Here is a 72,089-nt window from a genome sequence, read left to right on the forward strand (position 1 = left end):
CTTCCCCACCAACAAAGTCATCCCTGCACCATTCCTACTCGTACCACCTACTGAATTACCTTAGGGTCGTGAACATCCTAACCCATTCATACCATATCTATTGTAATACCCAGTTCTCATAAAAAATTATGTAGAAATAATATTAAAATGTTTTTTGGTACCAATTGTAAACTAGGTGGTTACTATATAATAAATATAAAAATTAGGACTTCCATTAGATATAGGCATTTAACAGTTTTATTATTCAGAATAAAATTTGAGAATCCTAATAAAGAGAAGAGAAAGAAGAGGAGAGGAAGAAGGAAATAGGTCTCCAACAACGATACAAGTCTCTCAAAACTAATTTAAAACTCATTAACATAGCAGTTGTATATAATAACTAAAGCAGAAAAAAATGAAGAAAAGATTTGCTTCTGGCATTACTCTTCCAGCCATGTTTCGATTTTCTCCCGCCAACTTCTGACCACCTAACCTATATAGCTATAATTTGAATATCATAAGTTTCATATATATATATATATATATAGGGTTGCTTAAAAAATTGCGAATTGCAGCAGCAGCTTTAGGCTCTGGGATTCGAGTAAGTTTTTTCCTTAATTCTTTCTTTTAAATTGTAGTCCTACATGTCTAGTTTTTGAATATGTGAAAAGTCACTTCTCAATTTAGCCTGCTAGGGGAGAAATGAATTCCTAAAGTTGGTTATTCATTAAGTAGATCTAAAAATTTGGACTTGATTTTTAATGTACGATTTTAGGGTGTTAAAATAGATAATTGTGTGATATCGTCTCAATAAACTCACTCCTAGCTTGCTACGCTAACCAACTAACAGGGTTCTCTGTATAATTTACCTTAATTAAAATAAAGCTCATACATGTATATACATGAAATGGCAGCACAAAATTTATTATGTGAAATACAGTAATTATTAATTTCTTATCCCTTGTCAGCAACTAAACAGCATAAAAGAAAAAGAGCCTAATGACTAAGTAACTGAAAATTTAGGTAAGCAGCTAATAAAGACTTCGGATTTAGAAATTTCAATTTACAATATAAGTCCAATATAAACTCAGAGATTAGAAACTATAAACTAGCCAATGTAACCTGTATTAGGAGAGGGTTCAGGAAACTAAGAGAAAACATGTTTACAAAGAAGCCCTTCAGACAAAATAAAACGAAAAAAATTAAGACCTAAGTTCCAAAAAGAGAAACTAGAAATTAAGGACTAAATACAGTTGTTTTAATATTTTTTGTTCTAAAATAAAAAAGAAAAATGAAGAAACTAAAAATTTCCCTGATCGTGTGAAACGTTAGTTCAAAAACTGATATTTAAAACAAAGCTTCCACGATCTAAAATCATACTTCAAGCTGTAACGAAGAGACACTTACAGTGATTGACAAAGAGGTGGTGAGTAGCGAAGAAATGGTGCAGCTGATGGGATGAAGAACTGGTGCAAAGGCGAGAGGTAGAATGAAGAGAACTGGTAATTGTGCTGGCGAGCGATAGAGACTGGCAACTGCAGATTGGTGATCGTTAGCGATGGTTGCGTTTGGCCGAGAGGAAATTCGAAAGTTTGGACGGTAAAGCAAATAGATGGAGTACCGTATCCATGCTTTTCCCTCATTTTATATAAATAATTATTAATTTCAACAATTAAGCGAATCACTACTAATTTCGTATTTTATTTTATTTATAATGATTGAAAGTAATTTAAAAAATATTTAAAATAATAAATAATAATTATAAATATATATATATTAATAAAGTGAATAATCTTAAAATAATTTATAAAATTATTATATTTTATAAATATTAAATTACAATAATAAAAACAGTTATCAACATATTTAATTATTTTAAATGTATTTTGACATCTCTTATCATCTATAAAAAAATTACAAATTCTCATTTAAAAATGTTTTTCATCAACTAAAATTACAAAATTTTTGTACATAATAGTTAAGAAAAAAAAAAAAGAATCAAAAAATTAAAGATTTTTTTAATTGGTCTTTCAATCACATTATACCTGCATTATTTTATAATGGTATGTAACTTTAATTTTTTATTTTTATTTTTTAAAATATATTGAATTCAATAAAAAATAACTTAACCATAAATTTTTTTTATAGTTATAACTAATTCAAAATATAGCAAATAAATATACTGTATTGAGTGAATAATATATTATGTAGCAGCCCCGGTAATCCAAAAATGGAAATTATATTATAAAGATTAAATGCGGAAGCGAGATCAAAATTTCAGTTAACATCCCTTATACGAAAACCAAAAACGTACTTAAAATATAAAAGATTAAACTAACTAAGAGAGAAACTCGAAAATAAAACTATGAGTATGACTACAGAGTCTCTAGGCATCCCATTCGTCGTCCTCCTGCAGAACGGGTTCGGGAACCATGTCTTCCTGATCTGAAATGGTTAAATAAGGAGTGAGCTACACTAACCCAGTAAGAACATCACAATATCTCACCGTTACGGAGGTAAAGGTGGGTAGAAAAACACAAAAGACCAATGGAGCATGATTTATAACAAATCCTTTTTTTATTTATGATAAAACCTTTACCATCCACTTACCTCGGTGGAATTCATGAAACAATATAAGAAAACAATAACATTATCACAATCATAGAATAATATAAGCTGTAAAACATAGCACTTATCACGCATTTTGTAATTCAATCATTATACAACATATCATTTTCTCATTTACCAGCCTACTAGTATCCATGGGGGTCCATAGGGGTCCCGCTACCCGTTAACCTTTAACATTCATAATCAGTTTCCAGGGCCGTCCCCATACCCCGTCCGGTATGGGCGCCAAAACCATAAACCTCAATACCCCGTCCGGTATGAGGGTGAAACGGGCCGTCCCCTTACCCCGTCCGGTATGGGCGCCAAAACCATAAGATCTCCATACCCTGTCCGGCATGTGAGACCACAATCCCGGTAGGGTTCCCTACGGACCCGGTCCGTCCACCATCTCCCAGGATATCTAGTCAGGTTAACCCCATCATACAATTATCAGTCTACACAATCTTTCATTTTCTTTTTCCTCAATAAGCATCATCAATTCACATTTAAAAAAAAGCAAATCGTAATTCATGCCAAACAGACAACACACAGTATCAGTTCTTCAGTCTTTCAACCCATAATTAATAAAACAGTAATACATGCACTCGAAACTATACAATGAACACATCAAACCTCATAATGCATTTAAAGCTGTAAAACAGGCCAAATAACAGTAAATCATCAATCACACTAGACTCGGGCTCCATTAGCAACCTTAAGCAATTTCACACATGCGTTAATTTAAGAAATACCGTTTTATCATTTTGAACTTTAATACCGTGATAGGAAATAGGGTGAGGGGTCCTTACTTGTTTTCGGGATCCGAATACGATTCACAGTGCGTCTACAGGCCGTCCCTAATTTTCCCTGAATTTTTCCCGGGGAACTGAAACACACTAACGGTACCTGCACGTGTTCCAAAAAAAACCCAAATTAGGCCCAGGGCCTCTTTCGGCCCAAATCGCAACTCCGGCACGGCGGCTCCGCCGTGCTCCGGCGACGGCACCGCTGCTGGCGGCGGCGAGTCGCCTCGGGTTGGCTGTTTTCGGCCGTTTTCGGCCGAATTCGGCCACACTCGCATCGGTCCCTGTGAGAAAACAACCCTAAGGCCCTCGGGGGGCCAAAAAATCACAGAAAAACGGAACTTATCGGCGGCGGCGCTCTCGGGTGCGGCGGCTCTCCGGCGAGATTCGTGTTTTGGTGATTCGGCTCCGGTCAACCTGTAGAGAAAAGAATGGTGATCACGGTGATATAAAAATTGCATCAAACAGAGGCCGGGAAGGGCCTCGTCGGAGGCAAAAATCGAGAGGGGGCGCGGCGGCGCCGCTGGTCTTCGGCCGCGTATTCCGGCCGTTTGGCCAGGATTTTGGCTTCGATTTGGCCATCGGAGGAATCAGCGTGGAAAAACGAGTCGGGGGTATGAAATTTACCTCGATCGGCGGTCGGAAATTTCCCGGTGCGGCGGCGGGTGGCGGCGGTCGGCCTCTGGTTCGTCTTCTCCAGCGAGCGGCAGGCGGCTAGGGTTTGTGGTCTGGTGTGGGGGTTCTATTTATAACCCCTTGCCCTTTGATCTCAGCCGTCCATTTTGTTTTAATCTGGGCCGTCCGTTTTTGATTAAATCTGGGCCGTCCGATCGCGCCCACGCGGATCGCCAACGTGGCCCGTTCAGGAGCGACGTGGTCTTGCCACGTGGCAGGCCCCGGTTGGCCGGGACTGCTGACGTGACTGCCGACGTGGCTTTTCTTTTTTTTTTTCTCTCCTCGGTCCGGGCGCTACAACTCTCCCCCCCATAAAGAAATTTGGTCCCCAAATTTGCCTCATTACTCTTGATCAAACAAATGGGGATATTGGGCCCTAAATTCTGATTCCAGTTCCCAAGTCGCCTCCCTAGGCGTGTGGTTCTGCCACATGACTTTTACAAATGATATTTCCCGGTTGCGGAGTATTCTGCTTTCTCGGTCCGTGATACTAACCGGTATTTCTTCATAAGACAAGTCATCTCGGAGTGGAAGCGGTTCGTGAGCCAAGACATGAGAAGGGTCCGGATTGTACTTACGTAGCATAGATACATGAAACACATTATGAACCCGGGAGAGCTCAGGAGGCAGTGCAAGTCTGTAGGCAGTGGTACCAATCTTGTTTAAGATTTCAAAGGGTCCAATATATCTGGGGTTTAATTTTCCCCTCCTGCCGAACCTGCTAATTCCCTTGAAGGGGGTGACTTTAAGGAACACCCGGTTGCCTTTCTCAAAGGCCAGGTCCCTTCTCCGGGTATCGGCATAATTCTTCTGCCTACTCTGAGCTGTCTGGATGTTCTTCTTGATCTTAACTATCTTGGACGTGGTTTCTTCTACCAAATCCGGGCCAAACAATCTTCTATCGCCCACTTCCTCCCAACAGATCGGCGACCTGCACGGACGCCCGTATAGCGCCTCGTATGGGGCCATGCCGATGCTTGCTTGGTAGCTGTTGTTGTAAGCAAACTCTATCAGGGGTAGGTGGTCGTCCCAATGGCCCCCGGAGTCAAGGACACAAGCTCGGAGCATATCCTCCAGAGTACGAATTGTCCTCTCTGATTGTCCATCGGTTTGGGGGTGGAAGGCAGTACTAAGAGACAGCTTTGTTCCCATAGCTTGCTGGAAACTATTCCAAAACCGAGAAGTGAATCTGGGATCCCTGTCGGATACCACTGTTACTGGAACTCCATGTAGTCTGACTACCTCCCGGATATACATCCTTGCCAACTTGTCCAAGGGATCAGTCATTTTGATGGCCAGGAAGTGGGAAGATTTAGTGAGTCGGTCAACAATTACCCATATAGCATCATGTCTTGATCGTGCCTTGGGTAGTCCCGATACGAAGTCCATGGTGATATGTTCCCACTTCCACTCCGGAATCGGTAAGGGCTGAAGTAACCCGCCCGGGCGTTGATGTTCTGCTTTGACCTGCTGACATACCAAACATTTAGATACAAAGTCGGCTATATCTCTCTTCATCCCATTCCACCAGAACCGAGGTCGCATAGTTTGGTACATCTTCGTACTTCTTGGATGCATGGCGAACCTTGAACTATGGGACTCTGTCATGATGTCTCTTCTTAACTCACTGTCGTCTGGGACACACACTCTGTCCCTGAAACGAATCAATCCGTCGGCAGAGATCTGAAATTCTGAGTTCACTCCCTGTTCTGCATCCTTCTTGCGGGTTACTAGGGCGAGGTCGATTGACTGGGCTTCCTTTATTCTTTGGATTAACTCGGGTTGGATTGCTAGATGGCTCAAACATGTGGCCCTCTTCAGATCTCGCAGTCGAACATGCTGCGTGGCCCCAATGGACCTGCATTCTGAAACCATCAGATGGGCCAGGGTGCCTGCACTTTTCCTGCTGAGGGCATCGGCTACTACGTTGCCCTTACCTGGATGGTATAAGATGTCACAATCATAGTCCTTGAGGAGTTCCATCCACCTTCTCTGACGCATGTTGAGATCCTTCTGAGTGAAGATGTGCTTCAAACTCTTATGATCGGTGTAGATTTGAAAGGTCTCTCCATACAAATAATGGCGCCAGATTTTCAGGGCGTGTATGATTGCGGCAAGCTCCAAGTCATGGGTAGGATAGTTCTTCTCATGATTCTTTAGCTGTCTAGACCCATATGCTATAACCTTTCCATGCTGCATCAGGACACAACCCAGACCCAGATAGGAGGCATCGCTATAAACTGTATACCCTCCTGATCCACTCGGTAGAGCCAGCACGGGTGCAGTAGTCAGTCGCTTCTTCAATTCTGAAAAACTCCTTTCGCAGTTCTCATTCCAATCAAACCTTGCATTCTTCTTTGTGAGTCGGGTTAGAGGAGCCGCTAGACTGGAGAACCCTTCGACAAACCGGCGGTAATAACCTGCCATCCCTAGGAAACTGCGAATTTCCTTAACTGTTGTCAGCCATTCCCAACCAAGTACCGCTTCAACCTTTTCGGGGTTCACTGACACTCCTTCCTTCGATATAACATGTCCTAGGAAGGCGGTTTGCTCGAGCCAAAATCCACACTTGCTCAACTTTGCATACAACTTCTTTTCCCTGAGTACCTGTAGGACTTGGGCAAGATGACGAGCATGTTCTTCTCTACTTTTTGAGTAGACTAAGATATCATCGATGAACACGATGACAAATTGATCCAAGAACTCTCTGAAGATTCTGTTCATTAGATCCATAAAGATGGTCGGGGCGTTGGTTAGCCCAAACGGCATAACCAGGAACTCGTAGTGTCCGTACCTGGTTCGGAATGCCGTCTTGGGGATATCCTCCGCTCTTACCTTTACCTGATGGTAACCTGATCGTAGATCTATTTTAGAAAAGATCTGTGCACCCTGCAACTGATCAAAAAGGTCATCAATCCGAGGAAGAGGATATTTGTTCTTGATTGTTACCTTGTTTATCCTTCTGTAATCAATGCACAGTCTCAACGTTCCATCTCCCTTCCTTGCAAAAGTAACCCCGGCACCCCATGGGGAAACACTGTGCCTAATGAAGCCACTGTCTTGTAGCTCAGTGATCTGTTTCCTTAGTTCTTCCATCTCGATGCGACTCATTCGGTAAGGAGCTACTGAGATGGGTTGGGTGCCTGGCTATAAGTCTATGGTGAACTCGACCTCCCTGTCCCTTGGTAGACCGGGCAGTTCATCCGGAAATACGTCTGGAAAGTCTCGGACTACTGGAATCTCTTGGATACAAACTTCTTTCTTGGGTTTACCTAGTTAGAGAAAATACAAGATTAAGGCATTGGAAATCAAGAAAAACTTGCCATTCGGGAAATCAGTACTGGATAATTTTATTAACTTGTAAAAGGCTCCTCGTTGGGAGGATTAAATACAATCTTTTTATTAAAGCAGTCTATGGTGGCGTGATACGCCGCTAGCCAATCCATTCCTAGGATTACATCAAAATCCCCTGTGTCTAACCCTATAAGGTCTACCCTCAATTTCCTATCTGCTATCTCCACGGCACATGCCCTGTAGACAACCTCTCCTAACAATGTCTCCCCCCCAGCGGTAGATACAAGCAATAATGAATCAAGTCTATCAGGTGATACACAAATTTTGGAAGCAATAACATGTGAAATAAAAGAATGTGATGCACCAGTATCAAACAAAATATGAGCAATGTGGCCAGAGATAGTATACATACCATGTACCACGTCCGGGTCTGCGTCGGCATCCTTCTGGGTAAGATTGTAAACTCTGCCCTGGATTGGAGGCCTTCTCTGATTCTGGTTCCTGGGGCATTCCATTGCATAGTGCTGGGCACTGCCGCATATGTGACAGGTGTCGTTGAGGCGGTAGCAGGGTTGGTCCCCGTGATCCCTGCCGCAGTGCTGGCAGATCTTCCTACGTGCTGCCCCCATAGCCTGAGGAGGAGCCTGAACGGCAGGCCTGGGCCTCTTACTGGGTTGGACAGGCATGGTAGGCGCTGGCCTGCGGAGCGGGGCTGAGGGCGGGTGTCGAAGCTCCTTTCTATGATCTGCGCCTTTGCCAGGACTGCCGAATATGTCTCGAGCTCCATCACCAATAAGTGCTGTCTGATCGCCGGGAGGAGGCCCCACTGGAATTTCCTGGCCTTTCGGCCCTCATCCAACAATGTCTCCGGGGCATGTCGGCCCAGCTCCAGGAACTTGTGGGCATACTCCGACACTGTCATATTACCCTGGACCAATTGAGCAAATTCCAATTCCTTTAAATGTTGGATGTGTTTAGGGAGATACTCCGCATGGAAGGCCGCTAGGAATTGCTCCCAAGTAACTGGTACAGGCAGGGTGGCCCGCTTGAGCTCCCACCAGCGTACCGCTTCCCCTACCAGCATGTAGGAGGCAATGGCAGTCCTCTGCTCAGGAATTACTCCCAAGGTCTCGAAAGCTCTCTCAGTCTCTGCCAGCCAGTATTGGGCTTCTTCGAACGAGGATCCCCCTGAGAAGGTAGAAGGGTTCAGTCTCCTGTACCTCTCTATGAAGCCGGGGTCGATCAAGGAAGGAGCAGGGTCCCGGGGTAGAGGGACTGGGACCGGCTGAGGGTGAACTGGGGGACCTTGTGGTGGAACCTGCTGATGTGGTGGGGGCACTGGAAAGTGCTGTGGCGGCGCCTGCTGGTACTGTGGCTGTGGTACCGGGTCGTACCGCGGCTGTGGTGCCGGTTGGTACTGTGGAGGAACAGGCTCCTGCCGGGGTGGTACGGGATCAGCCTGCTGTAGTGGGGGCTCAACCTGCGCTAGCGGAGGAGGTCCGGGTAACTCCCTTCTCTCCTCTTGCCTTCGCTGGGCAGCTACGAGAGCCTCCACCATCTCATACAGTCTGTCAAGATCCTCCCGAAGCGAATTATCCTGAGCCGCTCGGTTTAGTGGGGGCCTTCCTCTCCTCATTCCCGTGTACCTGCATTCATAAGGAATGATTGAGTAACGATATATCGGTGAGTATTTATCTAAGACACTATTGTGTAAGGGATGGGTCCGAGGAAACGCGGCTCTGATACCAACTGTAGCAGCCCCGGTAATCCAAAAATGGAAATTATATTATAAAGATTAAATGCGAAAGCGAGATCAAAATTTCAGTTAACATCCCTTACACGAAAACCAAAAACGTACTTAAAATATAAAAGATTAAACTAACTAAGAGAAAAACTCGAAAATAAAACTATGAGTATGGCTACAGAGTCTCTAGGCATCCCCTTCGTCGTCCTCCTGCGGAACGGGCTCGGGAACCATGTCTTCCTGATCTGAAATGGTTAAATAAGGAGTGAGCTACACTAGCCCAGTAAGAACATCACGATATCTCACCGTCACGGAGGTAAAGGTGGGTAGAAAAACAAAAAGGACCAATGGAGCATGATTTATAACAAATCCTTTTTTTATTTATGATAAAACCTTTACCATCCACTTACCTCGGTGGAATTCATGAAACAATATAAGAAAACAATAACATTATCACAATCATAGAATAATATAAGCTGTAAAACATAGCACTTATCACGTATTTTGTAATTCAATCATTATACAACATATCCTTTTCTCATTTACCAGCCTACTAGTATCCATGGGGGTCCATAGGGGTCCCGCTACCCGTTAACCTTTAACATTCATAATCAGTTTCCAGGGCCGTCCCCATACCCCGTCCGGTATGGGCGCCAAAACCATAAACCTCAATACTCCGTCCGGTATGAGGGTGAAACAGGCCGTCCCCTTACCTCGTCCGGTATGGGCGCCAAAACCATAAGATCTCCATACCCCGTCCGGCATGTGAGACCACAATCCCGGTAGGGTTCCCTACGGACCCGGTCCGTCCACCATCTCCCAGGATATCTAGTCAGGCTAACCCCATCATACAATTATCAGTCTACACAATCTTTCATTTTTCTTTTCCTCAATAAGCATCATCAATTCACATTTAAAAAAAAGCAAATCGTAATTCATGCCAAACAGACAACACACAGTATCAGTTCTTCAGTCTTTCAACCCATAATTAATAAAACAGTAATACATGCACTCGAAACTATACAATGAACACATCAAACCTCATAATGCATTTAAAGCTGTAAAACAGGCCAAATAACAGTAAATCATCAATCACACTAGACTCGGGCTCCATTAGCAACCTTAAGCAATTTCACACATGCGTTAATTTAAGAAATACCGTTTTATCATTTTGAACTTTAATACCGTGATAGGAAATAGGGTGAGGGGTCCTTACTTGTTTTCGGGATCCGAATACGATTCACAGTGCGTCTACAGGCCGTCCCTAATTTTCCCTGAATTTTTCCCGGGGAACTGAAACACACTAACGGTACCTGCACGTGTTCCAAAAAAAACCCAAATTAGGCCCAGGGCCTCTTTCGGCCCAAATCGCAACTCCGGCACGGCGGCTCCGCCGTGCTCCAGCGACGGCACCGCTGCTGGCGGCAGCGAGTCGCCTCGGGTTGGCTATTTTCGGCCGTTTTCGGCCGAATTCGGCCACACTCGCATCGGTCCCTGTGAGAAAACAACCCTAAGGCCCTCGGGGGGCCAAAAAATCACGGAAAAATGGAACTTACCGGCGGCGGCGCTCTCGGGTGCGGCGGCTCTCCGGCGAGGTTCGTGTTTTGGTGATTCGGCTCCGGTCAACCTGTAGAGAAAAGAATGGTGATCACGGTGATATAAAAATTGCATCAAACGGAGGCCGGGAAGGGCCTCGTCGGAGGCAAAAACCGAGAGGGGGCGCGGCGGCGCCGCTGGTCTTCGGCCGCGTATTCTGGCCGTTTGGCCAGGATTTTGGCTTCGATTTGGCCATAGGAGGAATCAGCGTGGAAAAACGAGTCGGAGGTATGAAATTTACCTCGATCGGCGGTCGGAAATTTCCCGGTGCGGCGGCGGGTGGCGGCGGTCGGCCTCTGGTTCGTCTTCTCCGGCGAGCGGCAGGCGGCTAGGGTTTGTGGTCTGGTGTGGGGGTTCTATTTATAACCCCTTGCCCTTTGATCTCAGCCGTCCATTTTGTTTTAATCTGGACCGTCCGTTTTTGATTAAATCTGGGCCGTCCGTGCGATTAAATCTGGGCCGTCCGATCGCGCGATTGATCTGGGCCGTCCGATCGCGCCCACGCGGATCGCCAACGTGGCCCGTTCAGGAGCGACGTGGTCTTGCCACGTGACAGGCCCCGGTTGGCCGGGACTGCTGACCGGGCCTGCTGACGTGGCTGCCGACGTGGCTTTTTTTTTTTTCTCTCCTCGGTTCGGGCGCTACATATTATATGTGAATATATATATATTCACTCAGTTATATATCCACACAATGCAGTTTAGTTAATTAAACTATACTTCAATAAGTATATACTAAAAACTAAATCTATAAATTTTGAAAAATGATATATTAGAAATTGGTATTAGTATCTTAATTTAAAATTATTTTTTATACTATACTTTAAATAAATCTAAAAATATTGTGACATTTATTTGTAAATTTATATTTAATAATTAGATATGAGATGTTATAAACTAAATTAGTATTGTAAACAAATTGACTTCATATGCAACTCCATGTAAAATTTGGGGCATTGTATTTACAATTTCCAATATGATTTAAAACGCAGCATTGAAAGTTCACATAAATTTTATATGAGTTAATTTTTAGCATATTGAGTAAGATGTATACTATTTTATAATTTAAATTTGTAAATTAATTAGTATATTTTTAAAAATTTATTCCAATCAAAAGTAGCTTTAAAGTTAATAAAAGAGCTTAATTATTATTATAAAAATCCGAAACTTTAAAGAAAATAAATTTATAATTTAAATGCGGAATCGAATAATAGAGTTATGGTTTACATTCCTTACATAATGATTTAGAATGCTCAATATGATTACGAGAATATCCTTTTTAAAAGTCAAACGATAATAAAAAAAAAAATAATCATTTTAGGATAACCTTCACTAACACTTAAAAGGAATCCGGGTAATAAATTACTCAGAACTCTCTTGCTGATCGAGATTTGAATATTGATTTTTTTTTATTTAAAATAATTTTATAAAAGAGTGAGTTACACTAACCTGATAAGAATATCATACTAATCACAGATACGAAAAACTAAAGATTGGTAAAAATAAGATAAATAACTAATGAAATTCTTACTTTAATTAAATATATTTAACATAAAAACGTTTGTTTGATACATACCATTACGAGTTTTCTAAAAAAAAATTATGAAAACTCATATTCATACCACTAGACATTTTCATGCATAAAAGAACAAGAGATGATAATTTTTCTTTCTTTTACTTGCTTACTGGTACACATGGGAGTCTATAAAAAATGTCCCCTACTCGTAAACCCAATATCTAATTTTAATAATTAACTGGCTGTCCCCATATCCCGTCCGGTAATGGACACCAAATATTTCATAACTTCAATACCATGTCTGGTATGATGGTGAACTATATCTTCTAAACTTTTCTGGTATGAGACTTTTCAACCCCGTCGGACTGAGCTGACGTTCACGATATGGTTCCTTATATACCGAGCCCGTCCGCACTTTCCCTGAGTACTCAATAAGTCTTTCACATAAAGATTTTCATCAAACAAAATAATTACAAACGCATATCAATATTTTATATTGTATTTACAGATCAATTAGATTGCGTTTATGCAGACGATGTAGTTTATCATAACAAAGGATCAAGTAACCAGATAATCGATAAGACAATTGAAACTATAAATTAAGAACAAGAATAATACGATAACAAGTAAGTATGACAATACAGGAAATTAGGACAATTGTGAACTAACCAGTTTCGCCTCCACTAGTAACTTATAATTATTTGTAGGATTTTCTAAATTTTTACAAAATACAAAATTATACATCGTTAAACCTCAATTTACCATAACGGAGAATAAGGTGAGGGATCCTTACCCAAATCAGTATTTCGAGACGTCGCGCTGTCTATCACACCTCCTAACGGGTATAAGATTTCTTGAATTTTTTCTATAGAATCCAAAACACTCATCACGTACCTAAATATACTCCTAAAATTCAAAATCGGTGTTCAAAATTCTTTTCGACCAATTTTGGAGTTTCGTCACGACGTGGGCTGCGGTTCACCTCAATCTCGCCGGTTTTTGCCGATTTTGGCCAATTTTGATCGATTTTACACGTATCACTGCGGAAAAACATGTTAGAGGGCATCAGTTGGCTAAAAAATCACAGAAAAGTCGAACCTACCAGCAGGGGGTGTAACGCCCAATAATTTTTAAAATTTTATTATTATTATTATTAATTTTATTGTTTATTTATTTTATTTTATTTAGTTTATTTTAATTTAATTTAATAAAAATAAAAATAACAATAATTGTAAAATTGGGTAAAAATATTATTTGGATTTAATTGAAATTGATTTTGGGAAAAATGGGTGAAAATTAGGATTCTGGGGGTATTTTTAAAAAGAAAATCAGAAACCGAGGGTCAAAACGCAATTTAAAAAAATTGTGCCCCGTCAGCGCCACGTCAGCAGCCACGTCAGCGCCCAGTCAGCAGCCCTGGCCAACCAGGACCTGCCGCGTGGCAAGACTACGTCGACCCGGAAACGGGCCACGTGGGCGATCCACCTGCGCGCGATCGGACGGCCCAGATGCGTCCCCGGGCGCACGAACGGCCCAGATTAAGCATGTGCACAGACGGCCCAGATGCAAGCGCACGGACAGCCCAGATTTAATTAAAATGGACGGCTGTAATCAAAAGGCAAAAGGGTATAAATAGAACCCCCACACCTGACCACAAAAACCCTAGCCGCCTGCCCTTGCCGGAGAAGACGAACCAGACGCCGGAGGAGCCGGCCGCCGCCACCTGCCGCCGCACCGGAGAGTTTTTCGACCGCCGATCGAGGTAAATTTCATACTCCCGACTCGTTTTTCAACGCTGAGTTCCCCTGTGGCCAAATCGGAGCCAAAATTTCGGCCAAACGGCCGGAAAACATGGCCGAAACCCAGCGGCGCCACCGCGTCCCTCCTCGGTTTTTGCTTCCGATGAGGCCCTTCCCGGCCTCCGTTTGATACAATTTTTATATCACCGTGATCACCATTCTTTTCTTTACAGGTTGATCGGAGCCAAATCACCAAAACACGAACCTCACCGAAGAGTCGCCGCACCCGAGAGCACCGCCGCCGGTAAGCTTCGGTTTTTCGTAATTTTTTGGCCCCACGAGGGCCCTAGGGTTGTTTTATCACAGGGACCGATGCAAGTGTGGCCGAATTCGACCGGAAACGGCGAAAAACGACCAACCCGAGGCGAATCGCCGCCGCAAGCGGCGGCGGCGTCGCCGAAATTGCGATATTGGCCGAAAGGGGCCCTGGGTCTAATTTGGGATTTTTTTGGGACACGTGCAGGTACCAGTAGTGCGTTTCAGTTCCCTGAAAAAAATTCAGAGAAATTAGGGACAGCCTGTAGGCGTACTGTAGAGCCATATTCGGACCCCGAAACAAGTAAGGACCCCTCACCCTATTTCCTATCACGGTATTAAAGTTTAATAAATGATAAAACGGTATTTCATGAATCAATAGATGTGAGAAATTGTTTAAAGTCGCTAATGGAGCCCGAGTCTGGTGTGTTTGTCTGTTAGCTGTTGTTTGGCCTATTTTACGGTTTTAAATGCAGTATGATGTCTTATGTTTTTATTCATAGTTTCGTGTGCACATATTACTGTTTTATTGATTATGGGTTGAATGACTGAGAACCCGATGTTGTATGTTGTCTTGTTTGGCATAAATTACTGGTTTGTTTGTTTGTGTGTGAATTGATGATCCTGACTAAGGAAAAGGGGAATGAAAGGTTATATAAATTGATAATTGTATAATGTGGTCAGCCTGACTAGATATCCTGGGAGATGGTGGACGGACCGGGTCCGTAGGGAACCCTACCGGGATTGTGGTCTCTCATACCGGACGGGATATGGAGACCTTATGTGTTTTGGCGCCCATACCGGACGGGGTATGAGGACGGCCTGTTTCACCCTCATACCGGACGAGGTATTGAGGTTTATAGTTTTGGCACCCATACCGGACGGGGTATGGGGACGACCCTGGAATCTGATTACAAGTGTTAAGGGTTCACGGGTAGCGGGACCCCTATGGATCCCCATGGATACTAGTAGGCTGGTAAATGAGGAGAAATATATTGTGTAATGATTGAATTGCAAAGGTGTTGATAAGTATTATGTTATACAGCTTATATGATTTTATGATAATGATAATGTTACTGCTTTCGTATATTGTTTTATGAATTTCACCGAGGTAAGTGGATAGTAAAGGATTTTATTATTGATAAAAGAATTTGTTGTAAATTATGCTCCATTGGTCTTTTTGTGTTTTCTACCCACCTTTACCTCCGTGACGGTGAGATAGTGTGATGTCTTTACTGGGCTGGTGTAGCTCATTCCTTATTTAATCATTTCAGATCAGGAAGACATTGTTCCCGAGCCCGTTCCGCAGGAAGACGGCGAAGGGGACGCTTGAAGACTCCGTAGTTATATTTATAGCTTTTATTTTCGAGTTTCTCTTTTAGTTAGTTTGTTCTTTTATACTTTGAGCACGTTTTTGGTTTTAGTGTAAGGGATGTTAATTAAATTTTTATTCCGCTTCCGCATTTGATCTTTTTAATACACATATTTCATTTCAAAATTCCGGGGCCGTTACAGGGGGTCTCCAGGTGCAGCAGCTCTGCCGGTCCTCCTTCGCAGCTAGGGTTCCTTATTTGGCTAACCAGCATAAAAAAAAGATAGTGAACACAACGATCAGAAAATCGTGTGAAACGGGAAGCGAGAATGGGCTCATTAGAGAAATTTTTGGGTTTTGGTTGCGATGGCTCTGCCGATCATTTCCTTCGATTTTCAGCTCACCTAACATCCCTCTTGTTCCGATTTGACCATAGAGATACTCGGAATCGAATTTCGAGAGGGTAGGGAGAACTTTTATATTATCTGGACTGTTCATCGTGATTGATTTCATCTGTTCGATTGCGCCTAATGATGGAACGAATTTGAGCTGTTCATGCCCGCGGGATCGAATCTGGGTCGTCGGATCGCCAGCGTGGCACCGAAGTCAGCATGTTTTGACATGCAGCGTGCTTCGGTTCATCGGGATTGCTGACTAGGTCGTCTTGCATGACATAATTTTTTTTTTTTGCATTTTAACCATCTGTTTTCAATTTTCTTTCAAAAATACCGTCTGAACTTAAATTTTCACAATTTTTTTAAAAATTATTTTCAATCTTGTCCTTAATTTATTTTTTCTCAAAATTTTAATTAAATAAAAATAAAATAAAATAAATAATTATTTTAATAAAATAATTTAATAAGAAAAAATTATCTCGGACCGTTTTTCGGTTATGGTTTTTACAATTATTATTAATTAAAAGTATTTGTTAAAACTACAAACAATCATGATATAGAAAATAAATATTAGTTTATATTTTGTTTGATTTAAATATATTCAATTAATTTTGTGATTTGATATTTGTAAGTTGCTTAACAACAAATGTAACGGCCCCGGAAAATATTAAAATGAAATGAGTATTTAAATATATCGAATGCGGAAGCGAGATCAAAATTTCAGTTAACATCCCTTACACGAAAAACCAAACAAACGTACTTAAAATATAAAAGGTTAAACTAACTAAGAAAGAAAACTCGAAAATAAACTATGCGTATGACTACAGAGTCTCTAGGCATCCCCTTCGTCGTCCTCCTGCGGAACGGGCTCGGGAACCATGTCTTCCTGATCTGAAATGGTTAATTAAGGAGTGAGCTACACTAGCCCAGTAAGAACATCACGATATCTCACCGTCACGGAGATAAAGGTGGGTAGAAAACCACAAAAAGACCAATGGAGCATAATTTACAACAAAACCTTTTATCAATAATAAAACTTTTACCATCCACTTACCTTGGTGGAATTTATGAAAACAATATGAGAAAAACAATAACATTATCATAATCATTGAATAATCTAAGCTGTAAAACATAACACTTATCACGCCTCTTGTAATTCAATCATTGTACAACATATCCTTTTTCTCATTTACCAGCCTACTAGTATCCGTGGGGGTCCATAGGGGTTCCGCTACCCGTTAACCTTTAACATTCATAATCAGTTTCCAGGGCCGTCCCCATACCCCGTCCGGTATGGGCGCCAAAACCATGAACCTCAATACCCCGTCCGGTATGAGGGTGAAACGGGCCGTCCCCATACCCCGTCCGGTATGGGCGCCAAAACCATAAACCTCAATACCCCGTCCGGTATGAGGGTGAAACGGGCCGTCCCCATACCCCGTCCGGTATGGGCGCCAAAACCATAAGATCTCCATACCCCGTCCGGCATGTGAGACCACAATCCCGGTAGGGTTCCCTACGGACCCGGTCCGTCCACCATCTCCCAGGATATCTAGTCAGGCTGACCCCATCATACAATTATCAGTCTATACAATGTTTCATTTCCCTTTTTCCTCAATAAGCATCATCAATTCACATTTAAACAAGCAAATCGTAATTCATGCCGAACAGACAACATACAGTATCAGTTCTTCAGTCATTCAACCCATAATTAATAAAAACGTAGTACATGCACACAAATCTGTAAAATGAACACATCAAACCTCATTTTGCATTTAAAGCTGTAAACAGGCCAAATAACAGTAAATCATCAATCACACTAGACTCGGGCTCCATTAGCAACCTTAAGCAATTTCACACATGCGTTAATTCAAGAAATACCGTTTTATCATTTTGAACTTTAATACCGTGATAGGAAATAGGGTGAGGGGTCCTTACTTGTTTTCGGGATCCGAATACGATTCACAGTGCGCCTGCAGGCCGTCCCTAATTTTCCCTGAATTTTTTCCGGGGAACTGAAACACACTAACAGTACCTACACGTGTTCCAAAAAAAATCCAAATTAGGCCCAGGGCCCCTTTCGGACCAAATCGCAACTCCGGCACGGCGGCTCTGCCGTGCTCCGGCGACGGCGCCGCCGCTGGCGGCGGCAAGTCGCCTCGGGTTGGCTGTTTTCGGCCGAATTCGGCCACGCTCGCATTGGTCCTTGTCAGAAAACAACCCTAGGGCCCTCGAGGGGCCAAAAAATCACGGAAAAACGGAGCTTACCGGCGGCGGCGCTCTCGGGTGCAGCGGCTCTCCGGCGAGGTTCGTGTTTTGGTGATTCGGCTCCGGTCAACCTGTAGAGAAAAGAATGGTGATCACGGTGATATAAAAATTGCATCGAACGGAGGCCGGGAAGGGCCTCGTCGGAGGCAAAAACCGAGAGGGGGCGCGGCGGCGCCGCTGGGCTTCGGCCGCGTATTCCGGCCGTTTGGCCGGGATTTCGGCCTCGATTTGGCCATAGGAGGAATCAGCGGGGAAAAACAAGTCGGGGGTATGAAATTTACCTCGATCGGCGGTCGGAAATTTCCCCGGTGCGGCGGCGAGTGGCGGCGGGTGGCGGCGGTCGGCCTCTGGTTCGTCTTCTCCGGCGAGCGGCTGGCGGCTAGGGTTTTTGGTCTGGTGTGGAGGTTCTATTTATAACCCCTTGCCTTTTGATCACAGCCGTTCATTTCGTTTTAATCTGGGCCGTTCGTTTTTGATTGAATCTGGGCCGTCCGTGCGTTTGAATCTGGGTCGTCCGATCGCGTGATTGATCTGGGCCGTCGGATCGCACCCACGCGGATCGCCAACGTGGCTCCTTTCGGAGTGACGCGATCTTGCCACGTGGCAGGCCCTGGTTGGCCGGGACTGCTGACCGGGCCTGCTGACGTGGCTGCTGACGTGGCCCCCCCCCCCCCTTTTTTTTTTTTTTTTTTTTTTTTTTTTTTTTTTTTTCCTCCTCCTTTCCGGGTGCTACAACAAAACTAAGAAGTGAACCAATTACATTTGTTGTGGTTATTGAATTAAGAGAATTTAAATATTATAAAATATTTTTTTATTTAAAAATATAATAAATTCGTTAAAACTTAAGCTAATTTGACGAGTACAGTACTACTAATTTATTAATATATTATATTTATAATTTTATTGAATTAACGACAATTTATAATATACTTATAACAAAATTTAAATTTATGATGTTTAAATAAAATATAAAGATAATAACCATTACCCTATCATAATAAGATTTTAATATCAGTGACCAGTAACACTTAAAAATTGTTACTCATTAACATCATGATCTCTTATATTAAGAGAGCTTATCTTTCATATAAAGCAAAACAAATGTTAATAGAGATGGAAAACATCCTATAACATTGTCTTTATTTTTATATAACTTTATTAATTTAAGCATTTTAATTATATTAAAAATAATTATAAAATTACTGTTAATTCATTATTTACAGATTACATTAAACATTCAAAAATTCCAGAAGACTAACATCTCAATCTTGCAATTAATTTTTTTTTTAATTTCATTAATATTAAAACTCATGTTTGAAACCAATAAATAAAATTTATTTCCTATACTCAATATGACATTCGATTCAAAAGTATGGTATAACTTAGCTTTTCTTCAAGTATTATTCATGATTTTATTTTTTATTTTTTTTTATCCTTTTTCGATGGAATGAAGATGGTATCCGAAATCAAATGGGTAATTCCACAAATGAGAATGTTTTTTTTTTTTATCTTTTATTTTTTCTGACAAAACTATTAAATTAAACAATTCATGATCAATCATATTGTTCCGATAATCTGAATGAATCCCACATGGGTGATCAAATCGGAAAATCTCCGGCCCAGACCCACCCCCCGCCCCCCAAAAAGAAAAGTAAAAAAAAAAAAGTAAACCAATCCAACGATATACAACTAACGAATATCTACAACATTAGTGAGAAGAAATATCCAACGGCCAACAAGGCGCCAACGCCCCACGAAGCGAATGGATAGTGGGCTCCACTGGAGTCGCTCTCCCGAACCGGCGGGGAGGATGAAGTAGTGCCGTTAAAGTCGGGGTTGCTGCCGTACAGCGTCTGAACCCCTTGAATATCATCGTCGGCCAACTGCACTTTTCTGGTTCCGGCACTGATGCTAGGGAACATGATGGCGTCCTCCACCGACGAGTGCCCTAATCCCAACAGGTGCCCAATCTCGTGCACGGCAACAGACTCAAGGTCCACCGCTGATATCGATGGCAACAACGTTAAATCACCGTCGATTAACCAGTCCTCGTCGTCGTCCAAGTGGAAATGTCCGGCTGGCGGAGAAAACGCGTGGGCTAGAGTCCCCAGCACCCCGTCGAACGGTTCGCCGTCGCCGTGGTCCCCAGAGAAGAACCCGATCCTGATATCTGCAGTCCCTATGGAATCCGTCTCCGTGAAAGTCATTGGGATGACCTCCGCCCACCGGGCAAAGGCGCGTGAGAACGCGTTCTTCGCTTCTTGTGTTAATTGGTTCTGGGGAAAGAACGCGTATGTAAGATCGCGCCGGTTCGCCGGCCATCGAGGCATTCCTGGGAAGAAGGAGAAGTGCGCCACCGTGTGGAAGCCGGCCGGTGGCTTGCCGGAATTCATTGTCGAGGAGCCATTGATTATATCGGCGTTTCCGCACCTAGGCCGCACGATCTGTTGGATGGTTTTGCCGTCAAGCTCGCCGGAGATGTTGAGGTTGAAGTTGCGTTGGTAGGTCTTGATGGCCGACTCAAGCGAGCTGTCGAAGTAGTCGGTATAGTTATCCGCAGTGGCCATATAACCAAATCGTTGAAAGTACTGCTTTAACTTTTGCAGCCCATTAACCGTGTCGCCTTGCTTACAGCCGGCAAAATCGTAGAAGGAGTCCCACGTGGAATTGCGGATCGAGGAGGGTAACGAGGAAATGTTTGGGAAGAAGTGAGCTGAGATAAAAGAAGGCGAGAGGGAGAGCAAAAGCGCGAATGCTAAAACCTGAAATCTCATTGTTGGGTCGGTTCGAAGAATCCCAAGAGAAGGAGAATAAAAGTGAGAGATGCTTGGACTTCTTCTTATACGTCTTAAAGATTTCTAGATTGAAGAAGAGCCGGCAATTTCTGGGTTAGATTTGTATTTTTTATTGTCCGAAGTGTGAATGTTTTTGCGATGTTCAATTATTTAAGTTGTTGAACTTTGAATCTTTCGTCCGAAGCACGAAGAAGAAGGATCTGAAACGACGACGTTGTGGTTTTCGTGTTGACTGGTAACGAGGGAGGGGTAGGGAGAATTGAATCAAAAGTCAAATAAACTTCAGAGAAAGTTTTATGCTTCTCTTTTCTATACGTGGAGGCGCAGCCGCGTCAAGGTTTGGTGGTGAAAGAGCAAGCAGCCATTGCTATTGGCACCGAAGCTCAGGGGTGAGGTAGGTGGAAGCTTCCCGAGCGTGACACGTGTAATGGTGCTATAGGCGAGTAGAAGGGAGAAGTCAAGACTAATGTTACACGGCATTTGGAAAATGAGTAGGAAGCTTGGATTGGCTGTTTAACTGTTTTAACGGTCTGTGACTTGAGAAGTGATTCTGCAGAGGAAAATCTCCGGTAGCGGTGAGTTCAGATTTCAAATGTGTGAAATACAAGATTGGTACCGTAACTTCTTTCTATTATATTTAATTTAATGTCTGTTTAATTGATTTTTTGTTTCTCTTTTACTGTTAGAAAGTTTGGTGAGATAAAAAAAAAAAATTCGAAGCCTTTTTAAGTAAAAGCGGAAGTTATTTTTTGTTTTTAATAAAAATAGATTTTTAAAAGTTAAAAACGAATAATTTTAAGGAATAAGTTGTGTTTTTTAAGTTAAATAATATGTTTATTAACTTTATATTTTAGTGTTAATAAAAATATTTTTTAAAAAATATATAATATTAATTAATTATTAATAATTTATGTCTTTATAATACATAAAATTAGTTGTAATATGGAGTACAAGAAAATAATTAATTATTGTTTAATTATGTATCCAAGAACATTGATATTGTTATTTTATAAAATTTAAAACTACTTTTTAATTTGGTACAATTTGTTAAGATTTTAATTTTCTATTATGAATTAGAGACATAGTGAAATGTGAATGTGTGCAATATACATGTTAAGATTTGGTCTAAAGTTATGTAAACAAAAAAAAAATTATATATTTCAAATGAAAATTGATAAAATTATAAGTTCCTAAAGTATTGTTTTGACTTTTTTATTGATTATTTATCCTAAATTATATCTCTACATATCTCACTTATACGTGCAAGAGAATCATTTCTGGATTTAGTGCATTAGAATAATTAAAATTTTAAAATTGTTTGAATGTTATACTAAATAATTTGCATAATATTATGAACTGGATTAGTAGCGATATATATATATATATATATTACATTTAATTTTGGGATTAGTGAATTAATTAATCAAAAAAAAATTTGAAAACTGATTTAAAAATAATTGAACTTCAAATTTACTTACAAATTGACTCAGTAGAGTTCGTGAGTTGACATTATTGGTCAATATGTAACTGTTAGATTGTTAGAATCTTGAGTTATTCCAACGATTCCAGGCATAACGATTAACGACCCTTAAGTACCATTCCATACCGTACCCAAAATACCAACTTGTATTTCCTTTTGTTTCTCCAATTTTTTTGTTATTTCAGAACTTTCACTTATTGTTAAAACAAAACGCCAGCTTTTCGTGTAATTTTAAAACCATCTTAACAAACATACCTCATGTACGTACCTATATATACACATTCTATGCTGATTCAATTTAATTTCATCAAAAACAAAAACACAATTCCATCTCAAAAATCTTAATTGATTATATTTGAATAAATATTGTGTTTTTTTTTTTTTCTTTCTCGGCAAGGCATCGAGATCAAAGGATTGTAACTAGTACGAGATGGATTCGAGAAATTACGATAGGTTGTGGGCTGATCTATGGGAAGACAACAGCCACAGTCACGGCCATCAGGCTAAGAAAAACGCAACAGTCAAGTACCCGAAGGAGGTGGGAGAACAGTTCGACAGAACAAAATCTGCAGCATTAACAGGCTACAAGAAAGCTAAATTAGGTGTCTTCGGCTTTGGCCTTGAGGTACTCGGCTTCAAGATTAACCGGAAAAAACACCCCAAAAATCCAACTTCCTAAATATACACATATATATATATATATATGTATGTGTGTGTGTGTGTGTGAAATATATATATATATATATATATATATATATTGAGTATCAAAATCCCTGAATGATTTTATATTCAGGATTTTACGAGTACTACACAAAAAGAATGGAACCCAGAATTATAAAAATGTAGGGTCCCTCTCCACCTATTGTAATCAACCTAGTGGGAATAATCTTCTTTGAAGATTGTTTTTCTTCCCAATTAAGTTTTATTTAATAAAACCATATTTAGCTAGTTACTTGGGATTTCTTTCTTTCTTTTTTTTTTTAAATATAAGAGTATATTTATTTATTTAATTTCTCTGCAACTGTATATAATATATATACCAGAAGAGTAGAAAAGGATGATTAATTAGCACAGTCGCAGAAGAAAAGTATTCCCTTACGAATCATGATTGCGTATATAATTAATTTCATATTAAAAAAATTAGAATTCAAAGAAGAAAGTCAATTAAGACATGCATAAAATAAAATGGCATTAAGTTTACGTTGATCAACATTATCCTCATCATAATATTAAATCAATATTATTATTATTATTATATATAGAGGTAACGTGAATTGATCGAATAATGTTTTCAATTATATGTTATAAAATAATTTAAGCTGCTATGTATTCATTAATTTACAGAAAAGCGAACATTCGCCATAATGCCATTCCAACCAAAACGCCGTCGGATTCTCTGTAGTCTTTGTCTCCCATCATGCTTGATAATTCATTTTAGAATATTAACAATTATTAAAATGGTAAATAGTTGCATTCTTATTTGTTAAATACTTCGTTTTAAAATATTAATAAAATTTTCTAGCAATTTAAAATATTAACAATTATTGAATGGTAAATTATATATGATATCTCTTGTCATAAATTATATGGGATGTTTTTTGGTACTTTAAAAGTTTAGGTTCTACAAACCCATCTTTTAATAAATTTGTTCAACAAAATACTAAATTATTCTTGCCCTTATATTATGATTTTAAATCTGACCTAAAAGCATATGATATAATAGAATTGTTACCTAGATATATAAACTAGTATACATTTTTATATTTGTATAATACAATAATGACACAAACACATTTCTGAGAGAGAAATAATATTTGATGCTATGGTTAATTAATTTCGAAGCAATAAGATTTTTCATGGATTTAATTTTAATTTTTCAGGTATATCTTATTTATACTTAAACATATTAGCTTATTTTAAATAATTTGTAACGCCCAATAATTTTTTTTTTTTTTTTTATTATTATTATTATTAATTTTATTTAATTTATTTTATAGATTTATTAATTTAATTGATTTATTTAATTTAATTTAATTTTTTTAATAAAAATAAAAATAATAATAATGATAAAATTGGGTAAAAATATTATTTGGATTTAATTGAAATTGATTTTGGAAAAAATGAGAGAAAATTAGGATTCTTGGGTATTTTTGAAAAGAAAATCGGAAACCGGGGGTCAAAACGCAATTTAAAAAATTGTGCCCCGTCAGCGCCACGTCAGCAGCCACGTCAGCGGCCCAGTTAGCAGTCCTGGCCAACCAGGACCTGCTGCGTGGCAAGACCACGTCGACCCGAGAACGGGCCACGTGGGCGATCCGAGTGCGCGCGATCGGACGGCCCAGATGCGTCCCCGCGCGCACGGACGGCCCAGATGCACGCGCACGTACGGCCCAGATTCAATCAAGTACGAACGGCCCATATTTAATCAAAATGGACGGCTGTGATTAAAAGGCAAAAGGGTATAAATAAAACCCTCACACCTGACCACAAAAACCCTAGCCGCCTACCCTCGCTGGAGAAGACGAACCAGACGCCGGAGGAGCCGGCCGCCGCCACCCGCTGCCGCACCGGGGAGTTTTCCGACCGTCGATCGAGGTAAATTTCATACCCCATCTCGTTTTTCAATGTTGAGTTCCCCTGTGGCTAAATCCGAGCCAAAATTCCGGCCAAACGGCTGGAAAACACGGCCGAAATCCAGCGGCGCCGCCACGCCCCACCTCGGTTTTTGCCTCCGATGAGGCCTTTCCCGACCTCCGTTTGATACAATTTTTATATCATCGTGATCACCATTCTTTTTTCTACAGGTTGATCGGAGCCAAATCACCAAAACACGAACCTCGCTGGAGAGCCGCTGCACCCGAGAGCACCACCGCCGGTAAGCTTCGATTTTTAGTAATTTTTTGGCCCCCCGAGGGCCCTAAGGTTGTTTTATCGCAGGGACCGATGCAAGTGTGGCCGAATTCAGCCGGAAATGGCCAAAAACGGCCAACCCAAGGCGAATCGCCGCCGTGCCGGAATTGCAATATTGGCCGAAAGGGGCCCTGGGTCTAATTTGGGATTTTTTTGGGACACGTGCAGGTACCAGTAGTGCGTTTCAGTTCCCCGGAAAAAATTCAGAGAAAATTAGGGACAGCCTGTAGGCGCACTGTGGAGCCGTATTCGGACCCCGAAACAAGTAAGGACCCCTCACCCTATTCCCTATCACGGTATTAAAGTTCAATAAATGATAAAACGGTATTTCAAGAATCAACAGATGTGTGAAATTGTTTAAGGTCGCTAATAGAGCCCGAGTCTGGTGTGTTTGTCGGTTAGCTATTGTTTGGCCTATTTTACGGTTTTAAATGCAGTATGAGGTCTGATGTTTTCATTTCATAGTTTCGTGTGCATATATTACTGTTTTATTGATTATGGGTTGAATGACTGAGAACCCGATGTTGTATGTTGTCTTGTTTGGCATAAATTACTGGTTTGCTTGTTTGTATGTGAATTGATGATGCTGACTGAGGAAAAGGGGAATGAAAGATTATGTAAATTGATAATTGTATAATGTGGTCAGCCTGACTAGATATCCTGGGAGATGGTAGATGGACCGGGTCCGTAGGAAACCCTACCGGGATTGTGGTCTCTCATACCGGACGGGATATGGAGACCTTATGTGTTTTGGCGCCCATACCGGACGGGGTATGAGGACGGCCCGTTTCACTCTCATACCGGACGGGGTATTGAGGTTTATAGTTTTGACACCCATACCGGACGGGGTATGGGGACGGCCCTGAAATCTGATTACAAGTGTTAAGAGTTCACGGGTAGCGGGACCCCTATGGATCCCCATGGATACTAGTAGGCTGGTAAATGAGGAAAAATATGTTGTGTAATGATTGAATTGCAAAAGGTGTGATAAGTATTATGTTATACAGTTCATATGATTTCATGATGATGATAATGTTATTGCTTTCGTATATTGTTTTATAAATTTCACCGAGATAAGTGGATAGTAAATAATTTTATTATTGATAAAAGAATTTGTTGTAAATTATGCTCCATTGGTCTTTTTGTATTTTCTACCCACCTTTACCTCCGTGACGGTGAGATAGTGTGATGTCTTTACTGGGCTGGTGTAGCTCATTCCTTATTTAATCATTTCAGATCAGGAAGACATTGTTCCCGAGCCCGTCCCGCAGGAAGACGGCGAAGGGGATGCCTGAAGACTCCGTAGTTATATTTATAACTTTTATTTTCGAGTTTCTCTTTTAGTTAGTTTGTTCTTTTATACTTTGAGCACGTTTTTGGTTTTAGTGTAAGGGATGTTAATCAAAATTTTTATTACGCTTCCACATTTGACCTTTTTAATACACATATTTCATTTAAGAATTCCGGGGTCGTTACAGTTGGTATCAGAGCCGCGTTTCCTCGGACCCATCCCTTACACAATAGTGCCTTAGAGAAATATTCACCGACAGATCGTTACTCAACCATTCGTTGTGAATGTAGGTACACGGAAATAAGAAGATGAAGGCCCCCACTAAACCGAGCGGCCCAAGATAATTCTCTTCAGGAGGATTTAGACAGACTATTTGAGATGATGGAAGCTCTCGTAGCTGCCCAACGAAGGCGAGAGGAGAGAAGGAAGTTACCCGGACCTCCTCCGCTATCGCAGGTTGAGCCCCCGCTACAGCAGGCTGATCTCGAGCCACCCCGGCAGGAGCCTGCTCCTCCACAGTACCACCCGGCACCACAGCCGCGGTACGACCCGGTATCACAGCCACGGTACCACCAGGCACCACCACAGCACATTCCAGTACCCCCACCACATCAGCAGGTGCCATCACAGGGCCCCCCAGTTCACCCTCAGCCGGCCCCAGTCCCTCTACCTCGAGACCCCGCTCCTTCTTTGATCGACCCCGGCTTCATAGAGAGGTACAGAAGACTGAACCCTTCTACTTTTGCAAGGAGATCCTCTTTTGAAGAGGCCCAATACTGGTTGGCAGAGACTGAGAGAGCTTTCGAGACCTTGGGAGTAGTTCTTGAGCAGAGGGCTGCCATTGCCTCCTACATGCTGGTAGGGGAAGCAGTACGCTGGTGGGAGCTCCAGCGGACCACCCTGCCTACACCAGCTACTTGGGAGCAGTTCTTAGCGGTCTTCCACGCAGAGTATCTCCCTAAACACATCCGACACCTGAAGGAAATAGAGTTTGCTCAATTGGTCTAGGGAAACATGACAGTGTCAGAGTATTCCCGTAAGTTCTTGGAGCTGGGCCGATATGCCCCGGAGACATTGATGGATGAGGGCCGAAAGGCCAGGAAATTCCAGTGGGGTCTCTGCCCGGAGATCAAATAGCACTTATTGGTAATGGAGGTCGAGACATATTCAGCAGTCCTAGCAAAGGCGCAGATCATAGAAAGGAGCTTCGACACCCACCCTCAGCTAGCGGGGAGTTCCCGACCCTCAGCGCCACTCGGCAGGCTAGCACCTACCGCGCCTGTCCAACCCAGTAAGAGGCCCAGACCCGCCATCTAGGCCCCTCCTCAGGCTACGGGGGCAGCACGTGGGAAGATCTGCCAGCATTGCGGCAGGGATCAAGGGGACCGACCCTGCTACTGCCTCAGCAACACCTGTCGCATATGCGGCAGTGCCCAGCACTATGTAAGGGAATGCCCGAAGAACCAGAATCAAAGAAGGCCTCCAATCCAGGGCAGAGTTTACAACCTTACCCAGAAGGATGCCGACGCAGACCCGGACGTGGTACATGGTATGTATACTATATCTGGCCACATTGCTCATGTTTTGTTTGACACTAGTGCATCACATTCTTTTGTTTCACATGTTCTTGCTTCCAAAATTTGTGTATCACCTGATAGACTTGATTCATTGTTACTTGTATCTACCACTAGGGGGGAGACATTGCTAGGAGAGGTTATCTACAGGGCATGTGCCGTGGAGATAGCAGATAGGAAACTGAGGGTAGACCTAATAGGGTTAGACACGGGGAATTTTGATGTAATCCTAGGAATGGATTGGCTAGCGGCGTATCACGCCACCATAGACTGCTTCAACAAAAAGGTTGTATTTAATCCTCCCAACGAGGAGCCATTTACAAGTTAATAAAATCATTCAGTACTGATTTTCCTTGATGGCAAGTTTTCTTAATTCCCAGTGCCTTAATCTTGTATTTTCTCTAACTAGGTAAGCCTAAGAAAGAAGTTTGTATCCAAGAGATTCTAGTGGTCCGAGATTTTTCAGACGTATTTCCGGATGAACTGCCCGGTCTACCAGTGGACAGAGAGGTCGAGTTCACCATAGACTTACAGCCAGGTACCCAGCTCATCTCAGTTGCTCCTTACCGAATGAGCCGCATTAAGATGGAAGAACTAAGGAAACAGATCACTGAGTTACAAGACAGTGGTTTCATTATACACAGCGTTTCCCCTTGGGGTGCCGGAGTTACTTTTGCAAGGAAATGAGATGGAACGTTGAGACTGTGCATTGATTACAGAGGGATAAACAAGGTAACAATTAAGAACAAATATCCTCTTCCCCGGATTGATGACCTTTTCGATCAGTTGCAGGGTGCATAGGTCTTTCTAAAATAGATCTACGATCAGGTTACCATCAGGTAAAGATAAGAACAGAAGACATCCCCAAGACGTCATTCCGAACCAGGTACGGACACTATGAGTTCCTGGTCATGCCGTTTGGGCTAACCAACGCCCCGGCCATCTTTATGGATCTAATGAACAGGATCTTCAGAGAGTTCTTGGATCAAATTGTCATCGTGTTCATCGATGATATCTTAGTCTACTCAAAAAGTAGAGAAGAACATGCTCATCATCTTGCCCAAGTCCTACAGGTCCTCAAGGAAAAGAAGTTGTATGCAAAGTTGAGCAAGTGTGGATTCTGGCTTGAGCAAACCGCCTTCCTGGGACACGTTATATCGAAGGAAGGGGTATCAGTGAACCCTGAAAAGGTTGAAGCGGTACTTGGTTGGGAAAAGCTGACATCAGTTAAGGAAATTCGCATATTTCTAGGGATGACAGGTTATTACCGCCAGTTCGTCGAAGGGTTCTCTAGCCTAGCAGCTCCTCTAACCCGACTCACAAACAAGAATGCAAAGTTTGAATGGAATGAGGACTACGAAAGGAGTTTTTCAGAATTGAAGAAGTGACTGACTACTGCACCCGTGCTGGCTCTACCGAGTGGATCAGGAGGGTATACAGTTTATAGTGATGCCTTCTATCTGGGTCTGGGTTATGTCCTGATGCAGCATGGAAAGGTTATAGCATATGAGTCCAGACAGCTAAAGAATCATGAGAAGAACTATCCTACCCATGACTTGGAGCTTGTCGCAATCATACACGCCTTGAAAACCTGGTGCCATTATTTGTATGGAGAGACCTTTCAGATCTATACCGATCATAAGAGTTTGAAGCACATCTTCACTCAGAAGGATCTCAACATGCGTCAGAGAAGGTGGATGGAACTCCTCAAGGATAATGATTGTGATATCTTATACCATCCAGGTAAGGGCAACGTGGTAGCATATGCTCTCAGCAGGAAAAGTGCAGCCACCCTAGCCCATTTGATGGTTTCATAATACAGGTCAATTGGGGCCACGCAATAGGTTCGACTGCGGGATCTGAAAAGGGCCACATGTTTGGGCCACCTAGCAGTCCAACCCGAGTTAATCCAAAGAATAAAGGAAGCCCAGTCAGTCGACCCCACCCTAGTAACCCGTAAGAAGGATGCAGAACAGGGAGTGAGTTCAGAATTCCAGATCTCTACCGACGGATTGATTCGTTTTAAGGACAGAGTGTGTGTCCCAGACGACAGTGAGTTAAAAAGAGACATCATGACGGAGTCCCATAGTTCAAAGTTTGTCATGCATCCAAGAAGTACCAAAATGTACCAAACTATGCGACCTCGGTTCTGGTGGAATGGGATGAAGAGAGATATAACTGACTTTGTATCTAAGTGCTTGGTATGTCAGCAAGTCAAAGCAGAACATCAACGCCCAGGTGGGTTACTTTAGCCTTTACCGATTCCAGAGTGGAAGTGGGAACATATCACCATGGACTTCATATCGGGACTACCCAAGGCACGATCAGGACATGATGTTATATGGGTAATTGTTGACCGACTCACTAAGTCTTCCCACTTCGTGGCCATCAGAATGACTGATTCTTTGGACAAGTTGGCAAGAATGTATATCCAGGAGATAGTCAGATTGCATGGAATCCCAGTGACAGTGGTATCCGACAGGGACCCCAGATTCACTTCTCGGTTTTGGAATAGCTTCTAGCAAGCCATGGGAACAAAGCTATCCCTCAGCACTGCTTTCCATCCTCAGACCGATGGACAATCAGAAAGAACAATTCGTACACTGGAAGATATGCTCCGAGCTTGTGCCCTTGACTCTGGGGGCCATTGGGACGACCATTTACCCCTGATAGAGTTTGCCTACAACAACAGCTACCAAGCAAGTATCGGCATGGCTCCATATGAGGCGCTATATGGACGCTCGTGCAGGTCACCGATTTGTTAGGAGGAAGTGGGCGATAGAAGATTGTTCGGCCCGGAGTTGGTAGAGAAGACCACGTCCAAGATAGTTAAAATCAAGAAGAACATTCAGACAGCTCATAGTAGGCAGAAGAGTTATGCAGATATCCGGAGGAGGGACCTAGCGTTTGAGAAAGGCAACCGTGTGTTTCTTAAGGTCACTCATTTCAAGGGAATTAGTAGGTTCGGCAGGAGGAGAAAATTAAACCCCCGATATATTGGACCCTTTGAAATCTTAGACAAGATTGGCACCGCTGCCTATAGACTAGCACTGCCTTCCGAGCTCTCCCGAGTTCACAACGTGTTTCACGTATCTATGCTACGTAAGTACAACCCGGACCCTTCTCATGTCTTGACTCATGAACCGCTTCCACTCCAAGAGAACTTGTCTTATGAAGAAGTACCGGTCGGTATCACGGACCGAGAGAGTAGAATACTCTGCAATTGGAAAATATCATTTGTAAAGGTCGTGTGGCAGAACCACACGCCTAGGGAGGCTACTTGGGAACTGGAATCAGAATTTAGAGCCCAGTATCCCCATTTGTTCGACCAAGAGTAAGAGGCAAATTTGGGAGACCAAATTTCTTTAAGGGGGGGAGAGTTGTAACGCCCAATAATTTTTTTTTAATTATTATTATTAATTTTATTTAGTTTATTTTATAATTTTATTATTTTAATTGATTTATTTAATTTAATTTAATTTTTTTAATAAAAATAAAAATAATAATAATGATAAAATTGGGTAAAAATATTATTTGGATTTAATTGAAATTGATTTTGGGAAAAAGGGGTGAAAATTAGGATTCTTGGGGTATTTTTGAAAAAAAAATCGGAAACCGGGGGTCAAAACGCAATTTAAAAAAATTGTGCCCCGTCAGCGCCATGTCAGCAGCCACGTCAGCGGCCCAGTCAGCAGTCCTGGCCAACTAGGACCTGCCGCGTGGGAAGACCACATCGACCCGGGAACAGGCCACGTGGGCGATCCGCGTGCGCGCGATCGGACGGCCCAGATGCGTCCCCGTGCGCACGGACGACCCAGATCATGCACGCGCACGGATGGCCCAGATGCACGCGCACGGACGGCCCAGATTCAATCAAGTACGAACGGCCCAGATTTAATCAAAATGGACGGCTGTGATTAAAAGACAAAAGGGTATAAATAAAACTCCCACACCTGACCACAAAAACCCTAGCCGCCTGCCCTCGCCGGAGAAGACGAACCAGACGCCGGAGGAGCCGGCCGCCGCCACCCGCCGTCGCACCGGGGAGTTTTCCGACCGCCGATCAAGGTAAATTTCATACCCCGGCTCGTTTTTCAATGCTGAGTTCCCCTGTGGCTAAATCAGAGCCAAAATTCCGGCCAAACAGCTGGAAAACACGGCCGAAACCCAGTGGCGCCGCCGCGCCCCACCTCGATTTTTGCCTCTGATGAGGCCCTTACCGGCCTCCGTTTGATACAATTTTTATATCACCGTGATCACCATTCTTTTCTCTACAGGTTGATCGGAGCCAAATCACCAAAACACGAACCTCGCCGGAGAGCCGCCGCACCCGAGAGCACCGCCGCCAGTAACCTTCGGTTTTTCGTAATTTTTTGGCCCCCCGAGGGCCCTAGGATTGTTTTATCGTAGGGATCGATGCAAGTGTGGCTGAATTTGGCCAGAAACGGCCAACCCGAGGCGAATCGCCGCCGCAAGCGGCGGTGTCGTCGCCAGAGCACGGCGGAGCCACCGTGCCGGAATTGCGATATTGGCCGAAAGGGGCCCTGGGTCTAATTTGAAATTTTTTGGGACACGTGCAGGTACCAGTAGTGCGTTTCAGTTCCCCGAAAAAAATTTAGGGAAAATTAGGGACAGCCTGCAGGCGCACTGTAGAGCCGTATTCGGACCCCGAAACAAGTAAGGACCCCTCACCCTATTTCCTATCACGGTATTAAAGTTCAATAAATGATAAAACGGTATTTCATGAATCAATAGATGTGTGAAATTGTTTAAGGTCGCTAATGGAGCTCGAGTCTGATGTGTTTGTCGGTCAGCTGTTGTTTGGCCTATTTTACAGTTTTAAATGTAGTATGAGGTCTGATATTTTCATTTCATAGTTTCGTGTGCATATATTACTGTTTTATTGATTATGGGTTGAATGACTGAGAACCCGATATTGTATGTTGTCTTGTTTGGCATAAATTACTGGTTTGCTTGTTTGTTTGCAAATTGATGATGCTGACTGAGGAAAAGGGGAATGAAAGGTTATGTAAATTGATAATTGTATAATGTGGTCAGCCTGACTAGATATCTTGGGAGATGGTGGACGGACCGGGTCCGTAGGGAACCCTACCGGGATTGTGGTCTCTCATACCGGACGGGATATGGAGATCTTATGTGTTTTGGCGCTCATACCGGACGGGGTATGGGGACGGCTCGTTTCACCCTCATACCGGACGGGGTAGTGAGGTTTATAGTTTTGGCGCCCATACCGGACGGGGTATGGGGACGGCCCTGGAATCTGATTACAAGTGTTAAGGGTTTACGGATAGCGGGACCCCTATGGATCCCCATGGATACTAGTAGGCTGATAAATAAGAAAAAATATGTTGTGTAATGATTGAGATGCAAAAGGCGTGATAAGTATTATGTTATACAGTTTCTATGAGTTCGTGATGATGATATTGCTTTCGTATATTTTTTTATGAATTTCACCGAGATAAGTGGATGGTAAAAGTTTTTATATTAATAAACGAGTTTGTTGTAAACTATGCTCCATTGGTCCTTTTGTGTTTTCTACCCACCTTTACCTACCAGCATGTAGGAAGCAAGGGCAGCTTTCTGCTCAGGAACTACTCCCAAGGTCCTGAAAGCTCTCTCAGTCTCCGCCAGCCAGTACTGGGCATCTTCAAAAGAGGATCCCCTTGCAAAGGTGGAAGGGTTCAGTCTTCTGTACCTCTCTATGTAGCCTTATTCGATCAAGGAAGGAGCGGGGTCCCGTGGAAAAGGAACTGGGCCTGGTTGGGGATAGACTGGGGGGTCCTATGGCGGCACCTGTTGATATGATGGGGGCACTGGACTGTACTGTGGCGGTGTCGGGTAGTACCGTGGCTGGGGCACCGGGTTGTACTGCGGCAGTGGTGTCGGGTGGTACTGTGGAGGAGCAGGCTTGTGCTGGGGTGGCTCAGGATCAGCCTGCTGTAACGAAGGCTCAACCTGCAGTAGTGGAGGAGGGTCGGGTAACTCCCTTCTCTCCTCTCGCCCTTGCTGGGCAGCTATGAACCCTTCCATCATCTCAAATAATCTGTCTACATCCTCCCGAAGTGAATTATCTCGGGCTGCTCGGTTTAGTGGGGGTCTTCCTCTCCTCATTTTCTTGCACCTGCATTTCATAAGGAATGGTTGAGTAACGATTTATCGGTGAGTATTTCTCTAAGCATTATTGTGTAAGAGATGGGTCCGAGGAACGCGGCTTTGATAACAACTGTAACGGCCCCGAAATTTAAATGAAGATGTATGTATTAAAAATCTTAAATGCGGAAGCGTAATAAAAATTTTGATTAACATCCCTTACATAATAACCAAAAACGTACTCAAAATATGAAAGAATAAGCTAATTAAAGTGATACTCGAAATAAAAACTATAAATAGAGCTATAAGGTCCTTAGGCGTCTAACTCGCCGTCTTCCTGCGAAACGGGCTCGGGAACCACGTTTTCCTGATATGAAATGGTTAAGTAAGGAATGAGCTACACTAGCCCAGTAAAGACATCACATTATCTCACAGCCACAGAAGTAAAAGTCGGTAGAAAACAAAAACGACCAATTGAGCATAATTTATAACAAACTCATTTATTAATATAAAAACCTTTTCTGTCCACTTACCTCAGTGAGATTCATGAAAATAACATATGAAAACAATAAAATTATAACCATCATAAAATCATATCGACCTTGTAACAGAACACATGTCATACTTTTGCACTTCGATAATTAGACAATAAATTCTTTCTTTTACCAGCCTACTAGTATCCATGGAGATCCATAGGGGGTCCCCGCTACACGTGAACCAGTACCATTAATAACCTGATTCCATGGCCGTCCCCATACCCCGTCCGGTATGGGCGCCAAAACACATAAGGTCTCCACACCCCGTCCGGTATGAGAGACCACGTTCCAGGTAGGGTTCCCTACGAACCCGGTCTGTCCACCATCTCCTAGGATATCTAGTCAGGCTGTCCACATTATTCACATATCAATTCACATAACCTTTTTGCCCTTTTTCTTGGTCTCAATCATCCAATCATACACAAACATGTAAACCAGTCATTGACACCAAATAAGACAACACCGTATCGGGTTAACCATAATACCAACCATAATAAAAGAAACCATGATTCATGCATACGAGACTATAAAATAAATACATCAAATATCATACTGCATTTAATACTGAAAAATAGATCATATAACAACTGACCAACAATGTACTAGATTCAGGCTCCATTGGCAACCTCAATCAATTATACATCTATAAAGTCTCAAAATACCTTTTAATTATTTATTAAGCTTTAATACCGTGATAGGAAATAAGGTGAGGGATCCTTACTTGTTTCGGGGTCTGAAATCGACTCTACAGTGCGTCTACAGGCTGTCCCTAATTTTTCTGAATTTTTCTCCGGAAAACTGAAACTCACTACCGGTACCTGCACGTGTCCCAAAAAAATCCCAAATCAGACCTAGGGTCCCTTTCGGCCAATATTGGAAATCTGGCACGGCGGCTCCGTCGTGCCCCGGTGACGGTGCCACTGCCTGCGGCGGTGATCCACCTCGGGTTGGCCATTTTCGGCCGAATTCGGCCAAACTTGCATTGGTCCCTGTGATAAAACAACCCTAGGGCCCTCGGTGGTCCAAAAAATCACGAAAAACTGAGACTTACCGGCGGCGGTGCTCTCGGGTGCGGCGGCTTCTTCGGCGTGAGTCGCATTTTGATGTTTTACTCCGGTCAACCTGTAGAGAAAAGAACGGTGATCACAGTCCATCGCGATGCGATCTGGGCCGTCCGTGCCTGATTGAATCTGGGTCATCCGTACGCGTGAGATCTGGGCTGTCTGTACGCGCGGGAACGGATCTGGACCGTCCGATCGCGCGCACGCGGATTGCCCACGTGGCCCGTCCCGTGTCAGCGTTCCCTTGCCACGCGGCGTGTCCTGGTTGGCCGTGGCTGCTGACGTGGCACAACTTTTTCAAATTACGTTTTGACCATCGGTTTCCGATTTTCTTTTCAAAAATATCCCCAGAATCAAAATTTTCACCCTTTTTTCTCAAAATCAATTTCAATTAAATTCAAAAAATAATTTTACCCTATTTTTTCATTATTATTATTTTTATTTTTATTAAATTAAATTAAATTAAATTGAATTAAAATCTTATAAATTAAATATATAAAAAATTAAACAAAATTTTAAATACAAAAATAAAAATAATAATTTGGGTGTTATAGTCCGTAACATTCTGTTAATCAAAGAGTTGAACGATAAAAGTTAGTTTTGATATGGATACGCATAAAGTGTTCATATTTTCGAATAATTTTAATTTGAGAACATGCTGTCAAATATGTTTTAGAATTAATTTTTGACATGTAATATAATTTTTAAGCACAAATAAATCAGATTAAATTATTTTTTTTTCTTTCACTACGTGTTATGTACATATTACAATACTTCACCGAAATCAAATGAGATTACTAAATTTAGGTTAAAAAATTATTGAATTAACAAAATTTAAATAGAATGAGTTAAATATTTATAATTTAATGTTATTTGGTAATTAAATATCCTCTGGAAGAATATAATATGTTTAAAAAATTCTATTAACTTTTGGGTTTCTCCATTATAATTTTACCAATTCATAATGAGTACTATCTAAAAGCATGGCTTGAGACAAAATAAAACAGAGCAGATGCATATGTAGAGCCAAATGAACCATGGGAGACTATAGATTATGATTTACAAAGTCAACATAACTGTTAACTCTAGTTAATCACCAGTTTGTTCTTTTGGATTGAGAAGAATAAGCAAAAGCTTTACTTAATATGCATTCATAAGATAGCCATCTGAAGTGGTGGCGCAGGGGAAGAAGAAGCCGAAGAAGAAAAAGAACAGTAAAATTACATTTTTTTTATTTTTTCTTCTTCAACTTTTATTAAAAATAATAAAAAATTAAGTTTTTTACGCAATAATACAATATGTACACGAATACTAATCCAATTACAATACGACACGTTTCATGTGTAGTACGATTTGGAGAAAATAAAAGTGTATGGGAAGATCATTTTTGTTCTCTTGAAACTGTGGAAGCAGAAGATTGAAATGGAACAGAATCTAAATGCAGCTTCGTTTATTATTCCAGAGATGAGTGTGGGCTCAAATGGCTACCGAATGCCAGTTTTGGGGATGGGCACGGCGGCTTCTCCTGCTCCCGAACCAGAGGCTCTGAAACTGGCTATTCTCCAAGCTATAAAGCTCGGTTACAGACATTTCGATACAGCTTCCAGGTATCACAACGAGCAGCCCATCGGCGAAGCCATTTTCGAAGCGCTTTCCCGTGGATTTATCAGATCTAGAGAGGAGCTTTTCATCACTTCAAAGCTATGGTGCAGCGATGCTCATCAAGGCTTCGTTGTTCCTGCACTCAAGAGGAGTTTGCAGTAAAATGTTTCTCCACCCATTTTCATTCTTTTACTCTTCATTCGAGTCTTGAATTATGTGAGTCTTTTGTTATGCTCCCTTTGATGTTGTTGTACAGAAATCTCAACCTGGGTTACCTTGATCTGTATCTGATTCACTGGCCTGTGAGTTCAAAGCCTGGGAAGTACAAGTTTCCCATCGATGAAGACGACTTTTTCCCCATGAATTTCAGGTCTGTATGGGCAGATATGGAAGAGTGTAAAAGACTTGGGCTGGCAAAATCTATTGGAGTCAGCAATTTCTCCTGCAAAAAATTGTCAGAGATTCTCTCCATAGCCAGCATTCCTCCGGCCGTTAATCAAGTGAGTAGTGCCCAATAAGTTTTACTAATCTATTTTAATTATTAATTCAAGCTGTCCCTTATGATTTCGAAAATTGATCAGCCAAACTTATTGTTTAAAAAAAGGTGGAGTTCAACCCGGTCTGGCAACAGAAGAAGCTGAGGGAGTTTTGCAGGGATAACGGAGTTCTTTTGACAGCTTATTCGGTTTTAGGATCTCGAGGAGCATTCTGGGGCAGCAACAGAGTTATGGAATCTGAAGTTCTGAAAGAAATAGCTGCAGCCAGAGGCAAGACTGTTGCTCAGGTGCCCACTATCGTCATCACCTAACCTTCTTTTCCTTTTTTGTTCTTTTTTTCCATCTTGGAAACTAATTAAAACCAGAGGTGAAACTTATAGAGCCAAGAAGTCTTGAAAATGATAATGAATATTTAATTGATTGTGTGAAAACAGGTGTGCCTGAGATGGGCATATGAGCAAGGGGTGAGCGTGTTGGTGAAGAGTTTCAACAAGGAGAGAATGAAGGAGAACATGGAGATATTTGACTGGTCGCTAAACGAGGAAGAGAAGAAGAAGATAAGTGAGATACCACAAGGAAGAATAGTTCTTGGGGAGCCTTATATCTCCAGAAAAGGCCCTATAAAGACAGTTGCAGAGATGTGGGATGGTGAAATTTAGTCTTTCTTTTCCTGAGGATCATTGTCGTTTTAACATATTTAAGTTCCGCATTGCTAGTCAAAAGAGGAAAAATGGAAGACATTATATAGTATGTATTTTTACTCTCTTGAACTTCTTAATCTTTGTATTTTATCTTTTATTTAAGGTTGTTGACACTAAATAAAATATAAAATTTATTAGTATACCCAAACCGTCAGTATAATGTTATTTGGGCAAAAATAGGTCCTCTTAGCAATTATTACTATTTTTTAAAATAAAAAATACTTAAATTCATATGCATTAACATAACAAAATATAAATAATTTCTCGATAATATACTTTTAAGAACATAATTCGATTCAATACAATATTTTTTTATTTAGGAAACAAACAAAAGAAAAAAAACGTATAAATCACTTCTACATAAATAACATATTGACAATTATCCATAAAAAACGTATTATTTATTCATTTAAAAGGTAATTAGTTTTCAACAACTGTGATTTGATATAAACCTTAGAAAACTTCTATATAAATTACCCATAATAAATTCAGTAACTCAAAGGTTTTAATCTACATAAATAGCATAATCAAAGGTCGTATTCTACATAAATAACATATATTTACACAGGGTAGACCGCGTGGAAAAGCAGGCCATGCATGCTCACCCTTCTCTGCTTCTTTTACAAAGACATCTTGGCAGCTTTATAAGTAACATGATGCAAACTCAGGCAGCAGCAATAATGCATCTAAGAAACTGAATAAAATACCATATAGATTGCTTCTGGACTTAACATCTTGCAGGCCTATTGTAAGTAGGAGGTAAGGATGGACAGTTCTCATTCATGTTTGCATATAGCTCTATGGTGTTATAATCTGGCAACTCCATCCTGTATTCACCAAGAATCTGGCAAAATGGGAGCCGACCATCTTCATTTTTGCACCAACTTGGCAAGCGTGTTTGGTTGTTCTCAAAAATCTTGAGCGTGTAAGCATCACGAATCTATGGGCAATAGTTAAGTGTCTTTTAGCCAATTGAACAAACGAGAAACTATATTATCTAGAACAGAAGACAATTAAAGAAACTTACAGTGAATTCAGTTACTTGAATATAGTTTGAGAGGAGGCCAAAGATTCCAGCCTCTTTATACATTTCAAGGATGAAAGCCACACAAGTTGTTGATTTTCCGTCACTGTATACCCATTCATCTTGTTCTGGAATGGTTAGTAATTGATCGAAGGCCAGGCCACGCTTTTCACACTCTGCTAGGATTCCATATAAGTCCAAATCCTGAGAAAACAGATCAATATAACAAAGTTGCTAAATGACATCCACACAAACGTCCCCCTCCATATTCCCTACTCCTTGACTCTATTAACAGAGAACTGGCTAAAGAAAAAAGACTGGAGGGGAAACTGATAAACAGCAAGTCTTTAGCCTCAGCAAAGTACCTCAGTTCCTAGACGTTTATTCAGTGCTTCATTCCACATATTTGCAGCATATGCTGGCTGCACTCTTGTCCACATGGACATGACAGAAATAACCTGCAGTTCAACTTCACTGGTTGAGTAAACTTATTTATGAAATTCCCCAAATTAGATTCTGTACTCAAAAAGCTGAATGATGACATGATCTGTAGCCAATTTCTTGAAATGCATAATCATATATATATATATATACACACACACATGTGGATGCGTGCATATGTATACATAACCATTAAAAATATAACACCTTTCTGAATCAACAAAAGACGTCTTTTCCACCTCACATTACCCACAGGCAACACAAGAAACCTACATAAGTGCATAAATTATGCATGATGAAACAAGCATGCACATACAAGAATTTTTTGCAGGAAAAAGACATCATATTAAATAGAGAAAAAGGGCACATCATGGAGGACTATTTCACCAAAAGAGGGGGGCGGGGGGAGAAAGAAGCTGGGATAACAGCAAAAATTTGAGAGAAAACAGCCTGCCAATTTCTATGTAAAATAGACAAAAACAAATCCTTAAAAAGCCCACGTATCTTGAACCAAAGAAAGCCGAAAAGTTATCTTTTCCCAGCAAAGCAAAGAAAGAGAACAGCAATCCTCAAAAATCCTAGCATTTCTCACCAGCCACATAACTATATGTGCATGCAAATGGATGCAAATATACAATAAATACACACCAAGAAAAAACAACACACATGCATGCATGCATAAGAATTATGAAACACAAGTTAATTTACACACGCACACAATCAACACACCCCTCCACAAGAAACATTGGTAGCAAAGCTCAAAATAAAAAAAATACCAACACCAAAAGTTACTAGTTACCAATACCAACACCGTCTGTGATCAATGTACCACAAATTTTTCGAACTGGTTCATGGTAAAGGTTCCATTGGGTTCATTTTGGTTCTTGAACCAGACATCTAAAACTACGGAACAAGATTTAGGAAGAAGTGGGGCAAGTTAAGAAATTGAGTGGACTAAGATTCTTTTTTGATGGCTACATAGACTAAGATTCTGAAGATTGAGAGAGATAAGGTAGGAAAAGAAACTGTTAAGAGTTTATGTTCCAACAAAAATTCTTTCAAATTTAGACTAGTTTAGAGTCAAAGAGAAGATCATAGGGGTCAAAATAGGGAACAAGAGTCTATTAACCAAAGTTTTTTTCTTGGAACTTCAAATATATCGACTACCTTCTTTTTAACTTATTATTTATTAACTCGCTCAGTAATTTGTAACACAAATATTGACATTCTTGTTCTACCTATTAAAAAGGACTGAAATCCTAGATCTATTCACATAGGAAAAAACAAGAAAATAAGACTGATGGAGGAAGAATGTTATTGCTTGTGATCAGGAAAAAAAAACTAACTGAATAGTGGTTCAATTGAACTTTGGGCCAAAATAACATACCCAGTCTACTCACATTGGACATAAATTTAGCATCTATCACGTCTGTATCCATACCACAGCCAGTGAGTATCATGTTTCAGGTTATTATGTTAGTATGCATCAATGTCTAGTCCCAAGTTCCAATAACCAAAACAAGCCAGTGTTTGAATATTTTGATTCCAACTCACGAATTTCAATCCAAATGCATATTTGGGAATGCATAATTAGGGTGTTCTAATACAGAACAATTAGAAAATAAGTTTACATACCAAGTGAGCATCAAGAGGTGGTGGATAGTTGTCAGCAATGGTGTCAATCCAACTAAATATCATGTTGTGATAACCATATGGCTTGCCTGACATGCTCCGGGCATACTTCCATGCTGCAGAGGAGTTGAATTTTGCACGTATATCAGGATGTAACGGAAGCAAAGCTATATGAGGGTTAGAACCGTCCTTCAGTGCCAGTTCCCACCACTCATCCCATGGAATGATGACAATAATTTCTTCCCCCTGAATGGATTCGTATGGAGAACATATAATAAAGACAAAAAACATAATGAGTTACACGGAAAATTCACTTTGTCCAGAAAAAGTAACCATTCAATTGAATACATGTATGATTACTCCATAAATGCCAATTAGTTATGCTCTAAATTGTGTGTTTTATAATTTTACATCTTCAGAAATACATTCCAGAAGTAAAGTCCACTGGTTTAGTATCTTACATTCCAAAAAACTCCTCATTATCCTTCTCAACTCTTAGTTACCAAGATATATCTGCATTCTATGTTTTCTCCACAGGTTATTGTCATCCTCGTATGAATATTCAAGTCTTGAAGCCAACCGTCAAAGTTATCAAAGTTTACCACACTTCTTAGGTAGACAAATAAGATTCTCTTTCTTCGCTAGGTCTAGGCTTTTAGAGCGTGACAAAAGGCTTCAAACAGCACTTGATGAAGGAATCCTTATGTGGGGTATGTATGAGAGAGAGAGAGAGAGAGAGAGAGAGAGAGCGAGAGGTGAACTTTCATACTGGTAATCAAGAATATGAACTTTAAAAAATTGACTAAAAATCAACAAGGAAAATTCCAATATTAGATAAAGCATAGAAGCATCAATATAGCATCCTGCATTAAGTTTTTTAAATTAAGCAGGAAAAAAAATCTTCCCATTAGTAAAACCAAAAGATGGTAATTAAAAAAAAAGGGCAGCAAAATAACATAAACAAAGAGCACTGGTAAGGCAAACATGATATTGGACCATCAATCACGAGGCCATCGTATGCATTGGACCAGTAGTATAAATAAGTGATAATCAAATAGATAATCTCTAATATTTAACACTGTGTTTCAGATGCCAATGTGCAAACTTTGCTTCAAAATGTCACATACCTTTTCATTCTCGTGTCCTGATTCACCAACCCAGAGATTACCCATTTCATCTTTCAAGCAAACCGCAGTATGACCAGCAAATGCACCCGTCACCCATTTCTCCAAAGTCTCAAATCCACCCCAACGACCACGTATCTTAGACACAGCTAAAAAATCACCAGAATGCACATCTTCAGGATTTATTGTTACACGCCAAGGTTGAGGGCGTTTCTCAAATGTTGCACCCATGTGCTTCGTCAAGAAAGCTAAGTTCGCATTCTGGCCCCAGGCAGTGTTAGAAAACAAAGGCAAGACATCAATTGATGATAAAAGGGTGCCAAGCATTCCTGAAGGCATGAGAAATACAGAGATTCCATGCTGCTTTACCTGCTCAATAGTGAAAGTGTTACTCCCACACAATGGAACTGTGAGCAATGGTATGTAAGTGTGAAAAAAGAAAGTGAAACATACATATTCCATCTCGGCAGGTTCTTCCCAGGAATCAATTTTTAGTGTGTGCTCTCTAGCAGAGAAATAGTAATCCCATGTAACCCTATATGGTGTTGCAAAAACATACAGATCCATACAGGTCCAGCTATGGGCATCGGATGTCTGCAAAAATGCATCTTATTATTTACGAAAAAATAAAATGAAAAAGAACGTAAATCTAATCACTGTAGAAATAAAACAAGTAGAAGATCAACAAAAGAAAAAGAACTTCCAATCACAATCAGGTTACATTTTATCTTCTCTTTATTTCTCCACGACGAAATTACTGAACACTTTCCATATTTATATCATCTTAGCATGCCACGTGAACTTCGTAAAAATTTTGACCTTAGGTCAGAACTCTATAGATAACTCTGAGAGTGGGTCATGAGAAGGCTTTCTTTGCTCTAAATCCATGAAGAAACAAAAGACTTACCAGAAAAGGAAATGACAGAGGAATACAACCAATGAATGAACGCGTCGGAGTACGTTGTATTGGATGGACGAAAATCAAGATGGGAACTCTTAAGTACTAATATAAGTAGAAATTTCAAAGAGAGTTTTTTTAAGAGAAAAAAAAACAAAAACAAAAAGAACAATCAACAGCACAATTGAGACGCCATGACAATGTGAAATTACTATTCAGAAAAATATTCTAACGGTTTAAAGGATATTCAACTATAATCAATTCGAAGGAAATAACGCATACCGTGAGATGGAGAACGCCGCCTCCCAGCCCAGGATCGTCGCGATCGCCTTCGGTAAACTCGAGACGAGCCTCGTTATCAAAAAAGCAAGCTCCTTTCCACTGAACCGACCCATTGTTTGGTGTCACCGAGCCAACAAAGGACGGCAACAAATCGACGGCACTATGGAAATTGTTCAAAACCGGCCAAGAAATCTGGTGTGGCAACACGGGAAGCACATCATTAATCCTGAACGGAACTTTCAAAGCTCGGACGAGGTCAACACCAAACCCTAACCCTGAAAAGCATAAAAATAATAGAAACGAAAGTGAATAGGGAGAGGATCGAGTCATGGATAGGGCTTTACTTCCTCTATTTTCTCCAAAAGTTGCAACTTTCGGGAAGAAATTCGAGTTGCAGAAATAAATTTGAAAGGAAAAAGAAATTTGGGAATTATAGCATCAACTTAGGGGCGATTACGAGGACGATCCATGTGGAGTTCGGGTTGGATTGCGGGAGAGACAAGAGAAAAGGGGCTTGCTCAGTTTTACAAATCCAAAAAATAAAGTATAAAAAGAAAAAAAAAAGAAAGAAAAACAGAAACTTGGTTAATTTTGACTGGGAGTTCGGGAGGAGGAGTTGATAACGAGGAGGATGATTTTTCATTCCACGGCGACGACACTGCCGCTAATTTGTCTGGTTTACTTAAACGGTGACGTTTTTTGACGTTTAACGATTTCCGACATTTCGGATAAAAGGTCTTGGTTAGGGGTACAGTTCAATTTATTGTTAAAATTTAGCTATTTACAATTTTACAGGTAACTACAATTATTATTATATCTTTGCTAATATTTATTAGAATAAATCATTAAATTATTTCTTTTTACTACTTGCTATAATTTTGTCTGTAAATTTTTTATTATGAGTATAAATCATGTTGGAATATTTAGAAATAACTCGAAAATAATTTTTATTAATTATTTAGATGGATAAATTAATAAAAATATTATGTTTCTTTTCTATTTTTATTGAGTTATTAATTTAATTAATTAATTAAAATAGTTTTTTAATTTTTTCTTAAAGCATTTAAATATAATCTAATGATTTTAATTTTTTTATTATAGAAAAGACAAAAACTAAGCATCTAAAATAAATAAAAAATATTAGAAACTAAATTATAATAAATATCAAATTTCAATAATTAGTATGGTAATTTATCTTATTTATTACTAATTTTCAATAAACAAAATTTAGTATTAACTATTCAATAAATAAAAATTACTTATAATTAATTATAAAAACGGATTGAAACATAACTAACAAATTTTTGACTTTTTTCTTCATCATGTAAAAAATTAATTAAAATTTTTAACTGTTTATATCTACTGCAATTAAGAGAATCTAGTTGTAATAAATAAGACATTATAAATTCACTTAAACTTAAGCCTATTTGGTTAAGTAGTTATATCAATATATTAATGAACTAATTCATCAATTTTGTTGAATCAAATATCATAAAATGATCACTTTTAGTTTATAATATACACGCAAAGTAATAAGTTTTACACTCTCAAATATATTACAATATATAACTTTCAAATAAAATATAAAAATTTTATTCACTAAATTTTTAACTTAATATACGGTCTAATCCATTAAGAATTGGTGAGCAATAATTTATTTCAACAACTCAAAGTGAGCTAGATATGTTTTTATGTGTTGGGCTCATACATAAAGCACACTTTACTTTGAGTGCTACAAGCTATGCATGGATGATTTGGTTACTATATATATATGCATAAAGTATATCTCTTTATTTAACATTGCATTGAGAGTTATTTTACACATTTATTGTAACATCTCAAACCCAAAAATTAAACTCGAAATGATAAAATTTAATTTTTTTTAAATAATAATAATGTGTAGGGTTTAATTGTAATTATTATTTTTTAAATATATGTATTTTGAACGTTTTGAAAATAATTCTAGAAAGCAGTGTCAAACTGAAAATAAAGAATGACATGTTTGAAATCAAACTCAAAAAAGAGGAGTTAATTCACAAAAAAAAAAAAGAAACATACCATGTGGACGCCTAGTCAGTGGCACGACAAATCGCTGCTCGTCGCGTGACAGACACACTAACACAGGCTCCACGCTGGCAATCCGCGTGTTAGGCCGATCGAACAACTCAGGACCATTCTCGCGCACGCGACCAACCCGGATTGATTCTTTAAATAGGCTCGATCGAACGGTCCACATGTCTCAAATCGAACGGTCAGAATGCATTCTCCAAATAGGTTCGATTAAACAGTCTCTGTTGCGCCACGTAGACCTGCACGGATGGCCCTAATTGAAGAAGAAGAGGTATTTAAACCTCTCTTACTCTATTGCCCAAAACCCTAGTTGATGCACTGGCCAAAGAAGCAAAATAGGGGTAGCTGGAGAGGAGCTCATCCATCGGAGAGACACCAACGCCACCGTGCCGGAAACTTAAAATGCGCCGATAAGCCCAAATTTCCTTCTTGTTCTTCATGTTTCTCTGCCCTTAGCCACCTAACACATTTTCAATGCAAGGTGACTAAGAAAATTCGTAAACTGCAAGGGAGAGATGATGAAGCTCACCTAAGCCGTCGCACCAGAGGACCAAAACCACCAGTAAGACCCTATTTTTTCCCTCCTCTCTTCAGAAAACATCTCCTAACCATGATTTAAGCAAATTTCCACTAAGAACTGTCCAAAAACAAATAGCAGCACTGGAGAAGGAGGACCAGGCGACGAAGTATGGCAGCACCGCCGCGCCAGAACCCCAACCCGACCCCCAATGAAAATTTTTGTCTTTTTTATCATTCCTTGCATATTTTCACGCCATTTTGATTTATATTTTAAAAAAAAAAATTACCAAAAAAACTTAAAAAAAAATCCAAGAACTGGAATCAGTCGAGAACTGTAGTAAAAAAAGCAGTGTCCTAAACACTGACTCAATATATGAATCTCTCTTTTTTTTCTGTTACGGTAAATTAAAGTTTAAACGATAATAAACAGCAGTTCTAAACCGTTTTTGTGATTCATTGATGATTAAATACAGGTTGTCAACGGAGCTAGTGAATCGATTTAGTTTTTTGTCTGTTATTAATTTTATTTTACTTATCATTCTCTATTTTCATTTATACCTTTACTTGTGAGTTCGTTTTCTTTACTTAATTATCTTTCTATTTATTTATCAATTATTTATTTCTATTTCATTAATTTATTTTGTTCTGTTGTTTTATGTTATTTTGCCCTAATTTATTCCCTTCCACTTCATCCTAATATTCTATTTTATTCTATATACGCTTTATTTTATTCATTTGACCTATTTATTTACGTGAAAAATTTCTATCTTATTTTGCCACCATGTTCCACTCTTGATTACGACTTTATCTTTATTGGTTACCAAAACATGAATTACGCACTCCTTTTTAATTTAATGAATGGTCTCATGATTGTTGATTGCTTGAATAACAGTGAAACATATATATGCATAAAATTTGGACGTGAATCGAATGCCTACCAAGTATCATGGGAAAGAGCGTATGGACTTAGTATATAGTGTGAACCCTACAGTAAATGTTATCCTCAACTGTATGGGGTTGGGAAGTCTCATATAGGTCAGAGTTAGAAAATAGTTAATTTCGCTCATACATGATGGAGTATTAAGACGGTATTAGTATGTGGTGTCTATTACCAGACGGGAGTATAGGGACGACCAATGATTTACAAGGGAAGTGTTATATACCAACGCGTAGCGGGAATCCTTATAGCCCCTCAGCGATACCGATAGTAAAAATAATAAAGGTAATATAATGAAAATGAAGATAGTAAGTAACTCTAATTTGGGTAAAATAATAAAGAACCTAAGGTTATATATATATTGAATTGCATGTTTACTATGATTCAATTATGATTCTGATTTTATCTTTGTGTATGTGTTTGGAAGACTGTTAGTAGGAGAAGGAAATGATAATATTTTCAGTAAAAATTGATAAGGTATACATTAACATTCGTGTATCATAAAAAAAATACTCGCCATCGGTTATTTTATGTTTTCTACAACTCTTTGATTTTCTGTGTCAGTGTTAAGACGTTGATATTCTTACTGAGCTAGTATAGCTCACTCATTCTTATTAATCATTTCAGATTATAACGACCAAAATCTGGATTCTGAACAACAAGAGAGTAGCTAATAATTACTTCTTCCACTTCATCAATTTCGAATAGAGGTTAATCATAACTATTATTAATGTTTTTTATATTTTGAATTCCAAAGTATTCCTATAGCCCCTATTTGGACGTTTTAAGTAAACGTATAAGGAATGTAATATTTAAGCTTTTTAACTCTTCCGTTAAATAAAAAATTTTAGTATTATTTACATTATTATTACTATCCTAAATGGTCAAAATTTCTTATAGGAGTTTGAACTTTTACATTTACTTCAATCTTACATGTGATAAATTATTTTGACCACTTATCAAAAACTTCATCCTTATCCTAAAAAAAAAAATGAAGCAAAAAGTAAGAAAAATAATGACTAGAAATAAATAACAAAAATTAGCTATATCTAACAAATAATAACCAGGTGTTATTATCTTTTAAATTTAAAAATAGACAAAAATTTCATAAATCACCCCCAGTAAAATACTAAAAGATTGGTTAACAAAGAGTTTCTTTTCGTGGTCTTCTAAATTCTCAAGAATAAATTTCATATGTATGGGTAAATAACTTTAGCGTCATATATTCTTAATTTAATTTTATAAATTTAACTATAAAGAAAATTCTCATTTGATAATTCCCAAGTTATCAAGCTGCTCACTTTTAAAATTATTTTTCTTGACAAATAATTTAATTGAGAATAATTAAATAATATGATTTAAAAATTATTAAATAATTACGACACCAATGATAATAACTATATAAAAAGTCAATAATAGCCCATGTAGGTGGTCCAACATATCTACAGCATAAACAGTTTAATGAGAATTATCACCACCTTGTTTTACATCACATTCAAGAAACTGGAAATTCAAACCTCAAGCTTCACATTCTACTTCATGATCAACTATCTGCTTCAACAATCAGAAAACAATTCAATAATAATGTTCATAATTTAAGTTTTGGTAACGGTATCCTCGAAACAACTCATGTACGAACCCAGATTTCTCAAAAACTAAAAATAAAAAAGAGAAGGTTGATTTCTCAAAAACATTTCCATGGTCCTATTATAAAAGAAGTAGTAGGCAGGAGACCAGAGTGCTGGTTGATTTCTCACTGAAGGGAGTAACAAGGCACTGTCTTCCACCACCATTGGCTGCCTGAATGGATTTAATTGAATCTTAAATAATATGGCCCCAGTTAGCATGTAGTTGACACCAATGTGAAAACTGAGAACCACATAAGGAAGAAAGTGCAAGCGCACAGGTAAACTTAGAAGATGGCCAATTACAATGGTTATGCAACCAACTACAAGATGACACGCTTCTTCACAATAATCAGAAAATACAGTTGGGATATTTATGTCCTTTATTAGCTCTTGAAATAAAAAGCAAAGTTAAGATTATTCCGGGGATTCCCAAGCAGTTTTCAAAGTAGTGAATGGAAGAATCAAGAGTGAATCCTGCATTCACATGCAAAAAAATGTGGGAGAATCTTATATACTCCAGGAATCAGATACGGACTATAGTAGGCAACCAACTTGAATAAGCAGCAATGCAGCATTTGGAGCAATCACATAGGTGAATCCTGTCTGAAAAAGGTAAGGCATTAAAAAGAGCAATTTGGTGACTAAGGAGAGGAGGACAAGAAGGAGGAGCATGTGTTAGTTGGATGACCTTCTGTATGTCTCTGTAACGGTCATGGTAAAATCCACTGTGCAGGTGCAACGGACATTAACCCAATGCCTAAGTGGCTGACATTTACAATTGAAGATTTGCAAATGCAATCTGCGCTGATGCAATGAGCAAAATTACAAATGTTGATCTTTTCGCCATCCCTGTTTATCAAGACTTAAAAACAAAGAAAAAAAAAAAAACAAGAAGTAAGAACCAATGTTGAGTACCATAAATATTATCATGAACCACTAGCTTATGTTTCATCATAATTCACTAATAGATTATGGAAATGTTCATTGTAGCAATGGGGTCAGCCTCACATATTCCTCTTAAACTTTAGGTCTTAACCTTCCATCATCAATCCAATACAATAAACTTTCATCTTTAACAATTCGATTCAGCTGCACATAGTCTTTCCACCTTTCATGACCTTCATAGCTTGCACCAATCCATCAATTGCCTCATCTGTAACATTATTAACTAGAAATCTAAAGCAATGTTATTCCTATTGCAGTACCAGTTGCAAACCCATTTACCAACTTTGGCTCAACTTTTTACTTAATACTAATGTTAACTTCAAACTGGTTAGGAAAAAAAACAAAGGAACTTCTCTATTTCTCTGCAAGATCAAGAGGAGCAGAGCAACCAATTAGAGACTTCACTCAGGATTTTTATTAAGCAGCTAGTGAGCAGAATAAAGAAATGCTGAAGAACTGATCTGATTTTATTATTTCCAGCCAGAAAATTTATACACCAAAGTTACAACCAGAAACCCACAAAATCAACAGCTAAATACCCATGATAAACATATCTTTAAAATATCTATCACTTACCTACTATCCATAAGATTAAGACAATTAATTTAAATAACTGAAAACATAAAAGAGTATGTGATTAAATAAAGAAAACATCTAACTTACTCATTTATGCATTATATTTAGCACTCTCCCATAATGCAAAAACTTATAAGACCAATCATTTGTCTAAAATATTCCAACTTTTTCAAATGAAAAGGTTTTGTAAACATATCAGCTAGTTGGTCATTTGTATTTCAATGTGCAATCTGTATGCTTCCTTTTGTCACCAATTTTCTAATAAAATGATATCGAGTTTCAATATGACTTGTGCGACTATGATAAATAGGATTTTTCGTCATAGCAATGGTAGACTAATTGTCACAATAAATCATAGTTGCCTCTTGCTTTTACTTCATGTATTCTAAAATTCTCTGCAACCACACTACCTGACTAGTTGTTGAAGTTACAGCCATGTATTCAGTTTCCGATGATGATAAAGTTGTAGATGCTTGCTTCTTTGAGCTCTAAGATATGACATTTGATTCCAAACTAAAAATATATCTTATGATACTCTTGCGATAATCAACACAATTTGTCCAATCACTATCCAAATATCCATGTAATTCAAATTACAGGTACTATAAAACAAACTATATGAAGTTGTCCATCTCAAGTACCTTAACACTCTTTTTGCTACCTCATAGTGTATCTTACTTGGTTTTTGCATAATATCTGAACAAAAAACTAGTAACTTGCAAGATGTACAGCCTAGTGTTAATGAGATAGAGTAGGTTGTCAACCAAGTTTCGATAAACATGAGCATCAACCTATTCTTCTTCATCTTCAGCACTGAATTTTTTATTAGTTGTCATTGGAGTTTTCACCATATTGCAATCTTGCAACTTAAACTTGCTAAGGAGATCATTTGATACTTATGTTGAATCATAAAAAATCTTGCATCACTTTGATATATTTCTAATCGCAAAAAATAGTTCATCAAACCCAAATCGATCATATCAAATTTTTCAATCATAATCTTTTTTAAATCAGCCAACAATGAAGGACTATTACTAGTGTAGATTAAATCATCTACATAAAGGCAAACAATAAGTACCTCATCAACTCCTCTTGCTTTCACAAACAAGATAGGTTCATTAGCGCTTCTTTAAAAACCATTATAGCTGAAATATCCATCAATTCCTGCATACTAGGCCCTTAGAGCTTGCTTAAGGCCATATAAAGCCTCTTTCAATTCGCACACCTTTGTCTCTTGTTCTTTCACAAAGACATCATCATCAAAAAAACCATTTAAAAAAGCTGATTGACATCAAATTGATAGACACTCCGCTTGTAATATGCAGCTATAGCTAAAACAACCCTTATGGTGTCAAATATTGCCACCGGTGCAAAGGTCTCTTCAAAGTCAATACCTTCACGTTGCATGTAACCAAGAGCAACCAGCCATGCTTTATATTTTTGAATTAAGACATCAGGTTTGTACTTTAATTTATAAACTCAATTCAATCCAATTACTTCTTTACCTTTAAGCAATTCAACAAGTTCTCATGTCTTGTTTCGTTATAAGGCATTTATTTCTTCATCCATATATTATCTTATCGTTTAATTTATGTGATAAAATTTTTAATTAAATTTATAAGTTTTACATCAAGATGGAGATATTGATAATGAGAGTAAAATTTTTATGGTTTAATTTAAAATATTCTTAATCGTTTAATCATCAAAATGTGACATTAATGATCCAATAAAACTAATATATATGTGATAGTCTTTATAAGATAAAAATTAGTTAATTTTATTAAGTAAATCACATATATAGATGATGCATATGGAGATGTGATCATTGAACCAATCCAATTGAAAATTTCTAATGGTTAATATTATATTAAACTATCAATAGAGTATTCACTTATTTTTATAAGATGTAAGAATTTTCTTAAACTTAGTATTATCGTAGTAATTGACAAATTTTTTATTATACTTTTATTCTGAACACTTATGATCATAGAACTGTAGTTGAAAAGAATGTGTGATTAAATACTTGTAGAATTAATGATTGATCAAGACGGAATCTGTCAACTTTGGTAATAAGTTTGAACTCTATGTTGTCATTTATTATAACAACTAAATTAAAATCTTTGTTAGGACAATTGAATGAAATAAAAAAATAGTTTCTTATGTCATTCATTAGTCAATTATAATTGACATGTAACATATTTGATTGCATATTGAGATTTGACAGTTAAACTATATTTTAGGATTAATTCGGAGTAATAATGACAGAAAAAAATATTAAATATTTTTTTAATATGTTTTTAAGAATAATTATACATTATACATTTCATGATATTCGGTCGTTGAGAAGTGTTGCTAGACGTCAAGCTTAATTAATAAATTAGTTTGACCAATTTGCTATCGGTTTAGTGTTTTAGACGTCAACATTAATTAGTAAATTAGTTCGACCAATTTGCTATCAGTTTAGTGTTGAATCTATGAGATCGCACACTAACAAGTGTTCTAACTTTTGCTAAATAAATTAATTATTTTAATAATTTGATAATTAAATTAAAGAATTTTATTTAATCAAATAAATAAAAATTTTTATCTAAATAGAATATTATTATAGCATTGAGAATATAATTAATATTGAAGATAAATTAAATTTTTGAAATAGAAAATTAATATTTATATTTTTGAGTTATTATATTATTAATATAATAATATAATATCTGTGATTATTATAATAATTGAGATTATTATAAAATTTAATTTGAAATTAAATTAATTTATAAAATGATTTTATTAAATAATAATAATTTAAAAAAGCAAACAAATACATATGATATATATATATGTAAGTATTTGAGTATTAAAAAGAAAAAGAAAAAAACAAAGGTGGATGATTCCAAATAAATTTGGATGTCTACAGTGAGAGTCCAAAAGGGTGGAGAGGTGAGTTGAAAAATTACCCCCACACTAAAAACAAATTGGAGAATTTTTTTATTAAGATTTTGTGAGAAAATTTTAACACATTATTCAATTTGTTCGTGCGTTCTATTGATTAAAAAATTGAATAGCAAATGTAGGTTTTGGTGTGAATAAGCATATAATATTCGTATTTTTGAATAATTTTAATTCGAGAACCTGCTATCAGATATGTTTTAAATTTAATTTTTAACCTACAATATAATTTTTTAAGCACAAATAAATCATATTGAATTATTTTTTGTCTTTCGCTGCGTGTTATGCACATATAACAATCCAGCAGCTAGGTTTTTGAATTTGTGTAATTTGGAAACATTCAATTTTTTGATAAATCTCATTCAAAGATTTTCACTTCCTTAGAGGTGTATCACTTGAGCTTGAACTTAAAGATGCATTTGTTGACGGCCTGGTTGGGCTAAATGGATTAGAAGGGTTTGAATCATTACCATTACTATTCATCAGAGTTGCTGGAGTATTACATACATCATCACCAGCTTTAAATAATTCTCGACAACTCTTTTTCTCATGCCAACTTCATTGATTTTTCTCGTCAAGTATAGCATCACGACTAGTAATTAACTTCTTAGTGATAGGATCATAAAAATGGTACCCTTTTGTTTTATCGCTATAACCCACAAATATGCATTTGACACTATTTTCATCAAATTTGTGCCTTCTTTTGAAAAGGAAAATGAACATAAGAAATACAACCAAATACTTTGAAGTTGGTTACCTTTGGCTTCCATCCATTCTAAGCTTCAAAAGGTGTTTGATTTTGCAAGGCTAATGTAGGGCTCCGATTGAGAAAATAAGCAGTTGCGTGAACAGCTTCTGCACAAAAACATCTTGGAAGAGCTTTTGCACTTGGCATGCACTTTGCCATCTCCACTAGACTTTTATTCTTTCGCTCCGCCACACTATTTTGTTGAGATGTGTAACTAGCTGTCAATTGACTTTTGATGCCACAATATTTACAAAAATTATTAAACTCAATTGAAATAAATTCACCTCCCCGATCAGTTTTAAAAATCTTTAAAGTGTTCTCACTATGCTTCTCAACATAATTTTTAAATTTTTTAAAGATAGGCAAGGTGGCAGACTTTTCTTTTATAAAATAAATTCAAGTCATTCTGCTGTAATCATCAATAAACACGATAGAGTATGAGCTATTATTTAGAGAGGAAATTCTCATAGGCCCGCACAAATCGGCATGAACTAACTCAATAGGCTTCAATGTTCTCCTTGCCAATCTTTTTGGAAATGCATCTTGATGTTGTTTTCCAAACATACAACTTTCACATAAGTCATTCATATGTTGAATCATAGTCAAATCATCCACCAAAGATTGATTAGACAAAGATTTCAAGCTGTTAAAGTTTAAATTCCCATACATGTGGTATCATAACCAATCATTATCATCCAAGGAGACTGTAAGTGCTTGATCTTTACACTTTAAAGAGAGAGGAAACATATTGTTATCAGCTATAGGCATCTTGAACGGCAAATGTTTCTTAATTTTATCAGGAAAAAACAGCACATGTCATATACCAAAAACAAGTGCATATCCTTCTCTTAGAAATTGCCTCACACTCAACAAGTTTGAATCCAAATCAGGTACATAAAGACTATCTTTAATGCAGCTAAAATGATGAAAATTTACCTTGACAATCCCTTTTCCACATGATTCACGAACCATACCATCTTCCATCTTCACACGCTTCTTGATTGTTTTATCTAAGCTGATGAAAACATTCAAATCTGCTACCATATGATTACTGCAGCCGTTGTCCACATACCAAATATGTGACAAACATTTACTTCGAGCAACATAAACCATAAACAAGCTTTCGGTCTCATATTTTTTTTCCTTCCCTTCTGTAAATTTTGCTTGTTCAGCTTTAAGTTGATAAAATCTTGCAATATGACCAATTTTCTTACAATAAAGACATTGTGGCTTCTTATTTTGAGCTCCACCATTGTTCTTGGTATCTTGGCTACGATTATAGCTTCCACGACCACCACCTCGATCACATTTACCTCCTCTTTGTCCATGGCCAGCATTGCCTCCTCACCCTTGTTTACTACTTGACTCATTAGGATTTTTAAAAAAATGTATCTTTGTGTGAAACGCATTTTCAGCATTACACTCTTCACGCTTGTTCAGCCTATCTTCATGAGATTGTAATAAACCAAGCAATTCATAAGTTGTTAGTTAACTCAAATCTTCGGATTCTTCTAGGGCAGCCGCTATGCAATCATATTTTTTTGGAAGACTTCACAGCAGTTTCTCAACAACCTTTTGCTCCGATCATTGATCATCATATTTACGTATCTAGTTAACAACCTCCAATATTTTAGAAAAATAAGCCTCCATAGTGTCACCACTCTCCATAGAGAACTCTTCAAATTGTCTTATAAGTATTTGCAATTTGATAAATTGAACCTTAGCAGTCCCCCTATAGGCCATTTGTAGTGCATTCCATGCATCTCGTGACTTTGCTGCAGCTGTAATTCGTGAAAAGATGTTGTCATCAACTGCTTGGTGAATAAAAAAGAGAGTTTTAGCATCTTTCTTCTTAGATTCTTTAATAACTTCAGCTGAAACACCTGCTTCATTTTAGTCATTCTCAACCAGCTCCCACAAGTCCTGAGAAATGAAGAGAGTCTTCATTTTTATGCTCCATAATTCATAATCATTTCCTTTAAACAATGGAATTGTTTGCCATCTCCTAAATAAACCAGCTCTGATACCAGATGTTAACTTTAAACTGGTTAGGGAAAAAACAAAGGAACTTTTCTACTTGACTGCAAGATCAAGAGAAGCAGAGCAACCAATTAGAGACTTCACTCAGGATTTTCATCAAGCAGGTAGTGAGCAGAATAAAGAAATGCTGAAGAACTAATCTGATTTTATTATTTCTAGCCAGCAAATTTATACACTAAAGTTACAACCAGAAACCCACAAAATTAGCAGCTAAATACTCATGATAAATATATCTCTAAAATATCTACCACTTACCCACTATCCATAAGATTAGGACAATTCATTTAGATAACTGAAAACATAAAAGAGTATGTGATTAAATAAAGAAAACATGTGACTTATTCATTTCTGCTCTATATTTAACAACTAAATCTAACTTTCCATGGCTGTCTATGGCATAGGTTGACCTGCAGCATTTATTAGAGTATGTCCCCAACTCGGTAACTCAAAACATAACCAGGAGAAAAAATAAGCTGATTCATCAAGTAAAATGTTGAAGCACAAAAACCAAAGATTCTATAACACCACAGATAGTAACTTTCTTCCTGGATAAGAAAGAAAAAAACATAAAATTGGATACTATGAATAATAAAGAAATTTGAGCATTCAGAGATAAAATGTCAACAAACTCACCCCTAAATACAATGAAAATTAAAAAACTAAACATCTTAATAGAGCTTGACAAAAATAATGTCCACTTGATCAATTAAATGCACTTGAAACAAAATATATGTTGTAAATGTTTTCATCGGGAAAGCTTATGGTAGGCGTTTTAAGGAAAAAGTGATGGATTGTAATATTAGCATAACACACAGCGAAAGATAAAAATAATCTAATCTAATCTATTTGTGCTTGAAAATTATATTACAGGTCAAAAACCAAATTTAAAACATATCTGATAGCGAGTTCTTAAATTAAAATTGTTTGAAAATAAGAATACTCTATGCGTATTCACACCGAAACTAATCTTTACTATTCAACTTTTTTATTAACGAAACCCACAGACAAATTGATGTGTTAAAATTTTCTCACAAAACGTATTGGTGTGCGGCCACCTTTTCTAATTCTCCTCTCCACACCTTTTCAAAACCTCTACACCCATGTGTATATATATATATCATATACATATATATAGGTGACATGGACGGAGGAGTTGCTTTTGGACTCTTCCTGTAGACTTCTAAATTTATTTGGATTCATCCAACTTTTTTTTTTTAACACCTAAATATTTACATATATATCCCATATATATATATATATATATGTCTATCCTTTTTAATTATTATTCTTTAATAAAATAATTTTATAAACCAATTTAATTTTAAATTAAATTTTACAATAATCTCAATTATTATAATAATTACATATATTATATCATTACACTAATAATATAATAATCAAACTATAAATATTAATTTTTTATTTCAAAAATAGAAAAATTCAATTTATCTTAAATATTAATTATATTTTCGATGCTAGCGAAAAATATAATAATATTCCATTTAGACTAAAAATTTTATTTATTTGATTAAATTAAATTTTTTAATTTAATTCTTAAATAATTAAAATAATTAATTTATTCAGCAAAAGTCAAAACACTTGTTAGCATGCGATCCCATAGGTTCAACACTAAACTGATAGTAAATTAGTCAAACTAATTTACTAATTAAGGTTGGCATCTAGCAGCATTCCTCAACAACCGAATAGGCTTGTCAAACTCCTTTGCACCAAGAGCCTTAATGAACGGGTCAACTGCATTATCTTTTCCATCAACCTTTTGAATTTTAACGTCCCCACGTTCAATAATTTCTCTAATCAAGTGGTACCTATGCAGAATATGTTTGGACTTTTGATGCGATCTCAGCTCTTTTGCTTGAGTGATCACTCCAGTATTGTCACACAATAATGGAACTGGACCTTCTATTGAAGAAACCACACCAAGTTCAGTTAAGAACTTCTTCATCTAAACAGCTTCCTTAGCAGGTCCACTTGTCGCTATATATTCTGCTTCGGTCACTGAATCAGCTACCGTAGCTTATTTGGAATTTTTCTAACTCATTACACCACCATTTAAGATGAACACATAACCAGATATAGATTTGTTATCATCTTTATCTGAAATAAAACTTGCATTGGTATAACTTTCTAATTTTAACTCAGATTCTCCATAGATGAGGAATTGGTCTTTAGTTCTTCTCAAGTACTTAAAGATGGTCTTTACCACTTTCCAATGTTCCTCACCAGGATTTACTTGATATCGACTAGTCACTCCTAGTGCATAAGCCACATCTGGATGTGTACATATCATGGTATACATGATAGCTCCCACTGCATTAGCATACGAGACTCTACCCATTTTTTTCTCTCTCTTCAGAGGTCTTAGGGCAATTCTCTCTACTTAAAGTGATTCCAGTGCCTATCGGTAGATAGGCCTTTTTAGAATTTTTTATATTAAACCTCTTCAAAATAGTACCAATGTACATAAACTGGGAAAGTCCAAGTAACTTTTTATATTTATCTCTATAAATCTTTATTCCCAATATATAAGTTGTTTCTCCCAAGTCTTTAATGGAGAACTGTTCAGATAGCCAAATCTTTATATTTTGTAATGTTGGTTTGTCATTCTCAATTAATAATATATCATCTACATACAACACTAAGAAAATAATCGTACTCCCACTAGCCCTTTTGTACACACAAGGTTCCTCTTCGCATCTAACAAAATTGAACTTTTCAATTATTTTGTTAAAACGAATATTCCAACTCTGAGATGCTTGCTTTAATCCATAAATAGATCTTTGTAGCTTACAGACTTTATCATGATCAGATGGGGATATGAAACCTTTGAGTTATGTAATATACACATTCTCTTCCAACTCACCATTTAGGAAAGTTGTTTTCACATCCATTTGCCATATCTCATAATCATAGTATGCAACTACGGCAAGTAGAATCCAAATTGATTTAAGCATTGCTACAGGAGAAAATGTTTCGTCATAATCGATTCTCTCTTTTTGACGATACCCCTTAGCAACAAGACGGGCTTTATAAGTCTTCACCTTTCTGTCTGCTCCAATCTTTTTTTTAAAAATCCATCTACAACTAATAAACTTTATATCCTTTGAAGTTTCAACAAAAGTCCAAACTTTTTTAAAATTCATGGATTCTAGTTAAGATTCCATGGCCTTTATCCATTTCTCATAATCAAAACCTTGTATAACCTTTTCATAGGTCTTGGGATCATCATCATGATTAACCTCATTTGTTACATCATCTTACACTAAAAGATTTAACCTATCTGGTGCACGATGTTGTCTACCAGACCTTCTAAGAGGTTCGTGTACAACTTGCTCACTTTGTACTAGATTAGCTTGCTGTTCAATCTAATTTTAAACAGGTTCATTAACTAGTCCTTGAACAACGCTTGTTTCTTCAACCTCAACCATTGGAGATGACAACTTCCTTGTCATCTTCAAAATATCTAGTAAAGGTTGCTCAACTTACTTCTCATGATCTTCTTTTTGTATTGATTCATTAGTTTCTTGAACTTCATCAAGTTCAATTCTTTCACCATAATTTCCTTCAAAAAGAAATTCCCTTTCCAAAAAGGTTGCTGCCCCAGCCACAAACACTTTATGGTCAGATGGATGATAGAAATAATTTCACATTGTTTCTTTAGGATATCTAATGAATCTGCACTTATCAGATCTTGAGTCAAACTTATCAATTTGTAATCTCTTAACATAAGCTGGACAACTCCAAACTTTAATGTGCTTAAGGCTCGATTTTCGTCCTTTTCATATCTCATATGGTATTGTAGAGACTGATTTAGTAGGTACTTTATTTAACAAATATGCTGCAGTTTCTAAAGCATATCCCCATAAATTAATTGGAAGATCTGTAAACCCCATCATTAATCTCACCATATTTAATAAGGTTCGATTTCTTCTTTCGGACACACCATTGTGTTGTGGTGTTCCAGGAGGGATCCATTGTGGGATAATCTCATTCTCTTTGAGATATCTAGTAAAATCATCACTGAGATATTCTCCTCCTCTATCAAACCTTAGCACTTTAATACATTTGTTAGTCTGTTTCTCAACTTCACTATGGAATCTTTTGAACATTTCAAAATATTCATATTTATATTTCATAAGATACACAAATTCATATCTTGACATATCATCAGTGAATGTGATAAAGTAAGAATATCATCTTCTAGCTTGAGTTTTCATAGGGCCACAAACATCAGTATGAATTAGTCCCAATAATTCAAAAGCTCTTTCTCCACTTCCAACAAATGGAGATTTGGTCAATTTTCCTTTTAGATAAGATTTACAAGTTAGATATGATTCATAATCATATTTGTTAAGATAACCTTCTTTGAACAACTTGCTTATTCTTTTCTCTCCAATATGACCAAGCTTACAATGCCAAAGATATGTATAATTTACTCAATCATCTCTTTTTCTTTTAAGACTAAAAACATACAAAACTGAGTTTTCATTCATACCAGGTAAGACGTAAATACCATATTGGAGATAACCATTTGCATATAAATCATCACCATGATAAATAGAACAAACTCCATTATTCAAAATAATATAAAAACTATGTCGGTCCAAAAAAGATATTGAAATTATGTTCGAAACAAATTTAGGAACATAATAACAATCCTCCAACAAAACTTTCTTCTTTTCAGATGCAATTTGATTCCCATAATCAATCAACATATTGAGCATCTCATAAAGATCACAATTCATTTTATTCATGTTAAAATTAATAATAAATTGTGAAAAGGACTCAGGTAGTAACTGCAAGATTAAATCTTGAAAAAGTTCTTTTCCCAGTGTGCACCCTAATTTTTGAAGTTCTTCAATAAGATCAATCACGTTCAAAACATAAGGCCCAACTGGAGAGTTAGTAGTCAACTTGGATCCAAACAAAGACTTAGATAACTGGTATCTAGCTATCCTATTTTGTGCACCATACATCTTCTTAAGATAATCAATGATTGCACAAGGATCCATATCCTCATGTTTCCTCTGGAGTTCAGAACTCATAGAAGTAAGAATAATTCATTTGGCAGTAAGACAGTCTGTCAAGTATTTCTGAAAATCTTTGACTGCCTCAGTATCATCTTCTCTAGCAGGCTTATCGATCATGTCAATAAGGTTTTCATGCATGAGAACAATTCTCAGATTTCGGTACCAATAATCAAAATTTGGTCTAACCAATTTGTTGGCATCAATTATGTCACGCAGTGATATAACAGACATATTGAGAAATCTGTAACTAAGAAAAGAACATACAATAATGTAAGAATACATTTACATATATCATAAAGAAATTAACTTTTATCTAAATGACATTTCCACCAAATAAATCAAACAATTTCAAGAAATCTGTATTTCAATTTAATGGAATAAAGAAATTCTCTAATAATATGAATGAGCTCATTGATAGTCAAGTCGATTCTCACACAAATTTTAAAAGTATGTACTGTTACCAATTGTATCTTTATACAACTTCCATAAACTACTCTATATCAAATAGTCTCATGGTTGTCAAGTCGTTCCTATTAGTATAGTTGAATTCAACCATCATAACGATAAATGTAAGGACTAGAAAGTAGAAAGAATAGAAAGAAAAAATAATAATAATAATAATGATAAAAACGACGTCGTTTTAGAGAGGGGAAAAACGACGTCGTTTTGAAAGAAAGAAAAACGACGTCGTTTTGGGATGTAGGAAAACGACGTCGTTTTGGGGTAGGCTGGCAGAGTATAAAAGGAGGTCGGGAAAGGGAGAAGGAAAAAGGAGAAAAGAAAAAAAAAAGAGAAAAAGAGAAAAGAAGGGAAGGAGGACAGCGGAGACGAAGAAGAAGAGGAAAGTTCCAGAAGGAGAGAGGAGAGAGTCGGGGCGGAGGGGAGCGAGAAGGGAGAGGGAAGGAGACCGTGGACGGACGACGCGACCGGCAGGAAGAAGGAAGATGGAAACGGGAGGTACGGTGAAAATTTGAGCTGTTTGGTGTGGTGTGTGTGTGTAGAGAATTTTGTTGCAGGTTGCGGCGTCGGCAATGGCGCGACGGAGTGGAGCAGTGAAGGTAGGCCGTAAGCGTGGGGTTGTCCCGCGCGCTCACGGAGGTGATCGGGGAAGGAATGGAAAGTATGGCGGTGTTGGAGGCGTGTGGGGAGCCGTGGGGAAGGATGGGGGTGGTGCGGGTAGAACAGAGTGAGGAGGATGTGAGAGAACAATCTAGGGGGCGCGGGTGGGATAAAAACTCGAGAGGACAGAAGAGGTGTGTGCGTGGGTGGGGATGTGGAGGGAGCCGCTAATAGGCGGTGATGTGTTTCCCCGAAATGCACGGTGGTGAGGGCGTGTATGTGGCGTGAAACGGTGCAAGCTGAGAGGTTAATCGCCCTAGGTAGGCAAAAGTGTATAGGAACCGGGAGGAGGCAGGAGGATGGGGGAGGTAGCGGGTAGGGGGCAGTGGGAGAGGGAAGGGAGCTGGAAGGTACGGCAGAGGGGACTAGGAAACAGGATTTGAGGGGGATTGGATGGGAGAAGAGGAGTAATGTGGTCAGTAGGAGTTAGCAAGTTAGAACGCTTGGGACTAGCATGGTATAAGGGGAGATGGGAGCATGCGGTTTGGGAGGGGAGATTTGGAGGCTGTTGGTAGGGGCGGGTTGAGTTGCCGATGTTGGTGGAGCAGGGAGGGGATATGTATGTGAGTGTGGCCTAGCAAGGCCGAGAGGGGTAGAAGGGTGCATGAGTCACGGATGGTGGTGACGGGAGGTGGAAATGTTTGTGTGTGTGCGTGGCCCAACGAGGTCGAGAGATGGAGGAGTGAGTATGAGTCGCCGATGTTGGTGACGCGAAACGATGGTATTTGTGTGTGTGTGTGGCCTCTTTAGGTCGAGAGGTGGAGGAGTGAGTATGAATCGCCGATGTTGGTGACGCGAGACGATGGTATTTGTGTGTGTGTGTGGCCTCTTTAGGTCGAGAGGTGGAGGAGTGAGTGTGAGTCGCCGATGTTGGTGACGCGGAATAATGGTGTGTGGGTGTGTGCGTGGCCTATTAGGTCGAGAGGTGGAGATATGGGTATGAGTCGCCGATATTGGTGACGTGGAATGAAGGTGGTTGTGTGTGTGTGTATGGCCTCGTGAGGTCGGGAGATGGGGGAAGAGTGTATGAGTCGCCGATGTTGGTGACGGGAGTTAATGGATGATTGTTGGGTGGGTGGGGTTGTTTGGCCGTGCTATTTCCTTGGAATAGGACCTTGATAATTAGTGTAGGGAGAGGGTTATGAGTTGTTTGGGGTTGGGTAGGATAAATGCATATAGACATTTCTGGAAATTCTTGTCACTGCATATTACACTTACAACTTGATTTTTATCGTATTGAGTTATGTGAACTCACTTCTCATCATTCACATGTGGAGTAAGGACGGAATTGGGATCCGAGCGGCTGGTAACGGAGCCCCGTCGGTAGTGCCATAGGGCACAAGATTTGTTTGTGATTTAAAGTAGTTTGAAAGGATGGTTTAGTCTGGATATTGAATATCTAGGAATGTTTGATATTGTATTACTATGTGTTGTAGAGGTGGAGATGTATGTACAATTGATTTGGAACATGGAAGGTGGACAAATTTCTCTTGTGCATGGTTGGAATAATATGGATTTCGGTATTGTGTTGTATGAGTGTTTTATCGTACACCGTTAAGAAAAAAAAATCGGGGTGTTACAATAAATAATTAATAAAATTTCATATTTCACAGATAGTCCAAGTAATTGATATAAAATTGAAATAATTATTTTTACACGTGCATCTTATGCAATAAATAATTTTATTTTATTTTTAAACTACAAATCTCTTAGTTGTCAGACCGTTCTTTGTAAACAAAAATAAATAAATTTATTTATTTTGATAGTAAGTCATATATTTTATTATCATGAACTCAATTTTAAATTACATAATATAATTATCAAAATAATTTTAAAAATATAATGATCAAATCATTAATATAAAATTAATCTTGTTTAAATTATCTACATATAATTAGTCCTAATAAATTTACATCATATGTAATATTTAATTCAAAATTACACAAAAATCAAACATATATGTAATAATTAAAAATTAAATATGATATATATTTACGATTAAAAATTTCAAAAATTATTGTAAATATATAGACAAAATATTTAAAAATAATAATTTTTCTGACTCACACATTACATACACATATACATATCTATATATATGTCATATATATATATATATATATTGGTGCAGTGGTTACATCCCCTGCCCAATTTTTCTTCATTATATATATACATATCATATACATATATATATTTGGTGCCGGAGTACAGCAACTGGCAGAAAAAAAAATTTATGGATGTATATATCTCATATATATATATATTGTATTTACCGTAATTTTCTAGCAGCTACATTAATTTTCCAATAGCTTAAATATAAATCCATTTTTTTTATTAATTCATCATATGAATAAAATAAAACATAAAATAAAAATAATCAAATAATAATTCACATATTTTAACTCTTCAAATATTTAAAATCTAATATCAAAAATTAAAATTTAGCAATATAATTTAAACAGAAAAATTCATGACTATGATATTACTGATGAATTGTAATATGTGCATAATACACACAACGGAAGATAAAAATAATTTAATCTGATCTACTAGTACTTAAAAATTATATTGTATGTCAAAAATTAAATCTAAAATATATTTGGAAGTGAATTTTTAAATTAAAATTATTCAAAAATACAAACACTCTATGAGTATCCACACTGAAACTAACATTTATTGTTCAATTTTTTTATTAATAGAACGTGCAGAAAAATTGATATGTTAAAATTTTCTCAAAAAATTCTCTAATTTTTCTTTTTTAGTCCTTCTCTCCATACCTTGTCAAAACCTCTACACTTATATATATATATATATATATATATATATATCATATACATATATATAGGTGACATGAGTGGAGGAGTTGTAATGGCCCCAGAAATTAAAAGAATCGTATATATAAAAATTCTAAGTGTGAAAGCGAAATAAAATATTATGTTTAATATCCCTTACACAATAACCAAAACTTATTAAATGTATGAAAGAATAAGTTAACTAAAATAAATACTATAAATGAATACTATAAGGAAAACTTTAAAATCTTTTAGGCATCTACTGGCTGTCTTCCTGACCAACGGGCTCGGGAACCAAATCTTCCTGATCTGAAATGGTTAAGTAAGAAATGAACTACACTAACCCAATAAAGATGTCATATTATCTCACTATCACAGAAGTAAAGGTTGGTAGAAAACAAAAACGATTAATGGAGCATAATTTATAACAATTTCATTTATCAATAATAAAACCTTTTTACTGTCCACTTACCTCGGTGAGATTCATGAAAACAACTTATGAAAACAATAATATTATAATATCATGAAATCATACGCACTCTATAACATAACACATGTCATACTTTTAATATCTCAATCATCAGACAACAAATTTTCTCTTTTACCAGTCTACCAGTATCTATAGGGATCCATAGGGGTTCCCGCCACACGTGAACCATTCATGTTAACAACTTGATTCCAAGGTCGTCCCCATACCCTGTCCGGTATGGACGCCAAAACAATAAACCTCAATACCCCGTCCGGTATGAGAGTGAAGCGGGCCGTCCCCATACCCCGTCCAGTATGAGCGCCAAATATTTAAAGTCTCTATACCCCGTCCGGTATGAGAGACAACGTTCCCGGTAGGGTCCCCTATAGACCCGGTCCGTCCACCATCTCCTAGGATGTCTAGTGAGGCTGTTAACCTATCCATTTATCAACTCAATCTCATTCTTATTTGCTCTTAGTCTCAATTATCCAATCAAACATGAATACGTAAACTAATAACGAACACCAAATAAGGCGAACATAATATCGGGTCCACAATAATCAAACCATAATAAATTAAACAGTGAATCATGCTTACGAAGCCACAGAATAAACAAATCAGATACTACACTGTATTTATATTGTAAAATAAATCAAACAGGAACTGACCAAAAAATATATCAGATTTCAGGCTCCATTAGCAACCTTAATTAATTATACATATCCACGAATTCATAAAATACCGTTTTATCATTTATTAGACTTTAATGTCGTGATAAGATATAGGGTGAGAGATCCTTACTTGATTCGAAGTCTAAAATCGATTTTTCACTGTGCCTACGGGTAGTCCCTAGATTTTCTGAATTTTTTTTTCGAAAACTGAAACACACTTTCGGTACCTGTACATGTCCCCAAAAACTCCAAATCAGACCCAGGGCCTCCTCGGCCAATTTTAAAATTCTGGCACGACGGCTCCGCCGTGCTCCGGCGACGCCGCCGTCGCCAACGGCGGCGTTCCGCCTCAAGTTGGCTATTTTCGGCTATTTTTGACCGAATTTAGCCAAACTAGCACCAGTTCCTGCGGGAAAACACACGTAAGGCCCTCGGTGGGCCGAAAAATTAAAAAAACTGAGACTTACCGGCGGCAGAGCTCTCGGGTGCGGCGACTCCTCCGGCGCGAGTCGCGATTTGATGTTTTTGCTCCGGTTAACCTGTAGAGGAAAGGATGGTGGTCACAGTGGTATAAAAATTACATCGAACGGGATCGGGAAGGGCCTCATCGAAGGCAAAAATTGAGAAAACCCGTGGTGGCGCCGTTGGGCTTCGACGGCGTTTTTCGGCCAATTAGCTGGTGGTTTGGCTCCGATTTGGCCACAGGGGGGTTCAGCATTAAAATCCGAGCCAATGGGAGAAATTCTACCTCGTTTGGTGGCTGAAAAGCGCTCCGGTGTGGCGGCGGTCGATTCCTCCGGTGGCTGGGCTATCTTCTCCGGCGATGGCTCTGGCAGCTAGGGTTTGGGGTTGGGTGTGGATGATATTATTTATAACCTTTCTCTTTTAATCTGAGCCGTCCATCACGATTTAATCTACACCGTCCGATCGCGATTAAATTAGAAATGAATCTGGGCCATCTATCACGATGTGATCTAGGCTGTCCGTGCGTGATTCAATCTGGGCTGTTCGCACGCGTGCAATCTGGGCCGTCTGTGTGCACGGGAACGGATTTCAGCCGTCCGATCATGCGCACGCGGATCGCCCCCGTGGCCCGTTCTACGTGGCCTTCCCGCATCAGCGTCTCTGCCACGCAGCGTGTCTTGGTTAGCCGAAGCTGCTGACCGAGCTGCTGATGTGGTTGCTGACGTGGCGTAATTTTTTTAAATTGTATTTCGATCCCCAGTTTCTAATTTTCTTTTCAAAAACACACCCAGAATCTGAATTTTCACCCATTTTTCTCAAAATTATTTTCAATTAAACCCCAAAAATAATTTTACCCATTATTATTATTATTATTTCCATTAAATTAAATTAAACTAAATTAAAATAATTATATTATTACTTAAATAAATCAATTAAAAAATTAAAATAAAATAAAATTATAATAATTCCAATAATAATAATAATAATAATAAAATTAGGGTGTTACAGGAGTTGCTTTTGGAGATACAAATTTATTTGGATTCATCCAACCTTTTGGTTTTTTTTAACACCTAAATATTTACATATATATCTCATATATATATATATATATATATATATATATATGTTTATCCTTTCTAATTATTATTATTTAATAAAATAATTTTATAAACTAATTTAATTTTAAATTAAATTTTACAATAATTTCAATTATTATAATAACCACACATATTATATTATTACACTAATAATATAATAACCAAAATATAAATATTAATTTTTTATTTTAAAAATAAAAAAATTCAATTTATCTTAAATATTAATTATATTCTCAGTATCAATAAAAAATATAATAATATTCTATTTAGACAAAAAAAATTATTTATTTAATTAAATTACATCCTTTAATTTAATTCTCAAATAATTAAAATAATTAATCTATTTAACAAAAGTCAGAACACTTATTAGCATGCGACCCAATAGATTCAACACTAAACCGATAGCAAATTAGTCAAACTAATTTGTTAATTAAGGTTGGCATCTAATAGCACTCCTCAATAACTGAATAGTATTAAATGCACAATTACTTTCAAGAACCTGTTAAAGAAATATGTAATACTTCCTTCCGTCATTATTGCTCTAGGTTAATCTTAGGATATGGTTTAACCGTCAAATCCCAATAGGTAACCAACTATATTTTATGTTAATTATAATTAACTAATAAATGATATAAAAAACTTTTTTCTTTCTTTATTCAACTGTTCTGCCCAAGATTTTAATTTAGTTATTATAATAAATGACAACATAGAGCTTAAACTTATTACCCAAGTTGACAGATTTCGTCTTGGCCAATCATTAATTCTACAAGTATTTAATCACACTCAATATCCTTTCAACTACAGTTCTATGACCATAGGTATTCAGAATCAAAGTATAATAAATGATTTATTAATTACTATGATGATCTCAGGTTTAAGAAAATTTTTACATCTCATCAAAATAAGATAATATTTTATTGACATTTTAAGGTAATATTAACCAATAGAAATTCTCAATTAGGTCGATTCAATTATCATATCTCCATATGCATTATCTATATATGTGATTTAGTTAATGAGATCAACTAATTTTTATCTTATACAAACTATCACATATATATTAGTTTTACCGGATCATTAATGTCTCACTTTGATGATCCAACGATTAAGAACATTTTAAATTAAATCATAAAAATTTTTACTCTCATTATCAAGATTCTCATTTTGATGTAAAACCTATAAATTTAATTAAGAATTTAAATTAAACGATATGACAATAAAATATTATTGTCATATATTAAAATAAATTGTCAAATAATAATGTATTCAATATATTACACGAATAATTGAATCGTGGGCATAACACTTATATCCCCAACAAAAAATTTCATAAAATGTAACTTGGGGGAGAGTTTCTAATTAGAAATATTTCATAATGTAGGACTTTTATTTTCAGTAGTTGTTTCCTTTTTAAGTTTCCTAATAGGTTATGTAACCTCTATTTAAAGAGATTTTACTCTATCAATAAAATAAGTTAGAATTTATATTTGAAAAGGTGGGATCTCCCTAAGAGGTTCAAGGTGACAGCTCCCTATTGATGAGCTGTAGGTATTCTCAAAGATAGGTCATAGCATGAATAAAAAATAAGGGTGTTAACCACTTGAGCGAATGAGACTTTGCAGTCAACCGCCCGGTTACAAAGTCTTGGGTCAAGGAACACAACAATATACCAAAAAAAATGAGCTTAAGACCGAGAGAAAACTAACCTCTCTTGGGGAATTGCAGGCCCAATAAGGTCTATATGGACATGCAAACCAGAGAAGAGGGCACGCAATTCACCAAAGACAGCAAGTTGTTGAAGTTCTTTCTCAGGTCCTTCAGAAGCTCAAATGTAAGTCAAACTTTATATCAAGTAGACTACTTGTGACTATACCACTACAAACATCAGATAAATTATCATAGCTTGTAATGCTATTCAAGAAGTTTCTGACAAAAATATGCATTCCTCTAAGATGAGATACATAGACAACTTGAGTTACTTCAGATGCCCAAAGGAGGTTGATATTGTTTCTAAGTATTTGAAGTGACATTGTTTTTCAAACAAAGAAAAAAAAGATAAAAATCTTGCATGCATAACATAAGATGATACCACAAAGAATATAAAGCTGATACCAAGATAGTGTATGCATAGCAAATTGCTGCCCTCATGGATCAGTCTTTTCATACCAACAACTTGTGTGGCATAAAACATCGTAAGTGGCTGAAATTAAGATAAAAACTCATGTAAGTAGCTACAACATATATTGGCTCTAATTTGTATTTGTTGCAGTGAAAAGTCTATGTCTGAATTTAGTTTCCTAAATTGTAAAACTTTCATTTCTATATAATTTCAACGAAGAATGATCATAACTGTTTGCAAACAGACCAGAAAGTATCACGACCAATGAAAATGAACCATAGAGCACCATACCCAATGAAGAAGCAAAGCAATAGGAGAATGTAGTGGAATGCACCTCCATTCATAATAATCCTTCCAACTATGTAGATCCTCTGATATTAGCACTGAAGGCTCTGCGTAATTTGGAGGCTAGTCTTAAAACACAAACAATTATGCCAAAATGAAGCTGGAAGCAAAGATTATACCACAACAGGGACATAATGAATTTGGTAGGTGCCAACCCTCATCTGCAGACCTGCCATAAGCATGAGTTGTGAAATTATAAGATCAATGTGTATTAAAAAAGTTCAATCAAGATCCAACACAAGATCTATAATAATTTTTTTTTCATTTCTCACAAGGTACAAAGTGTTGAAAAGAAAAGCAACCAGAAACTATTAACTTAAGAACCATAACCAATTCAGGGTTCTAGTCCAGCAGACAAGCAAAGTGTCAATGATGGAAGCCATAAAAAATGGTTACAAACAAAAGATGGTATTATATTCACATATCTCCTAAAAGCAAGAGAGAAGAAGAAACCTTTTGCAATTAAAGGATGCAACTGCTGCCCCGCAAGGACATTCATGCATCCACATTCTCACACAATGTGTTCCCCTTTTGCTCAAGAATGAGCACCTGCTCTCCTGCTTCTCACACACCTATGATACCACACCCCAAAAAATTAGTCACAAACATGTCAGGAACAAAATGAACTCCCAAAAAAAGTGTGGATAATTTTTTAAAAAAATAAAAAGTATAGTGTATCATTAATTCACCAGCACTAAATTGGTGTCACCATATATAAAAATATTTATAAGTCAATTTATATATCAATAAAATTCTCAAACTCCTCAACTGAAAGAATAAGATGCTCCATCACCAAAAAACCCAATATTTAGAGTCATCTATCTTATCTCTAACTCTAACAAAAACCCCTTCCACCCCTTCAAAAGTCTTCTTATTTTTCTCCTTCTGCGCAACCCATAAAATGCTAAGAGGGATAAGACCCACATGTTTCCTCCCATTGTTAATGCCTGGCCCATATCTCCTTTTTTACCGAGTCAACTATATTGCCCAGCTCATCCAATAAACCATCAGCCATTGTCCATAATTCTTGCTCGAACGGGTATCAAAGCATGATATGGTTACAATATTCTGCCTCTCGTTTGTATAGAAAATAGTCATTCACCAAAATTTTTCTCTTCCTCATCAATTTTTGTCAATTGTCAAAATACAACCATGTCCCGCCTCCCACACAAAGAAACCAACTCTGGGAGAAGCATTGACCTTTTATATTTGCAGAAATGGGAACTTAGGCTCTGCTACTTCGCTCTTAAGATTCCATAATGGTTGATCATTGTTTTCACCAAGCGTCGATGTTTTAGATCATTGTTTTCACCACCCAATAATTTAGATTCCTCACTAGATGTAAAAAAGGCAAATA

General features: G+C 38.0%; 3 protein-coding genes, 1 long non-coding RNA gene and 1 pseudogene across 6 annotated transcripts in view; 1 reads left to right on the forward strand and 4 right to left on the reverse strand.

The window, feature by feature from the left end:
* Window positions 1–19,720: 19,720 nt before the first annotated feature.
* MMP (matrix metalloproteinase) lies at window positions 19,721–21,342 on the reverse strand. Its single transcript, XM_022053114.2, has one exon. It carries the CDS (start codon window positions 21,014–21,016, stop codon window positions 19,943–19,945), a length of 1,074 nt encoding a protein of 357 aa, XP_021908806.1. The 5' UTR covers window positions 21,017–21,342; the 3' UTR covers window positions 19,721–19,942.
* A 16,036-nt stretch (window positions 21,343–37,378) lies between these two features.
* Window positions 37,379–38,940, forward strand: LOC110822591 (non-functional NADPH-dependent codeinone reductase 2-like). 2 transcript variants are annotated; one of them, XM_088208764.1, is made up of 4 exons: window positions 37,379–37,760; window positions 37,973–38,102; window positions 38,207–38,386; window positions 38,534–38,940. In XM_088208764.1, the coding sequence occupies exons 1-4, from the start codon at window positions 37,423–37,425 to the stop codon at window positions 38,756–38,758; spliced, it is 873 nt and encodes a 290-aa protein (XP_088064890.1). In that variant the 5' UTR covers window positions 37,379–37,422; the 3' UTR covers window positions 38,759–38,940. The 2 variants fall into 2 exon arrangements, with proteins under 2 accessions (XP_088064890.1, XP_088064889.1); XM_088208763.1 differs by having other exon boundaries at window positions 37,380–37,760; window positions 37,859–38,102.
* A 239-nt stretch (window positions 38,941–39,179) lies between these two features.
* On the reverse strand, window positions 39,180–44,871 carry LOC110822748 (zinc finger MYND domain protein). The gene is made up of 7 exons (XM_022052938.2): window positions 44,202–44,871; window positions 43,475–43,615; window positions 43,025–43,390; window positions 41,901–42,143; window positions 40,190–40,282; window positions 39,828–40,028; window positions 39,180–39,740 (listed from the first exon to the last, which is right to left on the reverse strand). Exons 1-7 carry the CDS (start codon window positions 44,529–44,531, stop codon window positions 39,528–39,530), a joined length of 1,587 nt encoding a protein of 528 aa, XP_021908630.1. The 5' UTR covers window positions 44,532–44,871; the 3' UTR covers window positions 39,180–39,527.
* Window positions 44,872–58,273: 13,402 nt separating this feature from the next.
* On the reverse strand, window positions 58,274–59,051 carry LOC148252792 (secreted RxLR effector protein 161 pseudogene; annotated as a pseudogene).
* Window positions 59,052–69,768: 10,717 nt separating this feature from the next.
* LOC148252793 (uncharacterized) overlaps window positions 69,769–72,089 on the reverse strand; it is a 2,880-nt gene continuing 559 nt past the window's right edge. The window contains exons 2-5 of one of the 2 annotated variants that reach the window (XR_015813780.1): window positions 71,186–71,304; window positions 70,852–70,901; window positions 70,679–70,779; window positions 69,769–70,468 (exon numbers count right to left, since the gene is read on the reverse strand). This is a non-coding gene — a long non-coding RNA (uncharacterized LOC148252793). Of the gene's footprint in view, window positions 70,469–70,678; window positions 70,780–70,851; window positions 70,902–71,185 lie in introns of both variants that reach the window. The other variant, XR_015813779.1, reaches the window with a different exon arrangement.

This window comes from Carica papaya, chromosome 8 (genome assembly GCF_054855325.1).
Source record: "Carica papaya isolate Zhongbai chromosome 8, ASM5485532v1, whole genome shotgun sequence".
NCBI classification, from domain to species: Eukaryota; Viridiplantae; Streptophyta; class Magnoliopsida; order Brassicales; family Caricaceae; genus Carica; species Carica papaya.

Excerpts from the sequence above, each read along its gene's own strand:
- LOC110822748 (XM_022052938.2), bottom strand. The coding sequence starts at position 44,531 with ATGACTCGATCCTCTCCCTATTCACTTTCGTTTCTATTATTTTTATGC. Across the intron at positions 43,391-43,474 it reads AACCTGCCGAGATGGAATAT|GTAAAGCAGCATGGAATCTC; the intron begins GTATGTTTCACT and ends ACTATTGAGCAG. Across the intron at positions 42,144-43,024 it reads CAGGACACGAGAATGAAAAG|GGGGAAGAAATTATTGTCAT; the intron begins GTATGTGACATT and ends GAATCCATTCAG.
- MMP (XM_022053114.2), bottom strand. The coding sequence starts at position 21,016 with ATGAGATTTCAGGTTTTAGCATTCGCGCTTTTGCTCTCCCTCTCGCCT.
- LOC110822591 (XM_088208763.1), top strand. The coding sequence starts at position 37,423 with ATGGAACAGAATCTAAATGCAGCTTCGTTTATTATTCCAGAGATGAGT. Across the intron at positions 38,103-38,206 it reads TTCCTCCGGCCGTTAATCAA|GTGGAGTTCAACCCGGTCTG; the intron begins GTGAGTAGTGCC and ends GTTTAAAAAAAG. Across the intron at positions 38,387-38,533 it reads GAGGCAAGACTGTTGCTCAG|GTGTGCCTGAGATGGGCATA; the intron begins GTGCCCACTATC and ends GTGTGAAAACAG.